Source organism: Rhododendron vialii, chromosome 11a, assembly GCF_030253575.1.
Source record: "Rhododendron vialii isolate Sample 1 chromosome 11a, ASM3025357v1".
Lineage (NCBI taxonomy): Eukaryota > Viridiplantae > Streptophyta > Magnoliopsida > Ericales > Ericaceae > Rhododendron > Rhododendron vialii.
Genome location: NC_080567.1, coordinates 15137747 through 15209835, shown reverse-complemented (window position 1 = coordinate 15209835; position 72089 = coordinate 15137747). Strand labels below are relative to the sequence as shown.

At 37.7% G+C, this 72089-nt stretch overlaps 2 protein-coding genes, 1 long non-coding RNA gene and 1 pseudogene across 4 annotated transcripts; all 4 read left to right on the top strand.

Annotated features, from left to right (window-relative positions):
- The first annotated feature begins 17909 nt into the window (after positions 1–17909).
- Positions 17910–18026, top strand: LOC131309088 (small nucleolar RNA snoR100; annotated as a pseudogene).
- A 19022-nt stretch (positions 18027–37048) lies between these two features.
- Positions 37049–39800, top strand: LOC131308598 (replication protein A 70 kDa DNA-binding subunit D-like). 2 transcript variants are annotated; one of them, XR_009194501.1, is made up of 11 exons: positions 37049–37121; positions 37204–37452; positions 37547–37698; positions 37779–38052; positions 38138–38228; positions 38304–38428; positions 38506–38581; positions 38673–38802; positions 38891–39042; positions 39140–39260; positions 39341–39350. XR_009194501.1 is itself a non-coding variant. In XM_058335558.1 (10 exons), the coding sequence occupies exons 1-10, from the start codon at positions 37061–37063 to the stop codon at positions 39646–39648; spliced, it is 1356 nt and encodes a 451-aa protein (XP_058191541.1). In that variant the 5' UTR covers positions 37049–37060; the 3' UTR covers positions 39649–39800. The 2 variants fall into 2 exon arrangements, 1 of the variants encoding a protein (XP_058191541.1); XM_058335558.1 differs by lacking the exons at positions 38673–38802; positions 38891–39042 and adding an exon at positions 39608–39800 and having other exon boundaries at positions 39341–39506.
- Positions 39801–47547: 7747 nt separating this feature from the next.
- LOC131308602 (uncharacterized) lies at positions 47548–49346 on the top strand. Its single transcript, XR_009194502.1, has 2 exons — positions 47548–48301; positions 49060–49346. It is a non-coding gene; the product is annotated as an uncharacterized LOC131308602 (long non-coding RNA).
- An 18130-nt stretch (positions 49347–67476) lies between these two features.
- On the top strand, positions 67477–69654 carry LOC131308597 (H/ACA ribonucleoprotein complex subunit 4). Its single transcript, XM_058335557.1, has one exon. The coding sequence runs from the start codon at positions 67677–67679 to the stop codon at positions 69447–69449; it is 1773 nt and encodes a 590-aa protein (XP_058191540.1). The 5' UTR covers positions 67477–67676; the 3' UTR covers positions 69450–69654.
- The last annotated feature ends 2435 nt before the right edge of the window (positions 69655–72089 follow it).

Below are 72089 nucleotides of genomic sequence, written 5' to 3'. Positions count from 1 at the left end.
CCAAACGACAATGATGTTGATAGGGAGAAATTGATGACTGAAGAGCAACCGATGCATGATAGATGTCATTGGTAAAGTAATATAGTCCACCACGTTCAGTACCCCCACCAATCTTCCTCCCCGTCTTTAGATCCTGAAACACACAACCATGAGAAGAAAAAGTGGTGGAGCAGTTTAGAGATTTCGTAAGTTTATTAACAGACATAAGATTAAATGGAAAACGAGGAATATGAAAGACAAAGTCCAAAGTAAGGGATGGAGTAACAGAGACGGGACCCAAACCAGTAATTTCAGAAGTAGAACCATCAGCTAAGGTGACACGAGATGGTGGACTAACAGACCGACGACTGGAAAAAATAGTAGATGTACCAGTCATATGATCTGAAGCACCAGAATCGATAACCCAAGGGGTGGAAGAATGAGAAGAGGCAACACAAGCAACGGAGGGACTGGTCTGAGCAAGCGTAGCAGTAGAGGATGAAGTCTGATGGGACACAAGTCGCTGATACTCTTCTGCAGAAATAGTCACCACAGAGTCGGTAGGGTGAGGAAATGGTTCAGCATCCTAAAAAATAGTAGCCTGATGAGCCTGAGGGAACCCATGAAGATCATAGCACGTGTCCATGGTGTGATTGGTTCCCCCACAATGAGTACATGATCGGGAATCACGTCCACGACCACGATTACCTCCTCTTGACATGCGACCACCAAAAGCACGACCAAAACCACCAATACCAGAACCACGATTACCCATACTAGAATCACGTCCACCAAAACCACGGCCAGAACCACGTCCACTAAATCCAGAGTCACGACCACGACTATTAAAACCAGACTCACGGTCGCGACCACGACCACGGCTAAATGAAGTACCAGAAACAACAGAAGTCAATGCTGAACGATCAGGAGGTGGCGCAGATACAGATACAGAAGACTGACGAATGCGACTAAATACCTCACTAAGAGAAGGAAGATCACGAGACCCCAACAGATGATTACGGACAGGACTATACGTGGATGATGCACCAGATATAAATTGAGCAACCTGCATATGCTCACGCTGGCGCCGCATGACCTGAACATCAGAGGAAATCGGCTCACATATATTAAGCTCCTCACAGATACCACAAAACTTAGAATAATAAGCCTCCAAAGATAAGTCACCATGTGAGATAGAAAAGAAGGACTGATGAAGATCATATGTGCGACGGAGATTGTTAACACCAGAATACATCTCCTGAGCTTGTGTCCATACTTGTTTGGCCGTGGGTAAGAAAACCAGCGTGCTAGCAATATGTTCTTCCATACTATTCCATAAATCAGACCGAATATTAGCATCCTCAGATACCCAAGTCTCATATGTAGTAGCAGTCGCGGCGGGTGGATCATCTGTCAAATAATGATAACGTTTCTGACCTACATAATAAACCTCGACGGCTCTAGCCCAAACAGCATAATTCTTACCATTCAAAGGGGTGGAGGTAATGGACAACTTGTCACGAAACCGAGAAAAGCTTGCCAAATGATCAGTACCAACAGAATTAGAAGGGGACTCAGACTTCTTTTCAGACATTATACTGAATAATAAAGTGACAACAACCAATAGGAATCAACTATTGTAACTGAGTAAACCACCACCACCAACTAAATACCAACCAACAGTCAACCCAACATCAACATCCACTGACCAAAGTTTTAACAACAGGACATAAGAGTTCGTAAGAGTTTTGAGGACCACCAAAGTTGTAAGTTTACTGTTAGAATAGACACAATCAGAGGCCCATTACCTTATAAGTCAGAAGTACCACTTAATACCACATACCACTTAATATCACCACTGAATACCACTGATGCGTGTACATGATGCATCAACGAACCAGATTACAGCCTCGGCAAGGCTCAGGAGTACCGATGGGTCCTGGGTAAGTTCCGACAGGTTCAGACGAGGGTCGCCGGAGTCAGGCGAGGGTCGCCGGAGGCTGGGTTATGGCTGGATCTGAGTCTTTGGCTGAAATATGGTGGATAGGATTTCTGGGCTACTGTTCACAGTCGTGACACTGTTCACGACGGCTACAGTAGTCGATTTTCTGGGCTAGGGTTAGAATCTATGGTGGGTTAGGATTCCGCTTTGATACCATGTTGTTTAGAGAATGAGAGAGAAGTGTTTAGGGTGTTAATTAACCCTAACACAAGAGAGAGCTTTTATGTATATTACTTAGTGACTTGTTACATAACTCCAACTATCCGATGTGGGACAAAGACTAACTATTCTAACAATGGATAACAGTTAATACAGTGGTTAGAAAACAATAATGCATGTTCCCTAGTAACTATTAGGAGTAATTTGTAACAATACAACAAAAATATTTCTAACAGGAGGAAAGATTCAAATCCTATAATGACAACATTAGTTTCCACTGCCAAGGATCAAATGAAATACGGCATAGCATTTTGAAAAATTATGAATACGAGTTGGATGTACAAGCTGCAGCATCCATGCAAAGAGTCCACGCATATACTGAGTTTCTAGTGATATTGGGAGCCCAGCAGGTTGTGAAAGAATAGAAAAAAGATATTTGACGGTTCAATGTTCATTGAGTGTTTTGTTAGTTCCTCAAGTGCAGCCATGGATCATAGTGCAGAGATGGCGTGAAGTTATGGATTAAGTGGTAGGAAGTTATGGATCAACGCAATCAGATAGTGAAGTTACAGCAATTAAGGCACTTAACTATTGTGTACTTCTTTACAATACTAAACATATTGCCATGTTCCTGGATCGATTTGTTCCACGTTTTCGGAACAATGATAAGAACATGAGACACCGACGCGTGTCGGTTTGTCATTAACATACAAAGAGATGCATTGCTTAAAACTATTGTGTCTAAATCATTTGATACAATTAAAAGGTTTGTGTAGAAAGCATTTTATAGGTCTATAGAAAAAATGTAAAGATGCACCGTTCTTATCCTTTGGGTTACCTTGTTTCAAATTCAAAGTAATCAACTAAATGCATTCGATAGATCTATAGAAATAATGTAATGCTGCACCATTCACCTTGGTTCAACTTCAAGGTAATCAATCAGAACTACCAGTTGAGTGTGTAGAGATTTCTCCGAACTGACTAACGAGAATTTATGGATTTGAAAACTCTTGTTTTTGGCAAAGGCGTGAATGCGTTGAACGCGGGCGTGCCAAGACTTGTAGCGCCTAACTTTTGATGAAGATTCCCGTGAATCTTGACTTCTAATGTAAGAGCGATTGCGTGTGACCCAAAGGTTAAAGATCACAATGAGGTTCGTGGTTTGCCACAAGGTTGTGGACTTCAAATTTCCTAGTTGTATAGGAAATGGAACGTAAAAGCGAGAACCTTATTACTCCGGGATAATAAAGTTTGATTACAAGAAAAGTAAAATCCAAACTACTTACAGAAGTGAGTTTGAATGGGGTTTGAGCGCGAAGTACTCCATAATCTACTTTGCTGAAAGTAGGAAAGTATTTGTAAGCGTTGAGCTTTGATTGGTGTTGGACCCATTTTTCATCTTGTGAACTTGTATTTATAGGCACAGTAGTAAGCTGATTCAGGCCTGAATGCGAATTCTGCTTTGCACCACAAGCTGACATGTGTCCCATGATGCTCCACCTTTCATGCACATTTGATCATGGGCAGTTTTCTGGCAGTTAAGGGTTCATGAGTGACATGGCAGTAACTTCCCACTACTCCCTCTCTTCATGCATTTGACACTTGGCCAATTGACCAAGTCAATTGGCCTTTGAAATTCAAAATACCAACTGCCTCCAGATGGTAACCGTCCCCCTAAAATCGTGGACCTCAACACGTGGGCCAAATCAATGTTTCCTTCATGGGTCAAACCGTGGGTCTCACATCTTGGGCCAAACCTGCACCTCTCTTCTTCATGGGCCCAACCGTGAGCCGCCTTCCTAGGCCAAGCCATGACCGTGGGCTGCGTGTTTCTTGGGCCCAAATGGTAAATCCCCATGGCCCAATACTTATTCCATGGTCAATTACCCAGCTTCAACCCAAATTAATTAAGGAATTACTCCCTCCGTCCCTTTTTTTGTGTCCAGTATTCCATTTTGGGCTGTCCCTTAATAAGTGTCCATTTTGTAAAGTTCGGGGGGGTAAAAGTTGGTGTATTGTCTATTTTGTCCCTAAAAGTAGATTTTATTTTGAAAAGTTAGTGAGTAAAAGTGTAATGATGATGGGTAAGTAGGAAAAGTGGAGGAAAAAGTTGATGTGAAAGGTGTAATGATGATGTCTTTTTAATAAGTTGGAGTTACGAAGCAGGACACTTAAAAAGGGACGGAGGGAGTAATAAAAAGTCCAATCACGGCTAGCCCGATCCGTGGTGCCAAAAATGGGTATAAATAGGATCAACAAAAGCAGAGAGTCTCTATTAAATCACAACAACCATAGTAGGCCTCATAAGGCGGAGCGAGTCATTTAGGAAACATCATGTTTGCAGGAAAGTTACAACAATTAAGGTACCAAACTGTTATGTGCTTTTTACAATGCTGAACATATTGGCATGTTTTGATGATACTATCAGTACCATGGGTAGAATTGTTCGACGTTGTTAGAACCGAAGATAAGAACATGCAAGTGTCTACTGTCCATGTCGAAAATGAAAACAATGATTTTCCCAACCTCTAGCGAGTGAGCCTTTAGGAATTCAAACCAATCTGGTCCTTCTAATGTTCCTCATTTGCAATTAGCACGCCATGTCCTTGTTTCAAAAGTGAGAAGGAGTCTCCTTCAATGCCATATTCCACCAGATAGTCATTAAAACTGTAGGGAAGGTATTGCAAATATATGCAAGGAGGTGAGACGTTCATTGATAATGTACAATAGGATTGGAATGCTGATAGTTGTTTTTAAAGATTTTAACTAACCATTCTGTGGAAATCAAATGCCACAAATTACCTTCAGAGTCGAAGGTGAGGATCCAGTTCCCTCAGGTCATTGGGTTAATTGATGTACGAATTATATCTAAGCCGTAAAGGAATGTGCTCAAATTAAGGACGTCTATGTATAACGTGTGCATAATAGCAGGAGAAGATACTCACAAGAATCCACTTCGCACAACTTTGGCATGGGATCCCAATCTGGATCAGCAGTGGCAAGCATGAAAGGCTTGCCTTATCCTTTATCAATCTCTTTACAATGCGTTCCAAATACGTGCAGATCAAAAGTTGTGTGCCCGATGTAATCGAATAGGACTTCATATTCTGGCTGTAGCCTTAGTGTGAATGCAAATGCATCGCAGCCTAGTGTAATCTCATTGTTCTCCACTTTGGCATAATATGTTTGTGTACACCAATGGAGAACAACTATACCTTCAGTTGGGAAATGAACAAATGGATAGAAATCCTCTGCAATAGTCTATATTGGGTACTGATCATGTTAAGTGACTCCATCTTAAATTTGTGAATTAGAATATATGAGGAGTTAGGAGAGTAGATTAGTGTACTTACAACTTTCATGTTCCGACCAACGGTGTCCACATGGTGGATGAACCAATAGAATCCCAATACTATTGGAGTAAACCATGATTTAGGATCAGTTCATCAAAAGTTCACAATAATATAAACAATAGTAATCAGGTAATGTAGCAAGTGAAGTGGGTACCAGGTATAGTTGTTGTTAGAGGAGGTAAGCTGAAAACCAAGCGCTGATAAAGTTCAATGAATTGAGGTTCCTTGTCAATAAAATCCTGATACCATTGTTTGAAGCTGCAAGTTAACGTCCATTCAAATTTTTGGCCGAGATCAAATAATGTTGAATATTTACAATAAAATCTCTCTTTGCGCTATAGAAGTATTTGTGTCCAATTATAGATTTGGACTGTCTGATATGGATCTTTTCACCATTTGCATTGATGAGGTAATACTGCGATCCTAGAACCTGTAATGTTCGTGGGTTTGACTCTTGGTACGCAGAAACAAAGTTAGGGCATTCTTGTGCTATGTCAGCCCCGATAATTTTAGGTCTGTGCATGTTTATCTGGAGCTAGGAAATCAAAAGGATGACTGTAAATATTAGTAATCTGAAAGACTGACCTAATGAGATAATCCTTTAAGACAGCTGTTAAACCAGGGCACATAATCCAATTTGATTGTTTAATTATTCCGATGGCACACCAGTGAAGGCAAGCCAAATAGGAGCATTAGTATTCTAATAGACAGTTTAGGTGAATGATGGCGATTAGTTATAGTATGATAACTTAATTGCATGTTTTTGATTAGCTATAGCCTCAAATATCAATATTTCAACATAGCGCTAAGAAGTATAATTTAGCTATTGAGAACTATATTCTATTGAATGTGATCTTAAAGATGTATTTAAGTTTCATGCGTTTATTTGAATGTAGTTGCAGAGTTTACAATTTACCAGCATAATTGTTATTCTAGGCCAAACGAAAAATTACATCGCTTGTTAAAATAAAGTCCAAATACATCCATATTGTTTGCTCCCAATAACTTGTAGGCGAAATACCAAATAGTAGTCCTTAATAAGATTTGGTCGAAGCACTTTCGCTCTCTTCAAATTCAGTTTCATTGTCCGATGAATCACGTTGATAAGTTCGTTCAAATTCTGCTACTTTGTGATCTGTTGCCTCATCAATTTCAACTTGAACCATTTGATCACACTGTCGTAGCAGATTTTATATTGGATTATGTTCTAATGCTTCGCTTAGAAGTCTATTTCCAATATTCATAGATTTCAGAAATCGAACCAACTCGGTCACCTCATCTTTAAGGCGTTCGTAAATCTGAGCATCCTTGTTGTGAACAGAGGATTCTGATTCAGGTGTTTTGTCAGCCATCGTTAGAGGATTTAGGGATGTGTGTGATTCTTCTGGCTGTTCAATATTACCTTGCAGAAATGGCCATGTGTGCGCACTCGTTTTGTTTTAAATACTCTGCACGTTAAAATGCTTTTAAAAGGGATTAGATGTTTAGAAGCTTTTAAATAATATTTAACACGATTACTAATATGCAACTCGTTATAGTTGAATCTGGCATGAATTTAGGTTGGAATGAGGTTGATCCTCAGAATATTAGTTAAACTTCAGTATTTAGGTTTCGATTGTACTCTGTACTTTTTAGCTTCATCTCGTCAAGAAGAAGCAATAATACATGAAGCTAACAAATGTGGGAAAAGTTTAAATAAGATCACAGAAGGAGGAAGAAGCCATGCGGCTTATTAGGTCAAACAAGCCTTAATCAAACTCACAAGCAAGGGCAGCTAAGCAATAAATTTTAAATTTAATGAATAGGTTGATTTAGTTTTTGGGATCGAAGATAAGCCCTACTCACTAATCGGCACTTGCTATTTTAAAGTGGATCGAATATGGTGCGTGATGTCCTTAGTCAATAACCTTGCCTTCAAATAAGGTTGAAAACCCCAATCGTAAGGCTAGGTCGTTGATAGCATAATAACCGATAAGACCAAGATAGTACCACAATGAATCGGAAATAGCTTAATCAGATTGTAGGTTTTATATGGTGGATTTCGGAGTTTAAGACGGCCAACTTTGGTTTTGCTTTGAAAGTGGAAATGCTAAGGAAAAAGGCTAGAAATGTGTTTTATGAACTAAAAGAGGCAAGTCTAGGGATCATCCATCCCTTGACAAAGGCCATTATCGATTCTCGATTATAACTCAAGCGAGAGTTTCGACCGCGTGCTCACGCTCGGAAGATTTAGCTTTAAAGGCTATGTTTATCGAAAGATGTGATTTTTCGGAACTAAACCAACTTATTTTTGCTAATGAATCTAACATGTAGGAGGCCACGAGCCCTCAGTATGTCGCTTGCCAAAACCTCTTGACGAAACGACATATCAAGGAGTTAACACCCCTCGTTTAGATCGAAAAAGTGATGCAGGCCGAAACCCGCTAAGGATGGGATAGTCCCGGGAAGCCACTCATCAGGGGCAACGGAATCACTCAACGTTGCTAATCACGGAAGACACTCACGCGACCAAGTCACACACTTGATTGTCGGAGGAATCACTCACTCTTAAGCAAGAAATACTTCCATAATATTTTCATAAACTCAAACTCTACTTTTCATTTCATTAGATCAACTATTTATAAGCATTACAAAGATGTCTATTCAAGACTCCTAATAAAACCTACACAATTCTCAACTAGACCTTTCAAATACCTAGACAACTATTAAAACAAAAACACAACTTACTAGAAACACATATTCTTGGACCAAAAATTAAAAGACATTGACTAGAAACTAAAAGGCACTTTGAACTAATTAATATAACCCTTCGTTTTCCAGATTAGAATTATTATGCTCCTGCATCATTCTCCCTTTCTTCAAAAGAACTCGTCCTCGATTTTAACTGCCCACGGTCCACGGGTTGACCAATGAGTTGTTCCATCATTTGCTTTTGCCCAAGATGTTCCTTGAATTTTGGTTTGCGACCAACTCGCAAATAGAACACTTTCATGACTCTTGAAAGCAATGGAAATTGTTGGGATGGTTCAGTTGCATGTAACTCCAAGTTATCAATCATTTCATGACTAACTTCAACTCCGTCAACTTTTCTTTTTCCCGAAATGGAAGTTGGTTTCGATAGAAAATTGTGTGAGACTTTTGGAGCAGATGACTTTATTGTCTCCTCATGCATGTCCATCATAGTTGAAATGTTTGGAATGGTCATTCCCATTGTTGTCGAACCAAAGTATTGACGTCTTTTGATAATTAAGAATCCTTCTTCAGTGTACTCATCATAAATTGGAGGCAAATTCCAATCCATCACTGGTTGTGAAATTGTCGAATTTTCATCGGAAAAAATTCCTTCCAATGCATGATCTTTCCTCGGTCTTTCACTCACGCGCAACATTTTATCTCAAAATGCCACGGGATGAAAACTCAGCAGGGTAGGATCACCGCTCTGATACCAATTTGATGCAGGCCAAAACCTGCGAAGGATGGGATAGTCCCGGGAAGACACTCACCGGGGGCAACGGAATCACTCGACGTTGCTAATCGCGGAAGACACTCACGCGACCAAGTCACACACTTGATTGTCGGAGGAATCACTCACTCTCAAGCAAGAAATACTTCCATAATATTTTCATAAACTCAAACTCTACTTTTCATTTCATTAGATCAACTATTTATAAGCATTACAAAGATGACTATTCAAGTTGAAATGTTTCCTCATGCATGTCCATCATAGTTGAAATGTTTGGAATGGTCATTCCCATTGTTGTCGAACCAAAGTATTGACGTCTTTTGATAATTAAGAATCCTTCTTCAGTGTACTCATCATAAATTGGAGGCAAATTCCAATCTATCACTGGTTGTGAAATTGTCGAATTTTCATCGGAAAAAATTCCTTCCAATGCATGATCTTTCTTCGGTCTTTCACTCACGCGCAACATTTTATCTCAAAATGCCACGGGATGAAAACTCAGTAGGGTAGGATCACCGCTCTGATACCAATTTGATGCAGGCCGAAACTTGCGAAGGATGGGATAGTCCCGGGAAGACACTCACCGGGGGCAACGGAATCACTCGACGTTGCTAATCGCGGAAGACACTCACGCGACCAAGTCACACACTTGATTGTCGGAGGAATCACTCACTCTCAAGCAAGAAATACTTCCATAATATTTTCATAAACTCAAACTCTACTTTTCATTTCATTAGATCAACTATTTATAAGCATTACAAAGATGACTATTCAAGACTCCTAAAAAAACCTACACAATTCTCAACTAGACCTTTCAAATACCTAGACCACTATTAAAACAAAAACACAACTTACTAGAAACACATATTCTTGGACCAAAAATTAAAAGACATTGACTAGAAACTAAAAGACACTTTGAACTAATTAAGATAACCCTTCGTTTTCCAGATTAGAATTATTATGCTCTTACATCAAAAAGGCTTGGTTAATCCTATTCCGAAAACCATGATTTTAAGCCCGAGGTTTGAGAACCAAATAACAACCTAAGTCTTTGGGAAAGATTAACCCAAGACTTAACCAATCAACTACTCAACCATACTTAAAGAACAAAACATGCTAGAAAAATGAGGCATAAGATTTAACCGATAAAAACGAAAATAAACTTGATATTACCAAGGATCTAGTCCGTACAAGCAATTTTAATAGACAGAAAATCAACAAACTAACAAAGCTTACTTGAGTTCTTGAAGGAATTAGCTAAGAAAGCTTGAAGATGACAATGGAGTTCTCTAGAAAAGTTAAAAGACTTAAAGCTAAAAAAAGAGATACAACTTAAAGGGAGGGGAGGGGTATTTATATAAAACCACCTTTCTCTCACTAGAAATATCCAAAAACTTCCCAAAAGTAGCAAGTATGTCATAAAAGGAAAGTTGAAAAAGGAGGTACAAACGTAGATATTCCTCTAGGCAGTATTGGTACTAGGTCTTCAAACGGCTGGAAAATCACAACTCTGGCAAGCGGGTACCGGTACTGGCCATCTCCCAGTATCGGTACTGGGTTGGCAGATTTCTGTTTTAGGCTTGCACTTGGTCCAAAAGGCCCTCCGACAACCCGAGCACCTTTCGCCACTCAATTAAACCCCCGTCAGGACTTGTTGGGGAGCCGCCATGTGGCCTCGGATACCCGGATAATTCCGAGAGTGATCCATGGCAATAAAAACCACCTTATTTCCACGTTTAACCTGAAACTAACAAAAAATAACCTTACGTGCAATATTGAAAAAAAACGATAACTTAAAGACACTAACGCTACAAAGTAGAGGATGCTTATCATGATGAGCACAGCATAAACTACCAAGATGAACAAGATATAAAGTGAATGGAAGGGAAATGCCAAAAGTGCTTCAATCGATCTTTGGAAGGGTTTACAATAAGGAAGCGGTGGGTATTGTGTAAAACCAAAGGTTTGTGATTTGTTGTTGATTTTGGCCTTAATGGTTAGCAGAAGACTGTACACACATACATATACATGGACACCCACAAACACATGCACACATACACACAGAGGCATATTAGTGGGGCTGATGCAAATCTTTTAAGTGTAAAACCATAAACGAGAACAATAATGAAGCTATTGATGATTGTATTAGGCATTGGCTTGGAAAATACCTGGAGATTTTGTGGCGCATGAGCTTTGGCTATGTTGGAGACAAAACCCTCGTCGCCGATTTCTGATGTCCCTCTCGGCTGTTGCCTCCCTTTTTGTTCCTCTCGTTGGTTTTGGGCTGTTCCTGTGGTTCTTCGCGTGGAAATAGCTTTTATCGGCTGTATATGCTAAGTATTTGATGCTATTGAATGTTATCTTCTGGTTGTAAGCTTCTAATAATTTCTATCTCTGATGTATTAGAACTTGGGACATCTATTCTGCCTTCAAGGCTTATGGAAGCATTGTATATTGTGCAATTTGGGCATGTTTATAAGAGTATTGAAAGTTGAATAATGTATGGAATGTGTAACACACTTGGATATTTTAGTGTGTCCAAACTTATGTCATTTTATTGATAGCAAATAAATTGTTCTGCAAATATTCGTAAAGCACTTTGCATGCTTGCTACAGCATAGGGGGCAGAAAGATATATGCGTCACACTAAGGTATAGCATGGTGTGTTTGAATTGGAGAAAAGGCCGATTCACTGAAGATTCTCTTGAGATGCTAGTCATGCGCATTTTGAAGGTAGAATCAGGCGATCTTTTGTACTTTGCTGCTATTGATTCCAATAGGGTTCGCATGCTAGTGTTTGATTCAAATGGGTTAGAGCACCTTCCTCGTCGATCAGAGCAAAACTAACACGCTGGAAATCTTGTAAAAGAACCTCTTGCAATCTTGACCAAGTGGAAAATTTAGTGCCAACTTTTGCCATGTAATTTGGTTGGATGTGTTTAGGAGTATACGGGAATTTAATTATACATAACTATATTCTCCATCTAGGTATCCATCGTACTTGTAACTGATAGCAAAGCAAGCTAATGGTAGCTTGTAAATTGGTGTTGAGATATGGTAGTTTGCAACGATTTGGGTATATTGTTTTGCATGGTTTTAGCAGTACAATGTAATCGAAGAGATCAATGTCGTGGTGGCAGAGAGTGTGTTTGGTGCAGCACGCGAAAATAACCAGTTTGCTCCATTTTCCCTCATCATTATGGTTTAAATTTTTATGTTAATATTGGAGGATTTGTCTACGATGCTGCTATCGATAATGAGATACTTTGGATGCTAATTCTTGATTCAAATGCGCTCAGAGAGATGGCAATCATAGATATATGATAGGCTGAATTGCAACCAAAAGGTTTGGATTTTTGGTGATCTCAGAAACCTGGAAATCAAACATTAGGTCGAATACTATGGCCAAACTATACAATTGAGTAGGAGCTAGCCAAACATGCAGGTTATCAAGCAATCAAATTGGCCGTTTGATGTTTTGGATATTCTAGTGTGGTATTAATGAGATTGGTTCTCTCTATGGTGTAAGGGCAGTTGATTGCAAAAATACCCCTCTCTGAACTCCAAACTAAATTGCCTACCAAGTTGTTTTAACCACAGTTCTGTTTTTTCCCTTTTATTTGAGCAGCTTATTTTTGCCTCCGTCGAAGTACAATAAAAAGACCATGGAATGAGAAATAGAAGTCTGATGCTTTCAAGGTAGTTTAGATCAACGGGCCCTATGCCCAGGCAGAGCCTTTTCTGATGAGTAAATGCTGAAGTCTTTTACCTCCTTTTAACCTTCATCATACCTGTATTTTGAAATGTAAAATAGAGCATTCATACAAGGGAAAAAGCAACGCAGTCCATTTTTTATGTTCAATAAGAGAGTTGTGTAAAAATCCGCTACTATGGGTGATAAATTGTCCAAACAACATGGTAGTCAACCTAATCAACATGGATATACCAAATTGCATAAATGCAGGTTTTGACAAAAGGCAGTCAAATTTTTACAAAAACTTAGTGAAATTCAGTAATGCTGGAATTTCTCCAAGTTTCCCAAAAGGTGGAGAAATTTTCCAAAACTTGATGGATTGTCAATTTGCAAACATTGGCAGTCCTCTATGCATAGTTTGGGACCAATTTGCCAATCCATATGTTCAATATTAGACAACTTCAACTTAAGCTACCTCAGCGAGAGATGCCCTTTCTTTTCCTCAAATTGAGATGGTTGTAAGTAGGGACAGTTGGAGGGGAGGTGGAGTTCATCGATTCTGTAATTCCAGAAGTAGGTGAATTAACAAGCTTAGTTGCTTGCTGATTGAAGTCCTGCAACCTGCGCATCTTTGTTTCTTTGGATGATTCATCAAATTCAAGACCACCAAGCAGTTCATTTGTATGGTAGTTTATACACATGTTGAATCTCAGCTCTGGAATACCATCTTCTATTCCTCCATGCTACATAGAAAGCACAAATAAAATGGAGGCTTCTCCATATATTATTCCAGGAGAAAGGAGATCTAACAAGGTGTAGCATCATTAGTTTAAGACTATAGCTGCAAAGTGTAGCACTTTGATCAAGGAAGGGGTCATGGATCGAATTACTTATGAATCAACAAATCTTTTGCTAGCGAAACAAGATCAACCACGACAGAAAATTTGTATCTAATAGTGAATGATCAAATATTGCTTTATGAATACATGAGTTCAAGTCTTGATACCTTGGTCAGCTAGATTTTAGATTTTTGTTTGCTAAACTCAATCTATTTGTGTAGAACTACTTTTTTGATGTGAGACGTAAAGCAAATTATGGTAATATGTGTCTAATGTAAAAGAATAACAAAGATGAGAATTGATGTAGGCCGAAACACGCGAAGGATGGGATAGTTCCGAGAAGCCACTCACCGAGGGCAACGGAATCACTCAACGTTGCTAATCGCGGAAGACACTCACGCGACCAAGTCACACACTTGACTGTCGGAGGAATCACTCACTCTCAAGCAAGAAATACTTGCCTAATATTTTCATAAACTCAAACTCTCATATTCATTTCATTAGATTATCTATTTATAGGTATTACAAATATGACTATTCAAGAGTCCTAATAAAACCTACACAATTCTCAACTAGACCTTTCAAATACCTAAACCACTATTAAAACAAAAACACAACTTACTAGAAACACATATTCTTAGACCAGAAATTAAAAGACATTGACTAGAAAGTAAAAGACACTTTGAACTAATTAAGATAACCCTTCGTTTTCCATATTAGAATTATTATGCTCCTGCATCATTTTCCCTTTCTTCAAAAGAACTCGACCTCGATTTTAACTTCCCATGGTCCACGGGTTGACCAATGAGTTGTTCCATCATTTGCTTTTGCCCAAGATGTTCCTTGAATTTTGGTTTACAACCAACTAGCAAATAGAACACTTTCATGACTCTTGAAAGCAATGGAAATTGTTGGGATGGTTCAGTTGCATGTAACTCCAAGTTATCAATCATTTCATGACAAACTTCAACTCCATCGACTTTTCTTTTTTCCAAAATTGAAGTTAGCTTCGATAGTAGAGTGTGTGAGACTTTTGGAGCAAATAACTTTATTGTCTCCTCATGTCCATCATAGTTGAAAGGTTTGGAACACTCAACTATGGTCTTTCCAGTTGTTATCAAACCAGAGTATTGATGTCGTTTGATGATTAAGAATCCTTCTTCAGTGTACTCATCATAGATTGGAGGCAAATTCCAATCCACTAGTGGTTGTGAAATTGTAAAATCTTCATCGGAAAAAATTTCTTCCCACGCATGATCTTTCCTTGGTCTTTCACTCACGCGCAACATTTTATCTCAAAATGCCACGGGATGAAAACTCAGCAGGGCAAGATCACCGCTCTGATACCAATTTGATGCAGGCCGAAACCCGCGAAGGATGGGATAGTCCTGGAAAGCCACTCACCGGGGGCAACGGAATCACTCGACGTTGCTAATCGTGGAAGGCACTCACGCGACCAAGTCACACACTTGATTGTCAGAGGAATCACTCACTCTCAAGCAAGAAATACTTGCCTAATATTTTCATAAACTCAAACTCTCATATTCATTTCATTAGATTTCCTATTTATAGGTATTACAAATATGACTATTCAAGACTCCTAATAAAACCTACAAAATTCTCAACTAGACCTTTCAAATACCTAAACCACTATTAAAACAAAAACACAACTTACTAGAAACACATATTCTTAGACCATAAATTAAAAGACATTGACTAGAAAGTAAAAGACACTTTGAACTAATTAAGATAACCCTTCGTTTTCCAGATTAGAATTATTATGCTCCTGCATCAAGAATCGTCTTACAGCCGAGGGAGCAGAATTTGAAACGATTAGGAATACTCCGCTAACAAATGTCACAGGTATATGTATACCCCTTTTTGGGCCCTTTTTGTGGAAGCATTTGTTCTCAAAGACAATCAGAGCTCTGTTGATAATATACAGTTGGATATCGCGAATGTATATGTATTGTTGTATTTACTACTTCATGGTAAGATGATCGTCTTATCTAGGTATAAAAAAGCATTTCAAAGTAAAAAGGTTATCGTGGAAGGAAAATTTTCTAAATTACAAAATATCGAGGCGCGCAGAATGGTTCTTAACCTGAGCTAAGCAGTGATCCTTGTGGTGAATCAAACAACAAGGGCAAAGAGGATTCCCAGTGCAATCTAAGCAGTAGAAGTTGCGCTCATTTTCTTCACAGCTTTCATGAATTTTACATGTGCTAAAGAAGCTAGCCTGCAGCAGTGGTTTCAACCATGGTGGATAGGCAGCCTCATTTTCTTCCATTGCTAGTGTTAGCCGTGGGTATTTAGTTAAGGTGATAATAGGAAGCGACCAAGAGAATGGTTTTGGAAAATAGCTAAATCCCGTGGTTTATAAGTGAAGATCTCAGTTGGAGATTCAGATGGTATGTCAGTGAAAGGCATGGTGGTCTTTTTATAATGTATTTAGCCATATGTAGTATCATGCTTAGCTATGTGTAGGTGTGGTTTTGGAACTCTTTTGGGAGCTGTTTCGAAAGACCAAAACAGCTCATTAACATTTAACATATGCCATCTACAGATAATTTAATTACAAAGCAAGCTATATACTGGTAATCGATAACCAATTAATACAGAGAAATAAAATGGAAAATTTAAATAATCATCCTCTTTATTTATGCCATGTTAGAATTCATCCCGCCCACTTTGCATGCTTATGTTTTCATCCTTTCAATATGTGAATTACCTTTATTACCCTTTTACTATGATATCTATATATCTATATATATATACATTTATTGTTTCTTAAATTAAGGGGATTGGGATGAATATTAATCTCTGCAATTAAATGAGATATTATAGAAGGATTTCAAGATTTCAAATTTTCAAATGTTCAAATTATTTTAAACGATGTCTAAGCCGATATCATGGTAAATAAATCATTTGCATTTACAATGTGAAATATTTAGAACATAGACAAACAATTAACTAACCATGAAATGATAGGAACATAAACAAACATATTTCATGGTAAATAAAGTAAATAATGTACCATGAATTAATAGAATAAAACTAAACAAAACCAAAATCGAAAAATCCAGATTGTGGCCTTCTGGCATTAACTCCGACCGCGGCCACCATAGCGACCGTGCTGTTCTTCTTCCACAGACTTCATGGTAAAAGGTCTAAATAATTAACCATGAAATGATTGGAATATAGACTAACATATTTCATGGTAAATGAAGTAAATAATTTACCATCAAAATAGGTATTACCATGGTTAAATTACCATCATGATTTTGAGATCCAGGCCTAACTCTCATTGACCACCGGCAACTCAGTCCAGCCCTTGCCAATTGAAAACAAATCAAAATAAAAAACGTAATTACATAAATAAACCTTGAACCAATTTTATCCTATTACTTGAAATCCCCAATCAACCAATTTTCGATCATCATCTCCTACAACAACCTCAACAACAGAATCATTCAAAATTTCATCATGTCCACCTCCCAATATCCATTCATAATATCTTTGCATCTTCTAGGATCTGAACTTCATCAGGCCCGTAATGGTATTAGAGCTCGAAACAGCAAAAGCCTACATCATCGAACGGTAGGCAACAACGTTGATTGGATGATTGGTGATGCAATGAATAATTGAAACACCAATTTAAATCGTAAAAAAAATAAAAACAAGTTTGGGGCACTTACGAACTCGGGCTATTCCAAAATCATTCTTTCTCTGAGATGATGACTACTGTTTTCAGGCAATGTCGACTACGGAAAACGGCGATGAAGAGGATAGAGACTAATGACAGAGGATGGAGGGCGGATTATAGAGGAGGTATGGAGATGTTTCACTGTTTACGGTTTTACTCAAAAACATTAACATGCAAAAGGGGGTTTCCATTTTTTTTTTTTTTGGAATTGTGATCAGTTACATTAGCGAGATATATGGAATTGGTTGGTGGAATCTACGGGGACCGAATGACGGTTTTGACTTTGGGACTGATTTCCTTACATTTCAATCCCATAAATCTGTGCTATATATATAGCAGTCAGGGTCGTATATATATGCCCAATGTATTATATAAGAGCACTATTGGGATTATCAAAAAGAGAGGATGGAAACATAAGTGTTTAAATTGACCGGGATGGAAACTTAAGTCGGGTATGGGCTGAGGATGAATTTTTAAGTACCTCGATCAAAATAACCGCCGGTTGTTTTATCTTGAATATTTTTTAAACACATCTTGCAAATTTCAAAAGCCAAAGCTACAGCGATTTTTTAGGCACCAAGCTTGTGTGCAGTTCACAGTTGGATTGCAATGATGCGGCTCGAATGTTTGCAACTGTTGGACAATATTTTTAACGTTTGAGCTTTATTTGGCTCTGATTTTAAAACTATTCTGTATACCGATGCTCTGGACTATCAATGAAGGAAGCATGGTAATGTGCACATAAATTAAATTGGGTCTCTAGGCCTGCCCTCTCTGAAGCCATTTGAACCATTGAATGCAAAGATCACCGACCGTAATGGAACTACATGGACTATATGCAGTTAGACCATGATATATCCGGTTCCAACTTAAAAAATTGTAGCAGTGCAGCCATAAATGGTTGAGATTTGCTATACCATCATTGGAATGTACTCATATCTAATGATTTTTAATAGACAATAGGGAGTTAGAGTAGATATATCTTTTGTATTTACACACTTGTAAAAGACTCCACAAGTATGTGTGGGAAGTGAGAAGATTTGGAGGACAATAGTAGGTTTCACCATATCTTGTCATTTTGATGTTATAAATTTATATTACCTCAATTCCAAAATGCTAAACTAGTCCGTAAAACTATTGCCAATTGGTCTGCAGTAGTATTCCTTCCTCATTTTGAATAATGCTAACCTAAGCACACGAACGTATACTGTTAATTGCATCACTACTTTGCGGATTTAATTTTTCCTTATAAGCAAACTCTTTTAAATTCAGGAACTAGGCCCATCACTCCAAGAGCTAGCATACATTGAAGGTCTCAACCAATTTACTGTCAAAACCCAATAACGAGCTTGGTATATCTGGTATGCCGGTGGCCGTCTACAAGGCTGGGTTGGGAATCTTTTGTGGCCGCTTATGCACTGAAGGAACATGATACTCTTGTTTTTAGTGTGGATAGTTATCTAAACTTGGTAGCAATGGTATTCGATCAAGACGGGTGTGAGTGCACATTTTATTGGTATACTGAAATTGAAATTGATGCAATGTCTCTCAACCAAGGAGTGCACCAACCTAACACATCATTTGTGGGGACACAACATCCCTCGATTTCTCTTATTGGTACCACAAAACTGAATCTAGCAGATCACAATGTGTTTGAATGACTCTAAACACCCTGTTACATTATCAAGCTATTTGTAAGAATACGAATCTGCAATCTAAGTCATAAATTTGTGTATTATGCTAATGCTGCGAGCATGCAGAGACTTTATCTTTATCAACTGTAACATAGCTATTCATGGGCGTGGCACAATTTGCGACCCTTGCAAGGGTTTTATCTTTCTCAACTATAACTTAGCCATCCATATATGCTACATTTTCCCACTTTCTCCTCAGTTTCCTTTGGTTTGTCTTGACATCAACTACAATAATGCTGATATATTAATAACCAACAATCCACATCCTACTTTCATTCTTTGTTTGCTAGCTTTCATAATAGCATTTGTTAAATTCCCTTTTAAAGGCCTTGTAAAAGAGATACACTATGTTATTTTTGCAAATCCGGGGATTTGATTACAGCAAGGGATGGTCGAAACTTGAGAGGTAGTGTGACTTCAGTTTACCATTGTAATGTATGTTGAGTTGTTAAGATGAGCATCAAGTCATACCACATCATACCAACTCGGTATAACTGAATTGTAAGTTTAAAGTGTAATATAAGGATACCACCTTGCTCATGGGAGCTATATTGATCAGCGGATCTATGATGTTGCTAGTTTGCGTTTGTTATAGATTTAGCAAATTTCAAATTTCCTGGAGTTGGTTTGGGAATTTCCTGAATTTGTAGGGACAAAGGCGAACGCAGACTTTTGCATACATTTAACCTCATAGGCAGAATTACTTGGGCCTATTTCCATTGCCACCATCTTCACGCATAGGGTTATGCTTTCAGTGAGGCAAGATGTTGTGGGCAGCGTGCCCTTCGGAATTTCCGAATTTCGAAACGTAAAGGTCCAGATCGAGGGAGCGCGAGCGGGGAAGCAAGCGCTCGCAAAATACAGAGTCACCACTCGGGTTTGAAGGTCCGACACCCAAGGAACCGTATTTTGAAACACTTTCCGCGCTGATTGATTTGAAAAAGTTAAGGAACCAATCCGTCATAACCATATCTGGGTTCGGGAGCCAAGTTACGAGAGGGGAAGGGTTTTATGGCACCCCTCTCGCCCAATCCGGAGATCGGTCTCTACTTAGGCATTTACGAAAATGTTTGTTTGCGATTCTGTTTGATTAATCTATTTTTTAGCCAATTAGGGCGGGGGAACAGTTAATCGGGGATTAAAACTGTAACAGTTCGCAGGATGTGATAGATATGGCATGGATGGGCGAGATAAGAAATAATAAATGGAATAAAGTTCAAAATATCGATCAAACATCAAAACAGTGCTGTGTATGATTTTGGCACGAACAAACAGCCAGCTTGCATGCGTGAATTCATCTGCATGTAAGCAAAACCGTCGCGCAACACAACCATACACTCGCGCGAGTGTTGATGCCTCACCAATGGTTTGAATTTTACCCCCTTCTGGGCTCTGGAAGGACCAGTGCTCACCCAGGTGCAAACCAAGCAGTTTATAAATACTTGAAAGTGAATAATATTACAACAGGCAGATGGAAATATTATGGAAACGCGACCCCTAAACCGTGGGGGTGTCTAAACAGAGGCCAAGACCAAGCTGCTCATGCAAGGGCAGTCCCTGGAAAACACAGAACCGTCGCGCGAGGGAGTGATACACGCGCGCGATTGTTCAGACTGGACTTCCAGGAATTGCTTTGCATGCTTAAGGCTCTGAGACATATTCAAGAGCGTCCCAAGAGCATTCCGAACCAAGAAAAGTTATAAACTAAGCTAAACTGTGATTTTTAGCATGCAAAGCAGTGTGCTAATACTTTTAAAAGACTTGAAAGTAACTATGAACACGACAAGAAACTTAAAGACCAGCATCCTTTCCCCACGTGGTCCAATCTCATGCAGACAGAACTGTCGCGCGAGTGTGTGGGACCATCGCGCGAGGGAGTGCTTGGTGACGGCTCTTGAAACCTTGCTAGCTTTAAGGCCAGAACTGGTATTGATTACCAGCCTTGACCCTGCCAGCCCCCCTCAGGGGTTCGAACAGTGAGCAGAAAGGTATTATACCTTTGCTTGAGTGTCTTGGAGATGACTTGAATGAGGTGGTGAGGTTTGGTTAGTGATTATGTGGGAGGGAGTATAATATGGGGTGCTTGTGTTCAAGTTTTCCTTCTTCTTTCTTGAGGAAAAAATTGGTAACCCTTTGAAATGAAGCATTGGGGGGGGGGGGGTGCTTATAGAAGGAGGGGTTGGTTGGTGGCTAGACAAGGCCATACAACCAGCCAACAAGGCTGGTCACAATTGCTTGGTGGAGAAGTGGGGTGGCAAAGGTGATGGGAGAATGGGGTTGAGGTGGTGCAAGGGGAGCCCCCCCAGAACGCTGTTCAGTCGACGAAACGGGGTCACATAGGCCTGTAGCCCCCTGATCACCACGCAATTCGGGTGAAAATGACAGGTGTTGACCATCGCGCGAGATAGTAAGACCATCGCGCGAGGGTCAAGCTAACCCCGCGAGGGTCAATAGTCAAAACTTTGACTTGACTACCACCTGGCAAGCAAATCATCGTGCGAGGGTTTCAGTTCATCGCGCGACCGTCAAACCTAAGGTCCAAGTTTGGATTCAAGGGTTTTCAGGGCTAAGGATGGGTTCCACACACGCCAAACTCAAGCCGTTCCAAGTTCTTCGAGGCTGTTTTCGACCTGATTCATCATCAGGGAAACAAGAAACCGAAATACAAAGTAAAACGATCGGGAAATCAGATTGGGGTGTCTACAGATGTGTAAAATAGACTACAAATAGAAGGTTGTTCGGCTTATTAAATGGCTTATTTTTTTGGTCCTTTTCATTTCTTTCCCCATTTGGTAGTTTTTCATCAACTTTTGGTGGATTATTAATTCTTCATGACGAGAGGAATCTAAAAAGTTAAAAATTTTATTTTTGTTAGTAAAAATCAAAATAAGCCAATAAGCCATTTTTATCTGTCTTTATTCAAAATAATTTGGGTTTTGATCATAATTTGGTACTTTTTATACTTCTCTAGTCATGACAAAGTGATAACCAACAAAAAGTTGACAAAAATAATAAATGCAGAAAAAAATTGAATAAAAACACGAGAAATAAGCCATTTGACTAATTTAGCCGAACCTGAACCCTCTATGGTAGGGTGCCCGTTATTTGGGCATGCAAGGACTACATAAAATCAATCCAATCAGTTCAAACTATCTCACAAACATTTCAAGTTTGAGCAACCAAGAGAGGGGAAGAATATGCTATTGTATACATTTCATTTAAGTTTGGAAATTATTAAATTCCATTGCAGTTACCCACCATCTTCATTAGTTATTCCACCCTAGCTCTTAGCCTCCAAAGATGTTTGCCAAAATTGTTATAACAGGTGAAGAACAACAGCGAGATATGCATACTAATATGGAGGGCTTGCTGTTGGAATCGTGCAATTTTAGTCTTAGGCAGTCCCTATATGCAGACTAAATTGTTCATTTACAGCTTACGTCGTAGTGGAGTTTACACCAAGACAAGCAGGATGCAATTTATTAGCAAACCCCCACAAGAGCGAGCCAAAGTACAAGGTTTATAACAACCATACCAAATCTAACACATATTTAGTCCACATATTAGGACAATTAAAACGACCATACCAAATCTAACACATTTATTTTATTGGCAAAACCCAACAAGGGCAAGCCAAAGTATGCGGTTTACATACTTCACTACTGTGGGAACAACATAAGTCCCACACTGGTGTACGATTAAAACGACCATACCAACGCTAACACATATTTAGACAATATATTAGGCATGCGATGTTCACTTCAGTGACCGTTTGACATCATATTTGCTGGGTCGTGAGTTGTCTCGTGCACCGATGCATCCTCCATAGTGTTCTCACTTGCAAAATACTCTTCGTGCTACTGTGCAATTTGCTCACTGATATAATTCATCAAAGGCAACTCCGGCTCCTGAGCGAGAATTTGATCGCACACCCGAATTGAATCCCTTGTTGCCTGCAATCTACGCATCATAGTGCACACTTCTTACTTGAGTTGTTGATAAAGCCCTAGGCAGCTCTGCCATTGCTACCTTCACCAGTCGCGGTTTCACTTTGTAATTCTTCCCTTGGTAATGTTGGAATACATGTAAGATGCCACGGCTGTTAGTTGTTGCTCAAAGGCCCTTGGTTTGCCATCCTTGGTATCTTTCTTGCGAAGCCTGCCTGGAAATTTTACGAGTAATTGAAGATTGAGTATAGATCACATTTTTTGTTCCACAGCACGTTTTAGTTTGCCATTTGGAGGCATGGGAAGAACATCTTACCTCAACCAGAGTGGAAGCCAAAGAGCTGAGGCGAAGTCTCCACAACCGCACTAGTACGCTATAATCCCAATGGCGAGTTAGTAGCACCTATAAATATATCAACGATGTTAGGCAAATCACATCCTGTTATGCCAGGCATGCATAACCCAACTATCTTGAGTAAGTAAGAAACAGTACACACAAGTAGCCCATACCTGGCAACACTATAATTAGGAGATCTCATTCACGATTTGATTACATATGCCAACCGCATGCTAACGCACCAATCCACCCATCCTATCCATTTTTTAATCCCTCTGCCTTTACAAGTTGGCAGGTCCACTTCGAGGGCTCTATAGAGGGCAAGTACAGTAATGGCAGGAAGATCAAGTTGAGATTTGGTACGTACATCAGTGCAGTCAATGCAAGATTTCTTCAAATACACAGACCTAGCAACAGCACAAGTTCAAGATTTATTCATACATTGATTATATGTGCCAACTCATACAAGTGTACCAATCCACCCTTCTTTTGTTTTTAATTCCCTTTACCTCTGCAAGTTGACAGATCCTTCTCCGAAATCTAGAAGACAATCATCCAACAGTCCTGATGCAATGATTTCAATGATGCCAGAAAAGTTAATACAAGATTTGGTGTGTGCAGCCCAACATTCAATGCTAGATTTCTTCCAATATTTGATCATAATTCCTCCTTCCAACCCATGCGAATTGAGTTCTAATTATCCCCAAACCTGTTCATACGAGTAAACACAAAATCAAGGACAGAGCAAGGTCTAGAAAGCGTGTGAGAAAAACAGAGCATACCTCATTGAATCTAGAGAAAATTATTATTCATTTTTCTGAAGATTCACACCATCCCTCCCAGAGAGGATGAAGAACAGAGCAATGTTTGACATCCTGCTCATATCTTCGTGACAGCTATTGTGCAGGAACTCTGAAACCCAAAAACGAGCAATCATAAATGCACAGAACAAGAAGTTCAGAGCATGCCTCATCGATTTAGCAAAAGCTTATTACTCAGATCCCTGTAAGACCTTTTCATTGCTGGCATGATCAAACAGATTTGGTAGAGGGACGGCAGACCAAATCCATGAACTACTTTACGAAAATGCCTCCACCACAAATATCAAGGCCTACCATACAGCACAAGAAAAGGGACATGGAAAGAAAACATTGAAAGTCCAAAAACTCATTAAAGTAAAACAAAATAACTAAGGTCTGCAAAAAAATAACTAAGGTATGTACACCCAAACATCAATCAGAGGCTACAAAACTACCAAAACAACCTCAGCAACACTACCCAACCATGCACCCTCACGGCATGCACACAAGCGTATTTGGGTCCTTTAGCCAAAATGGCTTCGTCCTTCAAAACATGCCAAGCCATCTTTTTAGGAAGGCAAGAAGGGACATTCTTCAAGGATAGAAAGCACCTGAAGATACAGAGTGATTCTTCTAACAATCAAGGTCCTGAAAAGCTATACTTCCATAAACTCTGAGATTAGTCATCCGGTCTATTAAAGAATAGAGTTACAGGTTAAAACAGCTCAAATCATGTCGGTACATGATGTTTACTCCTTGTTGTGCCCCTAGTCCCTCCCTCGGGAACCTACCTAGCCCATCCCCCACAAACCTGGATGTAGGCCTGTGAGAAGAGAATATTCTGAGCGGCCACAAAGGAAGAATGTAGAGATCTGATCGAATAGCCCAAATACTGAAGAAACAAGAAACACATTAAGTAGGATCATTTCAGAGGAGATAAAACAAATTACCTTCGCTTGATTTAGTGTTGGAAGGGGATAGAGAGGTGAGTTTGATGTATTTAGATGACTTTTTCACCATTCGTTGGTTGCTTGATTCAGTGTTGGAAGGGGATAGAGAGGTGAGTTTGATGTATTTAGATGACTTTTTCACCATTCGTTGGTCACAAAAGAACTACTAAATTAGAGACCTAGATAAGGGTGCTTGATCTATCTTGTACGGCCATCTAGAAAGAAGCCAGGAGGCATATTGAGGCAAGAATTGGAAAAATAAAAAAATAAAAGAGGCACAGAGCATCAGAACTTCCAATCTGCATCTATTTCAGTTGGATGGGGAACATTATGAGAGATTTTGCATGATATATGTTGTAGTACCACCTTCTAACACTCCAGAAAACTTAACCAAATGACTAACCACAAGAAAATCATTTGGGACATTACTCCAACTTATATACCCTAGATTCCCTTGCTGAATTTCGATGTGGGACTCAACACATGTCAGCATCACCCAAACTCATCTCCAGCACTAGCCTTACTTATAACAAGCAACTGCAGAATTTTTTTTTTTCTTTCAATATTATCAACTTTTTTCCTTCTCTAATTAGATTAGGATGTGCTCTACTTCTTAATGTGTAATCTATGTAAGCCATCCACAATGGCAAAATAAAAAATGGATAATCAAAAGTTGTCACATAAGCTTTTGATTATCCATTTAAGAGATTGCTAAGGTTAGCAATGCAGAGGTCCATAATTGCATAATCAAAACTTGTCACATCACATTTTCTTCAAATTACAAAAAACTAAAAACTGTGAACATAGAAAATAGAAAATAGTTTTTCAAAAATAGTTTCGAAACTAATAACTATTTATTAGAAATAGAAAATAGGTTTTGAATTTTTTTTCAAAAAAAAAGTTTAAAAAAAAAAGATTTTGGGCAACTACAACTAGAGATGGCAATCGGACCCAACCCGAACGGGACGGATTTTCCACCACCTTTTCGGGTATCGGGTCGGAGTAAAATTACTAAAACCCGGATGGGTTGGGGGTGATAGTACCCCACCCTAAACCCACCCCGAAATGTATGTATTTATAAAATTATACTTTTATCCTAATCTAATTATCATTAATACTTCAAATTTTATATATTTTTCCTAATATTATTATCATTATACTAAAAAACTATATATTTTTACCTTTATATTTTCACCATTATACTAAACTAACACTTTATTTTGTTTTTAGATTAATAATTTTTTTAATTTTTTACTAGTTACTGCCCACTGGGCAGCACCTCGATATAGGGTAATTCTCCCAGCTATAAAAACAAAAAAGAGTCTAATCTGTCGTCCGAGAAGTTGTATGGCTCTGTGCTTTTTTCAATTAATTGAGTTAATGGTGCCAGTTTTTTGCAGGAGAGCTGCTACACACACAGCAGTCTGTGCACAGATTGTGCACAGATTTTTTTGTGGGGTCCACCACGGGTCCCACACAAGTCATCCGAGCCGTTCATTAAATGTAAAACAGTTTTTCAAAGGTCCCCGTAAAAAATAGGCTCAATCCAATACCTATAGGTGCTTCATCCAACCATCTAACTTTTCATTCAGATTTCCGGTTAATGAAAAGTTATGTGGTTGGATCGAGCACTTATAGGTATTGGATTGAGCTTATTTTTTATGGAGTCCCTTGAAAAAGTGTTTTACATTTAATGAACGGCTCGGATAATTTGTGTGGGACCCGTGGTGGGCTCCACAATAAAATCTGTGCACAATCTGTGCACAAAGTGTATGTGTGTGTAGACTTTCTGTTTTTGCAGACCTCTTACTGTTACTCTGATCATTTCTATACCCTTCACTTTTGCTACCCACTCGTCTCATCTTTTTTCTCTCCCCCCGCACCCCAAAAATATGGAGTAAAGTTTTAAAAAAATCATACTACTCCTATAAAAAAATGCTAAATACACTAAAAATAGTGAAAAATTATTTTTTTTTTATAAATATTGTGAGTCTTTATCAGAAAATATTACTTTTAAAATTTTTTCCCAAACGAATAATTAGTTCAAAAAATTTGATAGACAGTAAAGAAAAACAATTAGAAAATGCTAAACAAAAATAAAAAATATATAGCCAAAAGGAGAATAAACGAAGAATGAATATTGAAATGTTAAAACAAATGTGGTGAATTTTGGTGAGGGAGGGGAAAAGCATCAGAAAAATACACTTCATTTTTATTTTTTTAATAAACACAAGGACGTGTAAATTGCCACAGCTATTTCTTTGAGAACTTTAAACAAAACACCCAAAATGCATAAAAATGCCTCAAACCCAAACCAACACACACACACCAAAAAAAAATCTAGAGCCCCAACCCAATAGAAACAGATCGAAGTACCTTGAAATAATCTGAAAACACGAAAGCCCATTAATCCATTCTATATCCTTCTCATAGCGACAGATTTTTTCCTCAATTATTTCGGTTCATGCCCCCGGTTTGCACAATGGAATCTAATTAACTGCACCAATGTCCAAAAAGCCCCTAACCCACATGAAACCCTCTTCCGAAGAGGCTCTTCACCATTCATGCGATGTAATTGGTGTTTGCGGTTTTCGGTTCTGTTTAGGTGGTGATGGTGAACTGATTGGGAAGAGAGAGAGATGTGGAAGGAGATTGTAAAGTTTGGATCGGATGGGTCAATTTTGTCATTTGACTATAAAAGCTCAAAACTACTTTATCGAGTTATTGCAAGTCTGCATCCAAGTACAGATGCTACATAATTTATTCATCACGTAGGGATCCCCTCAGCCACACGCGAATGTGTCACCATCGTGGGCTCTGTGGGCTGTCACAGAATTTGCCTTTTGAAAATAGTAAACCATATTTTTTTTTTTTGAAAATATTATTGAAAAAGAAGGAGAGAGGAAAAGGGAAGAGATGGAACGTTTTTGTGTAATGACTGATGTATTTGATTGAGAATATGTAAATTTCACTAATTTGGCTATTAGCAAAAGGTTGTTAGTTTTGATTATCCAAAACTTAAAATTTAATTATTGCTAAGGAGGTTGCTAAATTTAATTATACCATTGTAAGCCATATTATTCACCAACATTTTTAACTTTAAAAATCTATTACTTTTAATTATGGTATTGTGGATAGCCTAAGTAGTCTACATATTTTCGTTATTTTCGATGAAAATATTGAGCACACACATAGCGGAAGATTTATTACGTGTACAAATGCTTGTACATACACTTAATTGTAATCACTCATACTTGGATGGTACCCCACTTTATGGTTCTTCCTACCTCACCAAAGGGAGGTTATGTCACCACCACCTCAATGAAGATTCTAAGTTTCCCATTTATACTTGTGTATAGAGGTGTAAATCTAGCTCGGGCCAGCCCTCAAATAATCGGGCTCAAGTTGGCCCGGTCCAAGCCCATTGGGCTCCCGCCAAAAATTAGGTCGGGCTGGGCCCGCCCAAATGTCCAAAAATCTACTGGAAATTCCTGGCCAGTCCCAAATTTTATATGGGGTTCTATGCAAATCCTTTTTTAAAGTGCTATCTCATCTAGACCCTTTTTAAAGATGCTTTTACTATTTTGCCCCTATCACTTTTCACACCTCTCAGAATTCATACCTCCCAGAATTCACACCCCAAAGAATTCACACCTCACAGAATTCACATCTCCGAGAATTCACACCCCCAAGAATTCACACCTCGGAGAATTCACACTTCTTTGTAAAATTTACACTCCTAAAATTCACATATTTTTTTTGCAGAATTCACGCCCCATCTGCACTATTCATACCCCAGAATTCACACCCCGAGAATTCACACATCTCAGAATTCACACTCATTTGCAGAATTCGCACCCGTTCGCAAGAATTCACACCTTCCAAATTCACATCCTTTTGCAGAATTTACACCTTCAAAAAATCACACACATTCGCACTATTCACACTCCCAGAATTCACTTCTTTAAAAAAAAAACACAATTCGCACCTAAATAAAGAATTCACATGTTTGAAAAAGACACAATTCACCCCTTCAAAAAAGACAAAAATTTGCATCCCATCTATACTTTTCACATCCTCGAAAAACGAGAAATCAATTGAGAGACTGGAGATCTTTACTGAACAAATCAATTGAATCTCAATCATGCAAAAATTAAACATATCAATTCACACCAACTGAAGTACAAAAATCTATAACAATACAAGAACGAAACGATTACGAGAGAAATCAATTGAGAGACTCATGATCTTTACTGCAATTGGTCTGTCATTTTCGTACCAAAAATATAATTTATAAAACAGAGAATTAACTAATATTCCGAAGAATAGTGGTCAAGTCCGAGATCGTCCACGGAGAGTAAAAGCTACGTTGCAATACGTTCAATTGATTTCTAATTTAATTATGAAAGGAAAAGGTTTGGATTTGAGTTGATTTGATTTGATTTGATTAAACTAAAACTAAACTAGAAAGCAGATTAAAGGAGTTGTAAACTGATTAGAGAAGGGACTAGGGTTTCCGATCCAGTCTCCCCTTGTAACGCAATTGTTTCGAAACCTAGGGTTCATATTCAACATTCAACCAGATCACCGTAGGGTAGCAATTCCTATCGATAATTTTCAAAAATAAAATCAAGATTCGTACTCCGTATAGGCTATCTCAACACGGTACCGATCGTCTCATTGGATTTAACCACGGCACAACCCGTCTCACATCATATAGTCTATCTCAAAGCCTATCTCGGAACATTCAAAACCATTTTATGACAATGTTTGAAACTATGGATACAAACACAAAAGTGAAATCGGGAAAATAGTAATTATGAATCATCCAAAGTCATACAATTAATTAGTAACAAGCAATACATTCCGTGTCTCGTTTATGAGCATATTGTCAAGGACGTGCGGGATAGGGTGTTCTCTTGGAGGAACTGTGGCCGTAGCTCTGTGAATAGAGCTTTGTGTAGAGGTTGGAACATCTCTGAGAAAATTTTGTAGCTAGAAGTAGTTAGGCCTGTTTCTTTGTATTTGTTTCTGTTTTTTTGTCTCCAGTTCTTGATGGACTGTTTGTTTTTTGATGGGGGTATGCCCCTAAGTTTTTGTGTTTCTTGTTTCCTTTTTGGTAATAAAATCTCTCTTTACCAAAAAAAAAACATATTACTTGGAGAAGCATCCTCGTCACCCTAGCCGGAGCGTTTAGCCGATCATGTAGTGTTGTGCGAAGTCGTGGCCACCGCCATGGCCTGTTGCTGCGTGGGAATCAGATCTCTCAAAACAGAACCCTTGCTTCCTTTTATATTTGTTGCTGTAAACCTCTTCGACCAGTAAAAGGGATTCACTGGGCCGTCATATATGCGCGTACAAAGGCTTGTTGGCCCATTTGTTTCTTTAATTCAAATACCCAAATGGCCTTTCACTAGCAATACGTGGAAATTATTCCATCTCATTATTATGTTCCAAATATCCATCATGTAGGAATTTGATTAGGTGCTCCTCTCCTTCGTTCATCTAAACTTGGTCCTATCTCTTGATTAATTTGATCGGCACCGTATAAAATTCTCCATTTAACTCCAAATGCCATCCAACAACTCCGTAGGTTCTAAAACACGAAAAACGAGTATCAAATCCCAAGTAGTGCATTAACAAGACATAACGAATCTAAATTAGGGGGCGTAAATAGGCGTATTAACCTTCAAAGTAGACACACAATCTCCTGAAAGGAATGTCAAGCATTAAAGACTTTCTATCCATCAATCCACAACCCATTGCCCCTAAGATCAAGTAGGACTTTTATTCGGTTATAACGTTGGGTAAGGAAAAGTGCTTCAAAAGCTGGGATTAATCATACACAAGCGTCTGAGAATAGGCCAAAACAACATAGGGCAAGTAATAATGTGCACCCTCCTTTCATTCTTTTCAACTCCGCTACATCTCTCTAATTTTTCACCCTTCACACAATTCCACAATGAAGTTCACACGTTTCTTTCTTGCAACAAGTATTGGTATCTTCCCATTTTTCATTCAAGTTCTTTCTCTTATTTTTTGCAATTTTCTCATTTTTTTTAGCCATGTGGAAGAACACACCACAATTCAAACACATCGTTCTCAAATACACTCCATTCTCTTCAAAAATTAACCTTCACATGATTAACTTGCCATTCTCAAGACACAATATGGTTGGTGAAGCTTAACAAGAAAAAGGCTCATGCAAGAGGCTCAATGTGGCTTACAAAGATAAGTATTTAAGAAAAAGAAACGAACCGGCTCAAAGCAACAAAAATGGCCTACTATCCTCTCCTAGGGGCAACACAACCATGTGACTTTCCAATCCCAAAAGAAGAAACCATAGGCAATGCATTAAGTCTCAATACTTGACGATAATGAGATCGATAACAATTAGGCTTCTTCTTCTTCTTTTTTTACGACAAACAACGAGTTTATGTGACACCACTCCAAAGGAAAGTAAGGCACTAAAGCTCACATGGGCATAAGTCTCCACTAATCTAGCCATTGAAAGCATTCAAGTTACAACTCACAAGCAGACAAGGTCCAAGAAAAGTGCAGTGCAAAGATGCTAAGAGCCTATGCCAAGATAAATTCCTATCGCCAAGCTAGCAAAGAGAACTATCATGCAACATAAATATCCAAGTAATGCCCAACAATTCTCAACACTAGCAACCAACAAGTAAACATTATAATCTCCAAGGCTCAAGTAAACAGGATCCAACAAATATTTTTGAATTTTTTTTTGTAAAAAGATAATGAGTTTTTTTTTTTTTTTTGAAGATAATGAGCAAAGTGATCCATCCCCCAACTTAAAACGACACTGTCCTCAGTGACGGTTCAAGCATAGAAAAATAAAAGACAAGTCGGAGAAAGAAAGGAGAAATATCACCTCGCGTAGGACAAACAAAAGGCAAGGCAAAAGATAGGGAGGAGTCATCCCCCAACTTGAAGCAGAGTACCTGCGCAAAGTTAGTCCCACCAAACAAAAAAAAATACTAATAGAAAGGAAAAGTAGAGAATAAGAGAGAAAAAAAAAACTACCTAAGAAGAAAAAGAAAAATATTTAAATAAAATAAAACTACCTAAAATAATCTACGAAAAGTGAACCACGCTCACATGGATTTGGAACTCCACCACACCATGAAGAGTTACAAATATAAACACCACACCCCCTTTCGAGCTCTCTTTTAAAAACTGAACTCGACCGTGCCACATGATCAAGTACTTTGAGTATTGCAATTGCTTACGGTGTTTCCGAAATTTAAGGTGGTTGACAATGTCCACTAAAAATAGAGGAAAAATCGTATTAAAATTATTAACACCGAAAAAATCAATTAGTTTAACTCTATGAAAATCCAGTAATAGAGGAGGCTTAATAGGAGGGGTGGCATAATCTACCACTGAGTGGGCGTGATTTTCAAGTTCAACTGGACTTTTGACAAGTATTGGTATCGAGTCCTCCAGAGTTTTTGAATGAAAAGGTGTAACAGATATGCAAGTAGAATCCTCTTGAGAAAAACTTTGGGTATTAAGTTCATTACTCCAGTCACACTCCCAAGACTTTCTCCAAACCCAACTCAACCCCTTCACCAGCGACAATTGACTCTATTTGCTCTTCTTTCCTAATATGAAAATTGACATCATCAACATTCTTACTGCAATCCCAAAATTTTGCATTCATTTCAGCAAGTTCATTATAATAAGCCCAACCCTTTTCATCAGCTCTATCAAAAAATTCACCATGGCACATCATGTCTACAAACTGACGCGTTTTACAATTCATGCCCTCATAAAAATATTCTATAATGCGCCAAAATTCAAAGCCATTGCATGGAAAAGAGGATAGCAAATCGTTATATCTTTCCCAATAATGCAAATAAGACTCTTCTTCGATTTGAGTAAAATGTACAATTTCTTGTTTTCGAAGAAAAATCTTATGCACCATCTCATGGACTGAGGAGAACTTTTCCAAAAATAACTTTTTCACCTCTTGCCATTTTGTCTTAGGTGCTGACTTCAAATTGAAAAACCAGCCCGCAGCCTCATATTGCAAAGAATGCTCGAAAAATTGAATCTTAACCGCTTCAATGTCTAGGTTGGACAAAGTAGCACAACGCTCTTCAAATTGCTGAATATGCAAGTACGGGTTTTCATCAGAAAAACCATAAAAATTGGGAAGCAATTTTATCATCTCGGGTCCCGAGCTGTACCGAGCCATTTTGTTTTTTTTTTTTTTTTCTCTTTTTGGTTTTTTTAATGTGGGGAAAAAAAAACTCTTAGTGCAAGCTACTATACTGAGACAAGAAAACAAAACTCACAATGCTAGGCATAAAATCAGTTACCTCACCGAACTTACTCTAACACCAAGTAGTTGCTAGCTTTAAATTTGTCCAGCATAAAGTTAAGAGCCTTCAAAAAGAAAACTAATACGGGAAAGAATATATATATATATAATATGACAGGGTGGTTTTTGAATCCCCTAAATTGTCTCCTATATTTTTGACCTTAGGATCGGTACACATTTTTTCAACTGCTGAGATTACAGTGTACAAACCCGAGGGATAAATTTGGAAAAAAAATTACTTCTAAATGGCCACAATTTCGGTTTGGTTTTTGATTACTACTAAATGGCCACAATTTCGGAATTATAACCTAGCCGACAGATTTAAGATTCCTTTATAATCCCAATCACGTATTGCTCGATGCCGAGATTTTGGGTGGGTGGGATTATCGCATAAGATTTAAGATTTGATTTAAACTTCTATTAACCTAGCCATAATTTGATTTGAATCATAAGTGGAAATCTATAAGAAATGTGAGATTTTGGGTGATTCATTCCCGGTGATTTCGGGAAATAATATTGCCACCATTACCAAATTTTCCAAACTAAAGGAAAGGAAACCTGCAATTTACCTAGCCGAATAAACCTTCACTTCTCATGCAAGATCGATTTAATTGCTTTCACAAACTACTTTCCGAACGAACGATTAGTAGACAACCTGCTGCTTGAACGATTTTCCAACAAACGATTTTACACAAGCATACGTGGAAACCAACACACGATTTTTTCCACAGGCATACGTTTTTCCACGTTTTTTAACTTCTGAACGACCATTTCCGATAGTGAGGTAAGTTCGATTTCTTGAACGATTTTTCTCAGTTCTCAAGCAATGGATTCAAACATCGAAGGATTTTTTTCAGTTCTCATGCAAGATCGATTTTTTTTCTTGAATAATTTTTACTCATATTGCATTTCTTTTGCCGAAAATTTGGAGTTTCTTGAACGATTTTTTTCAATTCTCATGCAAGGGATTCAAACATTGAAGGATTTTTTTCAAAACTCATGCAAGTTCGATCTTTTTCTTGAACAATTTTTACACATATTGGGTTAGTTTTACCAAAAATTGGGAGAAAAAATATGAGTGTGAGGGAATAGTTTTTATTTTTTTGTCAACCTTGGATCTTTTACGTTAATTCTAACTTTGTTGTTTTCTTCTACCTTCCTCTTACTTTTTAATATTTTACTGCAGGAAAGATCAGCAAAAATATATTTAGAGAAATTCTGTATCGAGCTTAAATTCGAGGTATTATTAATGTTTTTTTTTTTTTTGGATTGGATGGTTTTCTTTTTAATCACATATGTTCTAGCCGTGCCTTTAGATTTTCTGCGTTTTTTCTAATTTTCTCATCCTTATATTTATGAGACGAGATTGGTTGGTATTAACTCATGTTTTCAGTACCACATCAATTTATCAATTCATCATTTCCTGGTAAAGTAGATTAAGGCTCTGCACATAAACGGAATACCATTCTTGATGTTTTGATGCTATGCATGCCTGAGTTTGCGTCACACGTATTGAAAAAATAGGGAAAGTGATGAGTGGTCCCATTAATTTTTGAAATGGCCCGTGAGCTAGAATGCCCTAATCTCCTGTTGTTGATCCTAGGGGAAGAAGTACGCTATTAGTATTAGAAGAAAATTGACCTACTTCGGCTATTGTTATGGCACCGTAATGTGGGAACTAACAGATGGTTAGTTTTTGCCTTTGGTTTGATGTGTTTGTTTTGTTATGATTTTTCCTCTGGCATATTTTTTCCTCTACCATTTTTTACCTTTTTTTGCTTTGGCATCTTTTATCATCTATTTTCTCTTATATTTTGGACCCTAGGATCGGTACACATTTTTCCGACGGCTAAGATTACATGGTAGGAGGGCTAACGATATATTTGGAAAGGATGATACAAATATAATTCCTCCCTTCTATATATGTAAACAGCAATTAGTTGTATGATACAAAGAATGATACAACGATTTTGGGTATTCCCACGTGCGGGATTTTGGAAACGGCAATTAGCTGTATATGTATTTCATTGATTGATTATAGAATTTTGGAAACGGCAATGGATTGGTCATCAAATGAAAGCATGGGAATGAAATAATTATAGGACTTAATTGATTGATTTCAACATGAATAATTATATCATTTAAACTCTTAAAATCAAAAATCTTAATTTCAAACTAATTCTGTTTCCTTATTTCCCTAATCAGTTTCATTCCCTAATCCTAATATGACTCTTAATCTAAATCCCATGATTTCCAATCTAATAGCATGATTTACGTTTCCCAAATATACGAGTTCCTTTCTTCGATCTCTTCCTCTTCTCCAATAGATTAACCATTTTCCTCCTTCAAAACACAAACTCAAGCAAATTAACAATTTTCCTCTTCTCCAACAGATTAACCATTTTTCTCCAGCAAGTTAACCATTTTCCTCTTTTCCAGCAGATTACCAGGTTTTGTTTCCTCTCTCTCCCCCTCTCTCACTCTCCCTCTCTACCTCTTAAAAATTTGCGCATTCGAGTCGTGCCTTCAAGTATGGGCATGCACTAGACACACTCACGTTGTGGCATCGGCATACAGAACGGGGCCTTAACTGTATCGAAAACCTCTCCTAGACATTTTCCCTCCTTTTTGGTTGTAGTTTTCTCTGTATGTTGTTTAACTTGACTGAATTTTGATTATCAATATAAGTGGCAAAAACCCGACTCATAATAGTCTTGATTCCCACTTTAATCAGCTTCACACATAATACTTTTTTTTAATTAACACTATCTTTATGATTGTGGGTAACTTTCACTAGCCATGAATACAGCCCCAAATACAAAATTAGTGGCTAATTTAGCGAAAAAGCCCACTACCCCTACCTTTCACTGAATAGTGCAACAAAGGCAAACATATTCTTGACTTAAATTCAATCAGCAAATATAATAGCCCTTCTCTTCTTTTTCTCTTTTTTTTTTGCGCATATATTGTTGGTTCATCAATCAAAATTTAGAGAAATTTTGCGTCGAGCTTAAATTCGAGGTGCTACTACTGTTTTTTTTTCTTTTCTTGGAGGGTTTTCTTTTTAATCTTTGTTTTGATCATAAATTTTTTTATTTAGAAGGACGAACACAGTTATGTCAATCTTCTTTTTTTTCTAATAATGTAGTTACCCATCTTCATTTTTTTGGTGTCCCGTTTGCAGGATGAGTAATGCAAATGAAATTAATATGCAAATTGACCCAGTTGAAGAGCCAAATATGCAAATCGAACCACCAAATGGTAAGACTTCTAAACTGCGTTTTTTACTCCACTAACAATACTGACTTTCTTTTGTTTACATATATAGATGAAGGAAGCATTTGTCGGCATGAGAGTGCTCGCAAAGAAGATAAAGAAAAAAATGGTATGCATTTATATTAATTTGCAGTTGAGCTTTTGTTTCCCGTTTACATGATAATTTGTGACAATAAAATGCTACCAGTGAGCATAGTCGAGACGAATGAGGATGCTCATGCATTTGTTGAAGATCAAAACATGGAAATTGACCCACCAATTGATAAGACTTCTAATTACAAATACTAAATTTGAAAAACTTGACTGTAGTCTAAACTGCACTTTTTAGTATTCTAACAATACATACTTTCTTTTTCGTTTGTTTATATGTACAGATGAAGGAATAAGCCACCTGCATGAGAGTGCTCACGAGTTTGGTATGCGTTTAGTGTAATGATCGAGTTTAGTGTGTCCCGTTTACATGATAAAATGTGAGAATGATAGTAATATGATTCCAGTGGCTGAAAGAGTTGAGATGCATGTGGATGCTCAAGTACCAATGGAAGAGCAGAATAGAGAAGCAGGCCCACCAAAGGGTGAACGAATATATGTGTAAATCTTATAAATTGCGGTTTTCAGTTTGCTAACATAAAAGAGTTTCTTATTTATATAATATAGATGAAACAATAAAGGTGTCACATGTGTCTGAAATGGTTGGCTTGCATGACAATGCTCAAGAACCAAATGAAGAGATAAATGTTGAATTCAACCTACCTAATGGTATGCATGCAGTAGCTTTTATTTTTAAAAATCTTGAAATATACTTAGCCAACCAAAATAATCAAAAGAAGTTTGAAGTAGTCCAACATCAAGGGGATGCAAAAAGCGTAATTGAAGTGTCAAATGTACATGTGAACTGCACAACTGGTAAGCACTCCTAATTTGTGTTGGAGTTTGAGCTTTATATAGATATGAATCGATTTATCTTATATACTTTGTTAAATCTTTAATTCTCATATAGGTGATATAATGGACGTCCCTTATCCTTATTTTACTGATTTATGTCAAAATGGATATTTATGGAGAGTAAAAGCTCGATTGGTAAGGATGGTAGAAGTGACTAATCCGCTTCTACCTTCCGTGACGCTTAGATTGATCTTACTTGATGAACAGGTAAACAATTTTCCAAACAAAATTAATGATTATTAAATATCATAATTGCATGTGTGTAATTTTTTTTTTTCAAATTACAGGGTCATGCCATGGAGGCCATTGTATGGCCCGAAGAAGTAGCCTACTTTAAAGAACATCTTTACGAGGGTAGGGTCTACTTTTTAAAATCTGTGGAGATTATGGAAGCTGATGAAAAGTTTAAATTAGTCCCGTACTGCTACAAGATGTCTTTCACTGATGACACAAGGGTAGAACACTACGTGTTCAAATGTGATAGAATCCCTCTTCATTGGGATTTCAGTATAAAATTACGAGACATCCACCATTTCACCAACAAGTATGAGCAATTGATAGGTACGTTCCTAGATGTCGTCCACTAATTTTTGACTTCAATATATTACATAGATTTTTTTAATATCTCTTTTTATTTATTATGCAGATGTGGTTGGATTGGTTGTTAACGTCACAGAATGTCGAATTGCTGGAAAACGAAATTCTAGGGTTAGAGATGTGGTGTTACTTGACCCAAGGTATAGTGACTTATTTTTCCATAACATATATTCATACAATTTGAAGTTAATCTTTGTTTTCTATTTCAAAAACAGTATGACGTTTGTTCGGCTTTCTTTATGGAATGAAATAGCAACAAGAGAAGGGACGCGTATGCTTGATGATCTGAATAGTAATAATATTTTATTTGCTACGGGAATGAAGGTCGAAGACTTTGACGGTAATACTACTCTCAACCTTTTTAAACATTTTTTTCCCATAAACCTAATCTAATAATTTAAATATTTTATCTTCTAGGTCCGTACCTTACCACTTGCATGAAGAGCAAACTATATGTGAACCACTCATTTCGTACTGATGACATTCCTAAATGGTAAGTTGAGAAAAATGGGAAATTGTTTATAGATCGAGATGGATATTATTTATTCGCTTAATTGTTCTAAACAAATTACGTGCTAATCTAGGTTTAACGATAACAAAGATGCACAAAGGTTGGTAGCATGGAATCGCACATGTGGATTCTCAATTCCACAGGCGCTAATAATATCAAATGCTAAGAGAGTTCAAATAAAACAATTTGTGTCCATGCCCAATGTAAGATTTCTTCATATTCGAAAAATGGTTAATATTTTCTTCCCATTATATAGAAATTCAGTTGGAATTTGTGAATTTTTTTCCATAGGTGCAACATTATCGCATATTAGGCCGCATTGAGAAAATATATGAAGAACACATATGGATTTATAAATGCAAGACGTGCTTTAGGGAAGTTGAAAATCAGTACGGTTAGTTTGTCTGTAGTCAATGCGGAGAAGATGTGGAAATAGCAGCCAGGTTTTTTTAAAATAATAGTATTTCAACTCAATCATGCATTTTATGCGTTTTTTTTAAAGTCAACTTATACCTACAATTTATTTGTAATACATTTTAGGTATAATGTAAAGATGGTTGTGAAAGACTCCACTGGCTCAATGGAGCTCTTGGTGAAGGACACAAGGGCGGAATTTATCTTGCGATGTGTACCATCCGATTTGAAGAAGTTAATGTTAAAGGTAAAGGCAAAAAAAAAAAATTAATGTGATGCTCTGTCTATAAAATATAGCTATACTTTATAATATAGATGTTTTGTCAGGAAAATGGAGTGCAGATACTTAAAAAATATCTTGAGCAATTTTATGGACGTGCGTATGTGTTTATTATTCCTGCTCCACAACTTATGTACCATGAACATTGTGCCTCTGTGGTAACCTTCGTGTTAAAAGTTGATTGGTCAGAAGAATGTTTGCACATTTCCAAAGGTACTAAGTTGTTCTTCTCTTTCCATTGTCACACCTAAATTCTACATAAATTGGTTTATAAATTATGATAAATCTAATAATTCTCGATATTCTTTGTGCAGAAATGTCGAGGACTGGCAAAGAACCAATGAGATTATCGTGAAAACATCGTTGTTAAAGCATTGTGGAATGGTCCAATAACATTTTAGTCAATTTAACTTTATTGGATTTTTATTACGCGTGTTGCGTGATTTATGAATTTTCAACAAATTTTACCTATGCTTTGCTTATTTTATTTTATATGAATTTACTTTGCTTCTACCGATTTTGTTATGAAACAATACTTTAAATTGTGCAGATTGAGTAAAAAAAATTGAAACATAATTTTAAGATCACGACATCGGTCTATAACTTAAAATGGTCACTCTTTTAGTGCCAATAAACATATAAGGAGTTTGTTCTATGTGTTTTAGTTGGTTGAATGTGTTCAATATTTATTTGCATGTGCTAAATGTTCGAGCCGTGCCTTCAGGCACGGGCATTCGCTAGTATATATATATATATAACTAAGAATCAAACTAAAAACAAATTGAAAATACGCAACCGTGTTTTAACTCCCCCGCAACGGCGCAAAAATTTGGTCTGTCGTTTTCGTACCAAAAATATAATTTATAAAACAGGGAATTAACTAATATTTTGAAGAATAGCGGTCAAGTCCAAGATCGTCCACGGAGAGTAAAAAGCTAAGTTGCAATATGTAACGCCCCGATTTTCCAAGGAATTTCGGAAGCATTAACCCTAAAATACACTGAATTTTACAAAATATTAGGCCCCTATTTATCCTTATACAAAAATTACAATCTCAAAATAATACAAAAATCTATGTAACAAAAGCAACTCCAGAGCGACTCTAGTTTTGATACGAAATTTCAAGCAATGTTGGCCAAGACTCCGTTCAAGGGGTCCCACCTGTATCAACTGCTCCACTGTGGAATCCTGCACACTCTGGCAAATTGAACGCCGAAGCAAACGATTTGCCAGGATACAAACGTATCCTGAGTGATAATTCACAAAGTAGAAATCCTAAAACCCAATACCACAATATGCAGATCAACAATATAATAATTCATAACACACCGAAGGTACAAAATAATAACACATCGTCTTTTTCTTTACTATCCATCATCTTACATGTAATCTAAGGATTCTCTCCGCGAGATCCTTTCCTCCCACATCCACTAACTACAATCGTCTCATGGGTCCACCCTTCCTCCTGCTTGTCCTGCACCAGGGTCCTAGGTGAGCGCATCTAAGTTATGTACCGAGTATGTTCTCACTTAAGACCATAACAAGAGGATTGAGTCATCCCATGACGTATCGTACATTAGGATCGGACATCCACTACCCCACGCTAACTATAACCGTCTCATGGGACCCATTCTCTTTCTCCAAGAGAAACTTTCCATGACGTATCATACATTAACGTCTCACTAACTATAACCGTCTCATGGGACCCATTCTCTTCCTCGAAGAGAAACTTCCCATGACGTATCATACATTAGCGACTCACTAACTATAACCGTCTCATGGGACCCATTCTCTTCCTCGAAGAGAAACTTCCCATGACGTATCATACGTTAGTGTCACAACACCGGGCCCCTCAGGTAACCCATTTCAACACAGGGCCCCATAGGTTACCCTTGCCATCACCATGGCTCAAATCACAATCCACACAATTACACTTCCAACACTTTACCATTTTCCATTTACTTATCATCGTCTACATGATTCACTACTCGTAACCACCCCGGGAACCTATTTGTTCAATCTACAATCACAACAAAATACCACACAGTTCAACATTTCAACTAAAAGTACTAACATGCTAACAACACATAACCATGCAATAAAATTTATCCTACCATAGAATTAATCATGTGAGTAACAAAATAATATTCAATTAAATAATTAATTATTACACTTAAAATTAAGTCTATTTCTCTCATTTAGAAATTTTATAAAACATTTTTACTATTTAAATATTTTCTTTAACTCTCATATTATTTATAGATTTTACAAACTAATTTTTTTATTGAAAAATACTTATTTCTAAATTTAGCATTTACTAACTATATTAAATATTAATATGAGATTTTTATAACAACAAAATTATGCGAGGCTATTTTAGTCAATATTTATTAGAGTTAAAGATTAACTAATATATAATCTAAAATATTTCTTGTTTACAATCTAAATAAAGTTTTACTTATAAAATATTCTTGTTAATGTTTCATAAATATTTATCTACTCCAATAATTTATTAACCACGTAAACGTCCATTCAAATACAAATTAACAATGCAACATCAATAATAATTTCACAATCAAACTTTTGTTAAACGATCATAAATTTTCACAGGGTATAACACTAATCATTCCAGCACAACCAGACTAAATTTTAATATAAACAGGACTAAAAATAAATTAACAATTTAACAGCAGATCATCATCTTCAATAAACTTTAAATCTAAGTAACTCCATTAAAATGCAGATAAAGGTTTTCGGTTTCCGGAAAACTACCTCAAACGCGATTCTAAGTCCGGATAAGTGTTGTATGGTGTTCGTAGATCGCCATGGTGGTTCTGAAATCTCGAGGCAGCGTCCGGTGGCACTCCAACAGGGCCCGTAGCAGCGGTGTATCCGCGAAACTCACAACTCTCTCTCTCTCTCTCTCTTTCTCTCTCTATTCTAGACTCAACAATATAATTGAGAATAAAATAATATACTGGTGTTCAATTTTTGGATTATGTGGGTATGTATAATGAGAGAGAATAAGGTAGTGAGAATGTGAGATGATAAGTGTAGAAGTGGTGGAATGAGGAAAAAAAGTGATACTGATAATGATAAAAAGATGGGGGACAAGTGCCACATTTGGGGGGAGTTTTCAATTCTAATGTATGTGGACGCATGTATGTACATGGTGAGAATGTATCTGGACGCTTTTATGTATAGGATGAGAGATAGAGAAGTGGAGAGTTAGTTTGAATAGAGTTCTACTTAGGGTTTAGATAGGAAAGATAAGAGATGAATATGAATCACTGATTTCTTGTATATCTAAAGTTTAAATACATATCTTATACAATAATGCAAATAATATCAATTGCACACATAATAATATATTTTAATTATTCAATTTAATTAATTATTGAATTAGAAATTTAAAAATATAAATTTGTATTAAAAAAAATTGGGTCAAAAATCCGGGTCGTTACACAATACGTTCAATTGATTTCTAATTTAATTATGAAAGGAAAAGGTTTGGATTTGAGTTGATTTGATTTGATTAAACTAAAACTAAACTAGAAAGTAGATTAAAGGAGTTGTAAACTGATTAGAGAAGGGACTAGGGTTTTCGATTCAGTCTCCCCTTGTAACACAATTGTTTCGAAACCTATGGTTCATATTCAACATTCAACCATATCACCGTAGGGTAGCAATTCCTATCAATAATTCCCAAAAATAAAATCAAGATTCGTACTCCGTATAGGCTATCTCAACATGGCACGGATCGTCTCATTGGATTTAACCACGGCACGACCTATCTCACATCGTATAGTCTATCTCAAAGCCTATCTCGGAACATTCAAAACCATTGTATGACAGTGTTTGAAACCATGGATACAAACTCAAAAGTAAAATCGGGAAAATAGTAATTATGAATCATCCAAAGTCATACAATTAATAGTTAAATAAAATCCCTAGAAATCTGAACAATCATATTACTTGGAGAAGCATCCTCGTCACCCTAGCCGGAGCGTTTAGCCGATCATGTAGTGCTGTGCGAAGTCGTGGCCACCGCCATGGCCTGTTGCTGCGTGGGAATCAGATCTCTCAAAACCGAACCCTTGCTTCCTTTTATATTTGTTGCTGTAAACCTCTTCGACCAGTAAAAGGGATTCACTGGGCCGTCATATATGCGCATACAAAGGTTTGTTGGCCCATTTGTTTCTTTTAATTCAAATACCCAAATGGCCTTTCACTAGCAATACGTGGAAATTATTCCATCTCATTATTATGTTCCAAATATCCATCATGTAGGAATTTGATTAGGTGCTCCCCTCCTTCGTTCATCTAAACTTGGTCCTATCTCTTGATTAATTTCATCGGCACCGTATAAAATTCTCCATTTAACTCCAAATGCCATCCAACAACTCCGTAGGTTCTAAAACACGAAAAACGAGTATCAAATCCCAAGTAGTGTATTAAAAAGACATAACGAACTAAATTAGGGGGCGTAAATAGGCATATTTACGCACCTATCAGCAACAATCTCTAACGTATCGACGTGCGTAGCTACAAAATAAGATTCAAAAAACGCAACAATAATCACAATCAGATTAATTAAGAAAAAGAAACAAATATATGTATATATTTATATCTATTTACGAATAAGAACTTACCGAGGTGGATTTCTCCGAATGATCCGCTACCGATCTTGCACTCGAGCTTGTATTTGCCGCCGACGATCCCGGCAAATACAAGTTTTCAGTTGCCAGATTTTCCATTACGAGTTCATCAACTAGATCTACGAACACGTGGTCAGTTCCTAATGCACAGATCAAGTTTTCAGTTGATTATTCAGATGTTTCCACAGAAATAATAGCTCACTCTAAACAGTGGTGTTCAAAATCGAGGAGAGGGACGAGAACGGCGTCGTTAGTGAAATGGAGACAGTGATCGGCGGCGGCGAGGAAGAGGGTGGGCGGCGGTTGCAGTTTTCGGTGGGGAGTTGTTCGGAGGGTTAGATCGGATTATGGCGACCCATATTATAGGAGAGGTGGACGCGTATTACGAGAGTCCCAGCGAGAGGGATATTTTTGGTAGTTTGTCTAGAACAGGGGTTAGGCGAAATATGGTTGAGAGGAGGTGGGCTCAGACGGGAAGCAGGTGATAAAAAGGGGCCAGCCAGTAAGAAGCCCAAAAATGTAGGCGTAGGCCTAACCTTTAGCCCTAATACATCCGAGCTTAAGGCCTGGGCTCGAGCCCAGGCTATTTAGGGTCTTTTTCTTAGAACTTTCATATCTATAAGTAAATATAATATTTGAGCATAACTTTAATTTTAATTACTTGAAAATAAAGGATTTTTGCTACTACATGGAATCACACAAAAGTGTTTATTGATTGCATGACTTTAAGACAATATATTTAACATAATTAAATTAATAATGTATGAAAAAATATTGAACAAAATATTCCTTTCGAATTAAATAAAATATGAATGGCGCATTCTAAAATATTTATAATTAAAATGAGTTGATAAATTGCTTTTTGAGCACATTTTACTATAACATTATTGCTCTTTATCAACACTAGTAACAAAACAATTAATTAAAAATCAAAATAGAACCATGTCACACAAAGGGGAACGTAAAATGAAAGTTGGCTCTCGCAACTATTATGAGAGAAAGCTTTTGGAGCTTGAACTTAATGCAGCTGTTTTGTTCTCTTTGCTTTTCAAAAAGCATTTTTCAAAAAATACCCCTTAGATTCCCCCTAGATTATTCATACTTTCAACATTTTTCTCTCTATCTCTCTCCACTTATTATCCCTACTATTTTTCAAAAAAAATTTCAAATCCAAATCCAAGCTTTTTTTTCGGAAATTCAAATGTTTTACAAACTTGAGAGCTTTAAAATGGACACATTTAAATTTGAAGATCATTAAAGATAACGTTTGTGTTGAAAAAGTTACAATGGAAACGCAGTGGCGGCTCCACAGCCATGTCACAATGGTCACATGACCACCTTTTTTCTTCTTCTTTTTTGTGTTATAATACATATATAGAAATTAAAGGGTAGTCCATACTTTGAACACCCAACTCAAATGTCAATAAACTCCCAATTCTAATAGTCTTACTCTTGAACACCTAACTAAAAAAGAATTGAACACCTAACGCAAAACCAATTGAACACTCAATCACAACTTAATTACAGCCCATCAATCTAGATAATTCATATTTGAATACCTAACACATTAATTACCTAAAATAAAGCTCACAGTCATAATGAAATTTTTTGAAAAAGTTAGATGAAAACAAGAATATATTGTGTTTTGGTTGGCTCCTTGCCTTTTTTTGGGTTTGGTTCTCGGGTGGCGTTCGCCGGTGTGCCTGTGATCCATTAAATCTTTGCTACTCGGTCATAAACTTATCAGTGTAACTATTATGCTATGTGTTCTCTCCATCTTTATTGTCAATGATTTAGATGTGTTAATTTTATATTCATGACAATATATAGCTATTTTATTTTTTTGTCTAGTTAGCTTATAGAATTACGGATAAAGTTTTAAAAAAATTCAACTTCATTGCAAAACCCCATTAACTTGAATAATAGTCCTTTGAATTTAAGACAACGATTGGAAAATCTCATCATGTCATCCTAAAGAACAACATATTTTCGAGAAGGTCAACCCAAAATACTTGCTACAATTTCTTTCAAAATGATTTTAGTAGATTATTATGCTGGTTAAATGTTGCACAAAATATGAGAACTCATTTAGGACTATAAAATTTTACCTCCTCTATTCTCGAAACACTGTCTACTACGCAATATGACAACTTTCAAAAAAAATAAGTTTTTGTTAAAAAATATAATACATGTTTTTAAGTTCTCATTTTGTCTTGTAGTTAGTTTTTCTAAGAATAGAGGTTATGTTTTTTGACCGCACTATTTATATTAATATTATAATATCTAATTATAATAAATGAGATTTTGTACATATATTAATTGTTAATAAATTAGTTGGTAGAGCCAAGGTAATTTCTGAAAACCCTACTACAAATTCCTGGAGCTACCACTGAAAGAACGTGTGAAGCGAGAATTGTGAAAAAAGAATTGAAAAACTTGTTGTATTTATAGAGTTATATGACCTACTGGAATATCGAGCTTGAATTGGGATTTTTTCGGGCTAAAATGTTCGGGCTTGCTCATCGGGTAGCCCAATGAGCCAGGCTTCAAAACCTCTAATCCAAGCCTAACCCATAGGGATCGGGTAGGGCCTAGGGCCAGGCTAACATCAGGCCTCGGCCGGGATAAAGGTCAACGGGCTCGGGCGTGCCTCAGGCCACTGTACCAAATTTACACCCCTACTTGTGTACAACATTCTAGATTTTTATGCCATATTCTTATCTACCCTAACATTCTAGAATTCTCTACATATATTTAGAACATTTACGGAATGTGCTTGATCCTTCCGAAGTCTTCATGAATCTTCCGATCACTCTAGGTTCTCCCACATTCTATACCTTTCTATAATACTCTCAAATGTTCCAGAACATTCTCGAATCTTCCGAACTCTTGAATATTATTTGTAACATCTATTTATCTTTGAGGTGCTTAAATGTTATATTTAATAACTTAAGGGCTAAAGTGCAATTTTCTTCCAAAGTGTGGTGCATGTGTGCCGTGTGTTTTGTTTGGTGAGGTGTGTGTGTGATTCATTGAAACAAAAAGAAAAAACAAAAAACAAACCCAAAGGAAGTTCTAATTTCTACGTTAGAGAGAGAGAGAGAGAGAGAGAGAGAGAGCAGCGTGGAAGAAGAAGGGGAAAAGAAGAAGAAATTGGGGTTAGGTTGATTGAAGCTCAATTAGGTAATTTTCATCTTCTTAAATGCTGGGATTTCCTATTTCTCATGCTAGGTTTTTGTTCTGCATCTAATATGCTCTGAATTGAAGCCATGGGAGAGGGTTTTTGAGGTTGAAATTGAGTTTTTATTTCAGAAAATTCGTGTATATGATGAGCATGCATAACTGTGTTTGAACAAGTTAATAATTTGTCCTGTTTTGACGAATTTTTCTCATCGACGTTCCTATCATGTTATTTTCTGATAATTTTACTGTAGATGCCTCTGTGAGTTTAGTTTATGCTGTAAAATTTTCAGAATTTTCTGAGCAATGTGGAAAAAGATAAAAATCATGAACCGAACTGGTGTCTGATTCGCGTCTGTGCAGACAGCACAGACACGTGTTGGAAAAACGGGCATAACTTCTTGCTCGGGTATCGGTTTTACGCACCGTTTCTTGATTCAAAAACTAGACTCGTATATCTTTCTGAATATGTTTGGGCTGTGTCGTGGCTCTTTCTAGATTATAGCAGTTTTTGAATTAAAGTTCAGGTTTTGGTACTTCTGAAATTCTGGACAGCTTTTGGCTTGTGTTTGTCATGAAATTCCTCAAGTTTAAGCATGCTGGGTGGACATGGGTTCTCATGAGTCTTAAACATTGATCAATTGGTGATGTTTTGGTGTTGGTATTATTGGAAAATATTGAGTATATGATTTTTAATGAGCTTTCGATCGCAAACTGTTCTGCTGAAAACTGTGAATTCTGCTTTAGATGTGTAACTTCATTTGAGCGTATCTTGGTCATTCGGACTCCGTTTAGGACAAATTTTATATCAAAATTCATGTACCGGAGGTGTACTTTCTAATGGTGGTGGTTTCATAATCTGGTTTTAACCCTATAAGAAGTTATAGGCAGAATACGACAGGCTGGTCATAGATTTCAAACCAAATGTAGGAGTTATGTGGTGTTTGAGTGTTACACTTGTTTAGGGACAATTCTAAACCTTTGAGATAGACATGTTAGTATGCGTTAAGTATTGTTAATCTATTGTTGGTGTTATAGAGTATTGTTAGGAGGTAGTTTTGACGTTTAAGCGTTCAATAAACTGATATGGTTAGCTTGTGGTTAGGTAACAAGCCGATCAATTGGAGAGGTTCCGAAACTGTAAGTTTGGCGTACCTCGGTCGATACAAGGTGAGTGTGTCTGATATGGCTCTTCCCAATAAAATATTACTGTGGTGGAGAGTATACATCTTGCTAATCGTAGTAAGTCTTCAATATGGTAATCTTTAATGAGATATTACTTTAATGGTGAGTGTGTATCATACTATTATTGTTTATCTTATGATAGGTTGGGAATGTTTGCATGTGAGGCATAAGTGTCTTAAGCCATATCGCTTATAACAATGGTTGGGAGCATGGTGTGTGGGACATGAGATTCGGTTGTGTTATGTGTTTGATTCATAGATGTTATTCTATATTGAATTGAACTTGATTGTTGGCTTAGTGCCCAGTGATTGGCTTCATGCCTTAAAATTATTGGCTGTGTGCCCGGTGATTGGCTTTATGCCATATGGCTTTATGCCTTAAACTATTGGCTGTGTGCCCGGTGATTGGCTTAATGCCATAAGGCTTAATGCCTTAAATTATTGGCTATGTGCCCGGTGATTGGCTTAATGCCAAAAGGCTTATGTCTTAAATTATTGGCTATGTGCCCGGTGTTGCTCTTAATTTCTCGATAAACTGTTGACAAGTTGAGATTATCTTTTAGCTGTTAGATATTACTGTTGTGTTGTATTTGGAGGATGTGGTGATTATACCTGTTACGTACATTTGAGTATCTCAGATATGTTGAGAATTTATATTTTGGTTGTTATTTATTCGGTTGTTGCTATATTTTGTTGAGCATTTCTATATCTCACACACTCTGGCTTTCCTTTTTGGTCTGCCAGGTAGCAGGTTGTGTAGAGTGGGTCCACTACCGGTCATCGTGTTGAGAAGTGTTTGGGCTAGCGTCGGATGATGTGGATAAGCGAGTTGGTTGTAGGTAGTGAACTAAAAAGTTGATTTATATAAGTTATAAATATGTTGTTGGTGGATGTGTTGAAGTGTAGAATTTTTAAAGTATTGTAAAACTATATTGTGATTTAGTTGTGCGAGGTCATGGTTGGTTGGTCGATACGTCGACTCATTTTTATGTTAAGGTGATAAGTCTTCCGCTGGGTGTTTATTCTGACAAGTTGTGAGGTGTGGTTTGTTTTTTTTTTTTGGTGTGGAATGTCACGTGGTCGGGTCGACTCGGGCCCACATTGGGTGCCATTTGCAAGGCGGGGCGTGACATTATTGAACTATGGAGACTAAGTGTTTAAACTCATAAAATTATAACAAAAAAATTTCAAAACATGCAATGAATACAAGAAAAAAAAATGTAAAACTAACAAATTAATTTTGTTATTTTTTGTCTTTTAGTTTGTACATTTTATTTTTTTTAGAAAAAAAATTAATGTAAAATTAACAAATATAATCTTTTTAGAATGAAAACGAAAAAATTCATCTAATAATAAAAACACTTTTCGCAAATTTCAAATAAATAAGATATTTAATAGGAGTATTAAAGATTGGATGAAATTGTTGGGAGTCAATCACCGCTTTCCTGCCATGACAAAAATCAATTTGGTGATTCGCCAACCCCAAGAAATATACTACTCCTAGTACTCCATTAATACAAAATATAAATTTAATTGAAGTTTCTAGCATCACCAAAAAGAAAAAAAAATTAGGGTTTTTGAAACAGTCAACATTGGCCTCGGTGGTATCAATGAATTTTAACCGTTGATGTCTATCTTAATTAGAGAGACGGCTCTTTACAGAGTTGAACAATCTTAGCCCTCCGTTTCAGCAATCAACGGTTGAGGGATGTTTTTAATTTCTTACCGGTCAAAGATTGCTTTTGTTCCGGATCATCCAAAACTCTTTAGAATGGCCGAGATTGAGCTTAAATACTTTTTACACCTGATTTATAAACAAGATTTTCTCTCTGAATTACTCCCATTATAAAGTCACCCACACAACAATACATACAAATCCAATCTTTACCCCATTCTCTTCCCCCAATTCCATATCGAGCCATCCTACCTCCATAAAATTCTCATCTTTTCCCTCTTCCCTTCCCCAATTCCATTGAAAGCCAAGTCTCCCAACCATAAAAATCCAATCTTTACACCATTCTTTTCCCCAATTCCAGATCAAGCCGACCTCACCTATATAACGAGGTATAACGCTCTACCAGTGAACAAACGTTTCTCCTTCACGCTCGACCTCAAATGTCGAGGTATAATGCTCTCCCTTGTGGGCCTTAATATTTCAAACATCTTTATTTGAGATTTATTTTAGTTTATGAATAAGGAATCAGGCATATCCAATTGAGAGTGATCTCGATACTTTCTTGCATATACGTCAATCATCTCCGTGGAAAATTGCTGTCATTTTTTGAAATATTGCACCCATTTCTTGTTCGTATCCTTAAAGGTTTATTTAGATCCTGGGCTATTTCATGTTTTATGTATTTTACAATTTGTTTCCTCTGTGTAAGTTTATGGACCTGTCGTTAGAGTATTTTTCGTTTGATTTGTCTGGCTTCATCTGTGTTAGTCGATTAGTTGTACCCTACCATCTCTTGGTGGTATCTGATGAGTTTTTATTAAGACCCCTTTGCAATAGCATGTTAAATGCCCTTAGCATTTGCTTTACATTTGAAGTTCATGCATATATGCCCTAACAGAATTCTGTTAAATGCTTTATTAGTAGTTTGATTTGTGAAGTTGCAGTATTTGTGTGAAATCCAGGTTTACAAGAAGCTACTCTCCTGCGTTTGCCCTAGATCGACAGAGGCAAAATCTTGTGGAAAATGCTCCACTGGTGTTTTGAACCTGTATTTTGAGACGAGTGAGTTAAATCCCTTTAACCAGCATTTAACAGTTTACTTTTGTAGACTTTTACAGTTAAAGGAGTATACCATTCCTATCTGTTTATTTGGGTTTATTTTTTGCTTCCTCGGAGTATAAAGATATTTATGTGGGGTAAAGTAGCATGTCTACTTGATTCATGATATCAAGTGATGGGACTTTTGTCACAAATGCTCATTGTGTATCCAAAAAAGTGAGAACAAGATAATTGGTCAAACTATTTTGAATCATAGTCAAAAAGTTGAGGTTTTGTGTGTTCATACTAGTATTGATTTGGCCATTTGGAAAGTTGATGTTCCAAAAGAACTCAAACCCCATGTTTTCAAACTCTCTAATTCATTCACCAAAGTAGGGCAGTCAATATTAGCTTTTGGAAATCCCTTAGATTATCCGTTGGCTATCAGGTGTGGGATGATATCTGAATTTAGAAAAATCAAAGTTTCAGCTACACATCAAAGAATTATATTACATTCTTCTGCTGGTTGTCCTAGTGACTTTGAATACCTAGTCGCTAACATGAATGTGGGTTGCGGTTTTTCTAGTGGGCCCATCGTTGATTTTTAACCAATCCTACTTCTCTGGAGATTATGAATATTGCTCTTTTGGTGTTCCTGTCAAGTTTTTGAAGAAGCTATTGCTTGCTAAGGAATCTACTGGTGTCTTCAACAATCAAGATGAGATATAATTTTGTTGTTATGGGGTTTTTTGTTTTTATTGGGGTTTTGTTATCTCAACTTGTTATGCTTTTATGGGATTTCCAGAAAAGGAATGTTTTACGGGCCGTTAGGATGGAAGATTTGATTCTGGGTGGATATAAAAGGAGGGTGGATTTGAGGGTAGATATGGAATGAGGGGTGATATTTAAGAAAGGTGGGGCCACCTCATAAGAAGGGTGGATTTGTAATCCAGTGTTTGGATAGTTTTTTGAGAAGGTGGATATGAAGAAATAAGTTATCAAATGACTCAATTGCCCTAGTTTATAAATACGTATTTACTGCAATTATAATAAATATGTATTTATATAAATATGTAGTTACTGCAATTATAATAAGTTAACCTAATTACTGCAATTATAAATGTATATATTTATGATTTGTCCCACCTACCGACCCACTTTCTTTTTTTGACTGGTACCCACCCACTCTCTTTCTCTCTCTTTCTCTCATCGATCAAAGCAGCGACCCAAAAAACTAGTCCAAGCAACAGGGCCAAACCATCGGTATGCTCCTCATCACCCTCTCTCTCTCTCTCTCTCTCTCTCTCTCTCTCTCTCTCTCTCTCTCTCTCTCTTCATTGTTACAGATCAAAATGGGGAGATGAAGAGAGGACACTGTTGGGAAAAATTCGGCAATAACGAAAATTCCAGAGAACAATTTCATTAATAACTTACAATTACATGATTGAACAAATATAGATTACATAAGCAATAGACAGATTACAGAGAACGAGATACAAACAGAATTTTTTGGATCGAAACCGAGTCATGTGCGATACCACAGTCTTCTTAAGAAAGATTTGCCACCTACCGTGGGTGCTGTAGGTTGCGTCGACGACTTCCTCCCAGGGTTGGCTCGGCTAAACCGCAAGCCGTCGGAACACCGCTGACCACCTTGGCGAACTAACTACTGCATGTCTCTCTCTCACACAAAGAACAAATTTCAGAGCTCTCAGAGTTGGTGAATTTCCTGGTGCAAAATGAAGAATGGACTGCCCATTATTTACAGCTCTAAAGTCTCCGTAATAGCTAGGAAACGAATATGGGAACTTGATTTCTCAGCCTTGTATAGGGGAGAGTCAATATACAAAACTGCCAAAGTAAATAACAGGTGCAAATGCCAGCATTAACCTCTATTCATGGGGCATTATTCTGCCAAAAACTACTGGAAAATTATCATTCATTAATTCTGGAAATTTTCCAACAATCCCCCCCTAAATGAAATTGATAGGCATACTGATGCAAAGTACAAAGCTGACTTGGAGAGAGAGATAACGGATAATTCCTGCATAGGATAGGTGGATTTTGGCCTGGAACCTTCCCTTGTGATAGCCTATCGGGTTTACTGCCAAACCAGTGTGCGGTCCCGCTTTGAACTGTTCTGCCGCCGATGTAAACCGAGACAACAAACGTCACACAGAACTTCTCCTAACGTAGTTCAGTTCTCACTATTGGGTTCATTTTGGCCATGACACCCCTTTCCTAGTTCTGCAAGTATTTTCTCAAGAATTTTGCCACAATTCTCAAAGAAGCGGACCCAATTCATACTAACATAGGTGACCTTCATATAAAGAGTATCTTGCCATACCCCGCCTGGCAACCCAGCGCATAGGAGTCATTAAAAGCAATGCTTAACCTCTTTCCATTTGCAGGCATCACTGTTCTACACCATTGGAATGGGCAGGAGACCGAGTCTCCTCAGTGATCGTTCTCGGCTATTCGCGAAAGATAGTCTCATTGAACCTAGATCTTGGGATCTCCAGTCAACTAGGTTGGCTACCCCTGCGGTACCTATGAGCGTAGTGGCTTTAGCCCCATCCCTTTCGATGCTTGCTCAATTAGCTCTTGGTTTAACCCTTTTGTTAGCAGATCCGCAATATTGTCTTTTGACCTCACATAGTCAATAGCAACAACCCCACTTGAGAGTAGTTGACTAATGGTATTATGTCTACGTCGAATATGTCTAGACTTACCATTATACATATTACTCTGTGCCCTACCAATTACAGATTGACTGTCGCAATGGATACTAATCGCTAGCATAGGTTTCGGCCATCTTGGAATATCCTCCAAAAATTGACGAAGCCAATCGGCCTCCTCAGACGCTTTATCTAGAGCGATAAACTCTAATTCCATTGTTGAACGTGCTATACACGTCTGTTTGGAGGATTTTCAAGAAACGGCTGCACCACCAAGTATAAAGACATATCCACTTGTGGATTTTGAGTCCTTCATATATGATATCCAATTCGCATCACAATACCCTTCCAGTACTGCTGGATATCTGGTGTAGTCCAACCCCAGATCACGAGTATACCTCAAATAGTGCAAAACCCTAACTATTGCCTTTCAGTGATCACGACCTGGATTACTCGTGTATCTGCTCAGTCTGCTGATTGAGGAAGCTATATCGGGCCTTGTACAACTCATCAAGTACATCAGGCTCTCAATTATCCGAGAATACTCTAATTGAGATATGCCTTCCCCCCCCCCCCCCCCCCCCACCCCACATTCTTGGATAAATGTAGAATTAAATCCACAGGGGTTCTTGCGACACTTGAATCAGACGGGTTGAACTTCTCAAGAATCTTGTCAACGTAGTGTGTCTGAGACAGCGCAAGTCCGACAGATGTTCTGGTGATCTTGACACCCAGAATGACATCTGCAAGGCCCATATCCTTCATCTCAAACTTTGAGTTTAACATATCTTTGGTAGACTGAATGACCCTTTCATTGCTACCAACAATGAGCATGTCATCAACGTAGAGACACAAAATGACGTACCATTCGTCTATGTCTTTGACGTAAACACATTTGTCACATTCGTTGATCTTGAAGCCACTTGACAACACAGCATTGTCAAATTTCTCATGCCATTGTTTCGGTGCTTGCTTTAGACCATACAATGATCTAACAAGCCTACATACTTTCCTTTCTTGGCCTGGCATGGAAAAACCCTTAGGTTGTTCCATGTAGATCTCTTCATCTAAATCTCCGTTCAAGAAAGCTATTTTTACATCCATTTGATGTATCTCAAGGTTACGCAAATCTGCGATCGCGATGATCATCTGGATGGAAGTAACCCTTGAGACTGGTGAGTAAGTATCAAAGTAATCTAGGCCTTCTTTTTCTCTGTATCCAACAAGCCTAGCTTTGTACTTATCAATTGACCCATCTGCTTTCATCTTCCTTTTGAAGATCCATTTGTAGCCGAGAGGCTTACTACCTTGTGGCAAATCCACCAATTCCCATATATGGTTTTGTATTATAAAGTCAATCTCACTCTTAATGGCCTCTTTCCACAAAGGACCCTCAGGGTAGCTTCTAGCTTCCTAGTACGTCCGAGGCTCATTTTCTACCAGATAAGTCAGAAAATCTGGACCAAAAGATGTTGATGTTCTAGCTCGCTTGCTACTTCGTGGTTCAACATCAACTTCTTCTTCTTGGCTTTGTTTGCTTTCATTAGCCGGATGCAAGGTCCGTTTAGCAAAACTTGACTCTTCAATGGATCTATAAGGGAATATGTGTTCAAAAAACATTGCATTCCTTGACTCCATGAGAGTATTCTTGTGAATATCTTGTATATCTGACTCATACACAAGAAATCGATAGGCACTACTATCATATGCATAACCGATGAACACACAATCAACGGTTTTAGGGCCTATCTTCTCCTTCTTAGGAGGAGGTACAGCCACCTTCGCTAGACAACCCCATGTTCGTAAGAATGTATAGGTAGGCTTTCTACCCTTAAACAATTCATACAGGGTTTTACCAACATCTTTGTGAGGTATTTTATTGGGGATGTAATTAGCGGTGAGAACAGCATCTCCCCACATGTTCTGAGGCAACCCAGAACTGATCAACATTGCATTCATCATATCCTTCAATGTACGATTATTGCGCTCAGCAATTCCGTTAGTCTGAGGCGAATAAGGTGCCATGGTGTTGAAAAATGTATGCATTATAATTTGTTGGAAAATTATATGTATCTCTATTAATTATTTTGATGATTAATTCAACGATATTTTTATTCGGCAAATATAAAATTATCGAAAAGTCCTTTCACGGACTAAATATTTTCGTAACCTTGAAAAATAGCATAAAGTCTCGGATTCAATGATTAATAGTCACATAGACTTATTGTGCTCAACACGTGCTTTAACGGATTTATTTAGACGAATTTTTGAGCTACAGGTTGACGAACCGACTGTCAGACCAGAGGAGTATGTCTACCGGAGGGCACCGGACGACCGCCTGGTCGACCGCTCGGACGACCGGCCAAAGCGAATTTCGTCCAGTTGTGCATTTCCAGATCTAAATCCAACGGCTCAAATTAAACTCCAATGGCAGGATTTGAAGTACAACGGCTAGAGAGTAGAACCAGGGGCATAAAGCACTTGAATTGATTATTGATTCATCACAACAAAAGCTCTAACACTTTCCAAGCAAAAAGATTTTGCTCTTTTCTCTCCCACAGCCAAGATCAGCAATCTCATTCTCTTACACTGTCATATTTCTCTTTTATGAGATAAACCTTGATTGTTTGTTGTGAGCTTTCATCTTCTTATCATTGCTCTCAAATTGTAACCCTAAGTGAGTGATTGAGAGACATCACTTGTAATCTTAGAAGACCAAAATCTAGTAGGATTTTGGGTGTTTGTTTTTGAGAGGTTTTCGGAGAAAACTTTTGCGGTTGTGCTAGCTCCTTGGGAAAGCTAGAGGCATATGGTTTTTGTAAGCACCCGCAAGACTTACAAGTTGTAATCTTTTAAAGATTAGTGGAACCTTCAAGTAATTGCTTGAGGAGAAGTGGAGTAGGCCGGACCGTGGACAAATCCGGACCGAACCACTATAAACGGGTTTTATCTCTTTTTTTCTCTCATTCTATTTGATTGCATACTTATTGTTTGCATATATTGTTAGAGATAAATTTTTATCGGTGATTATTACTAGCAATCCTATTCACACCCCCCCCCCCCCCCCCCCCCCCCGCCTTTAGGTTGCATAATTTGGGTAACACATGGTTTCATAGATAATCCCATGTTGGGCACAGAATTCTCCAAACGGTGACTAAAATTCACCACCACGATCGCTTCTGACCACCTTAATTTTTCTGCTCAGTTGATTCTCAACCTGAGTCTTGTAATGAGCAAATTTGTCCAAGGCTTTATCCTTGCTTTTCAGCAAATACACATAGCAAAACCGAGTGCTATCATCGATAAAAGTAATGAAATACTTGTTACCGGCCCAAGTTTGGGCATATTTCAGATCACACACATCAATGTGGATTAAACCCAAAGGCTCTATGCTTCTTTGTACGGCTTTGAAAGATGCTCTCGACATTTTAGCCTATACACAAGTCTCACATTTGTGTTTCTTATCAAATTGGAAAGCTGGAATATGGTCCAAGTTAATTAATCTACACATAGAATTGTAATTAACATGACCTAGTCTACCATGCCACAAAAAGGAAGACTCAAGCACATAACCAACAGGGGATTTCTTTTTATTGATACAGTCATTACATTCATCTTAAAGAGACCATCGGTCATGTAACCTTTCCCTACATACATTCCAGTTTTAGTCAGAGTGACCCTATCAGCCTCGAAAACTAGGCGAAAGCCATGCTTGCTCAACAGCAAACCAGAAACCAAATTCTTACGAATATCTGGCACAAACAACATATTATTCAGAGTCAAATCTTTTCCCGAAGTCATCTTCAGGACCACTTTCCCTTGTCCTGCAACATCTGAGGTAGTTGAATTCCCCATATATAGCATCTCACCGTTATCAACCGGCTCGAAGGTAGTGAACAACTGCCTGTCACAATAGATATAACGTGTAGCCTCAGTGTCTACCCACCATTCCTACATGGTTTGAACCAACCATGTTCACTTCAAATACCATAGCCGAGAGGTTGATATAAGACACTCCTGCCTCCACCTGAGCCAAGTGAGCCTGAGTGCGAGGATTAGGTGGCTTTTTACACTCCGAAGCTTTATGCCCGAACTTGTTGCAGTTGAAGCATGTACCCTGAAACTTCTCGTTCTATTTCTTGGCAACACCACCTCTCAGTCCCAGATTGACACTCTTGTCCTTCTGTTTACCAGCTTGCTTGTCAGAACGCCTATCATTTTGGTTTTTCCTCACACCGAAAGATTAACCATGCTCTATCATAGTTGCATTGGCCATGTAGAAGGCCTTTGCACTCCTATCCATTCCCCGATTCTCCTCTTCAATACGGAGCTTGATGAAAAGAGCCTCTAAGGTCATCCTGCTTATTCTTGAACATGAGATAGCTCTTGAATTCTTTCCATGCTGGGGGTAGCTTGTGGATGACCGCAGCCACCTAGAATGCTTCACTCAGAATCATCCCTTCAGTCCTGATCTCATTGAGCAGGAGCTACAGCTCTTGGACTTGGATTGCCACAGACTTGGAGTCCACCATCATATAATCAAGGAACCGGCCCACAACAAACTTTTTGGACCCAGCACCCTCGATCTTGTATTTTCTGTCTAAGGAATCCCACAACTCCTTAGCCGACGGAGCCTCGCCATACACAGAATACAGTGAATCATCTAGAGCATTCAGAATATAATTCTTGCACATGTAGTCAAGCTCTTTCCATATGGCCACATCAATTCGCTTCTGAGTGTCAGGATCGTCCTCAGCAATAACAGGTGCTTCCTCGACAAGCCACATTGCCAAGTTCAAGGTGGTGAGATAGAACATCTTCTGTTGCCATCTTTTGAAGTCGACCCCGACAAATTTGCTCGGCCTCTCCACATGAGACATTGGAACATTGGGAATCCAAGGAATAGGAGCATGAGTTGGAACATTTCCGTTGACACTACCAGTCTCTTTGTCTTTGCCATTAACCGTAGTTTTTCCTTGCTCAGTTGTCATGTTTTCCTGAAATTAGAAACAACCACATATAAGAGAACAAATCTCAATCTCAAAACAACAAGCTATACATGCATAGATTAACAATCTATCAAATAAGCTAAGTCTGACATCCCCCACAATACCACGTACCTCGGGGGTCCCAGGGGGTGCGCCCCCTGGCGGGGGTCTCAGGGGGCCGTTCCCCCTGACGGGGGTCTTGGGGGCAGCACCCCCAGGCGGGAGTCTGAGGGCTGACCCTCAGTGAGGATCGACCAGGTCGTGGGGGTCCAGGGGGTTGTGCCCCCGAAAGGTAAACGGTATACACAATCTGCTACTAGCAAGACTGTGGCCATCCGACTTCCCCTACTGCTAAACAGCGTAATCTGGGTACTGGCTTATACCACACAGGCCGTGTACCGAGGCTGAGTGAATCATGCCTACCACTAGCTTAATCACTTCAGGCAAAGCACGCCGGGCCGCAAGCCACCTCTAGCTAATTCCACGCCAAGTACCCAAACTGCATCCGCCAAGCAAATCATAACAGTGGGATCAAGGCATGGTGATGTCAAGGCAGAAGCCAAGTAGATCACCCCAGAGGCCAACCAAAATTTATCCAAGGCCAAGCCGCGCACGACTGCCTTAGGCTTTCTATTTATCCCATCATCGAACAGTGGCCATGTCGCGCACGACAGGCCATGGCCGAAGCCAAACGGGTCTGTTATCATATCACGTTTCGATCCATCAAACATTTTGTGGTATCATAATCTCATATGAATCACCAATCAATCTGCCGAGCAGATTGATTAAACCTCTTACACCAGTGGTACTCCACCACGTTTCTATCCAGTCATGAATCTGTTCTTGCAACTCAAACATTAGTACAAACAAAAACTGTTTTCTGAAATTCGATGCCGATCAATGATCAAAAATCTTTCTTAAGCTTGTTGGGAAAAATTCGGCAATAACGAAAATTCCAGAGAACAATTTCATTGATAACTTACAATTACATGATTGAACAAATACAAATTACATAAGCAATAGACAGATTATAGAGAACGAGATACAAACATAATTTTTTGGATCGAAACCGAGTCCTGTGTGATACCACAGTCTCCTTAAGAAAGATTCGCCGCCTACCGTGGGTGCTGTAGGTTGCGTCGGCGACTTCCTCCCAGGGTTGGCTCGGCTAAACCACAAGTCGTCGGAACACCGCCGTCAACTGCCTCGGCAAACTAACTACTGCCTGTCTCTCTCTCACATAAAGAATGAATTTCAGAGCTCTCAGAGTTGGTGAATTTCCTGGTGCAGAATGAAGAATGGACTGCCCATTATATACAGCTCTGAAGTCTCTGTAATAGCTAGGAAATGAATATGGAAAATTAATTTCTTAGCCTTGAATAGGGGAGAATCTATATACAAAACTGCTAGAATAAATAGCAGGTGCAAATGCCAGCATTAACCTCTATTCATGGAGCATTATTCTACCAAAAACTACTGGAAAATTATCATTCATTAATTTTGGAAATTTTCCAACAGACACCTCACCTAGATTTGTGAGGGCAAAATCGTCCTAAAACACCCGGATTAGCCAACGACAAGGGTACCTCCTGTCGTTACAAATCCACCCTCCAACCGGATGTGTAATCCGCCTCCATGCAAATCTACCTGCGCACAAGAGATGCCAAAGACTGGAGATGGTGTGGGGCCAGGATTGCAAACCAGGGCTCTTGCCAAATCCACCCTCATCTCTGGCATCCAAACAGACCGTTAGTGGCTTAACTTGTAATGACTTAATGGCTTAACTTGTTATGGATTTTCTTTATCACATGTTATGCTTTTACACAGTTACTTCTTTCAGGAAGCTATATAAATATTTTAATTTTAGGTGTTAAGTTTGTGCAAGTCTGATTGATGCAATGCCTAGTTATTCTCTATTATTGTTGGATTTTGTTAATACTGCAGCTGGATTTTTCGCCCTCTCCTTCACATAGAAGAGATCAAAGATAGTCTAGTCTTACCATTTTGGATTTGGTTTACTCTTTCTTTGTGAGTACTGGAAGTTAAAAGTTACGATTTCTAGATTTGCCTCATAATTCTAGTATTTCCTTGTTTTATCTGATCTTATGGAGAAATAACACATGAGTACCGAATGCATCTCTGTCTTTTGCGTTTAAATGTAACCCTGTCACTCTTCATTTGTCTGCAAATAACAAAATTGAAGAGAGTTGATGGGTATTTGATCTGTTAAATATTTTTCAAACTATTTTCTAGAAATAAGAGTTAATTTGTAAAAAAATTCAACAAATTCCAAATAGAGATGGATCAAACAATCAGACAGGTTTATAGATCTGAGTGATTAGGAGCTGGAATTATTATCTCGAATTTTTAGTTCACAACTTTTTTTACTCGCAGCAACCTCTACGATTGATCTAACAAGTTGCACATCTGCCACTTTTTTGGTGTGAGTTGGCGGACTTGTCTGTCCTTACTATCGCTTGGCCAATCAGAACCAATTAGAATGTGAAGCATACATATTTTCAAACGTCATAAACTGAACATTTTTCTTAAAAATTGATTCAACCAACTACAAAAATAGATCAAATTAGGCAACGACTAACAACACTTTTGAACTACAGGAATGTATAGCAAATGACATAACAAAAGTATGGCAAAAGCTGTTTTTCCTTGAATTTTCTCTCTTTTCTTGCTCTGAAATTCAATTCCTCAATGGATGTGGAGGATAATCAATGACTACACAAACAAGTCAATTACCTGGAAAAAAAAAATGGATTACAAATAGGAATTAATATTTCTGCATATCACCTCCAACATACTTGGTACTTACAGAACCAATTCATTATGAGAATACACATGTAGATAAACCATCAAAATTCCCTTGACATCTACAATACATTATAGTATTATGACATTTCTAACCGTCTTACAAGAAACTGCTAATTTCTGGATATCTTGGAGACGGATTGAGTTGCTAGACAGCAAAACCTACTGGGAGGTTACCATAATCTCACACAGTATGATAGGCACCCATGAATACATCTCCAAGAATCCTGCATACCAAACAGGCTTAGCTTTATTCACATAAGCCATAATGAATATATCAGCAAACATAGACTAGGCAGATATAGGTCATGTATAGTTGTTTAATCAGAAAAATTAGGGGGAAATCCAGTTGGTTGACGGGATTTGAAATTTATTTTTGAGGATTTTGGTAGAAAAAAAAAACCATTTCTAAGAAAATACAAAAAAGAAGTTCCCAAATTCTCGGAGAGCATTTCTGTACTAAAAAAAAGAAAGCCAAAAACCGACATAAAAATGATGAGTGTTTATGTTTTCAAATACAATTTCTATGTGTGTTGTTGCAAAAAGACAAAATGTGGCAGATACTTATGATTTTTACTTTGCTTTTATTTTCACGATTGTGGATTAAGAACATGAAGGCTAGTAGATCCAAAGGGAACATACAACAGAGGACCACGAGGTAGAGGCACATCCAAAGCAATAAAGCCACTAAGGCAGATAGAATTCGGGCCTTCTTTAGTTTTCAGAAATCTACTGGAATAAATCAAGCAGTCAGAGTTAAAAGACTAAGAAATTACTGGAAAAAAAAAAAAAAAAAAGGATTGAAAAATTAGTCTGAACTAGGGAAATAGCAAGTGCTAAGCAAGAAGCCTGAACCTTTTGTGCCTCCTTTTAATTACTATATATATTCCCTTTTCAGTCCTAGGGTAGAACCACAGTATGAGTAAAAGACAATCTCTACGCGAAGCATTACATTTTCATGTCCCTAATGCACCCCCATCAGCACGATTCCACACTGAAATCTCAAGGCGGCACGATCATGCAGCTATGACGTTGTTGGAAAAATGGTTTCGAACCATTAGTGTTTGAATGAGAAATTGTCTCCTAATGACGGGTTGGTTGAAGAATGGTAAAAGTTCTGTCCAAAATATTTGGGAACTAATGTGGTGATTATTTTCAATTAATGTTCGGACCAATAAACTAGTGTTAGTTTGTTTTCTTAAGAGCCGACTATGAGGTGTATTGCACTCCATAGTTTTCCAAAAGTCAGTGGACGCTCACCATTTGGTTCCAAACGGTTTCAGAGAAAGCCATTCTAACTACACCTTGTAGTGCGGCATCTCGGCGTTCGGCAATCAACGGTCCACATCTCATTATCTCACTTCGGCCCCGGTAAATGTGAACCGGTCACTGTCAAGATGGACGTACGGCCGAGATGCCGAACTACAACATGTAGTGTGGCTTTCATCCTACACCACCCCCGGATCCGGTAAAAGAATCTTCTAGAGGTGAGTAATTTAAGCTGAGGTGTCGGCACTCAGGGCCGGCCCTGACAATTGGGTTGCCCACGTACTATTAAGTCAAAAAAATAAAATGACACACAAGTCAGGAAAAAATAAACCTAGGTTACATTGTACTTCTAGCTTGAACTACATCAATAAAATCACAATCGAAATATAACCCCGGTCATAGTGCTTTTTGATTAGTTCGGTCAAATTTAAGAACAAACATATCATTGCATATTTTAAGATGCAAAATTGTTCAATTGAGTTATCGTAGTAACTTATCCAAGAATTCATGTTCGATTGAGATCATTGTCAATCCACTTAGTCTATCTATCTTGTGACATGATACTAGGAAAGTAAATTTTTATAAAACTTCAACTTCGGATAGCTAAAAAATACAGGAGTTCTTTTACCAAAATTATAAAATACAAAAATTTTAGAACTGGTATTCACACCCCTTTTTTGATATCCACACTTCCTTTTTTATTTTTTAGTGTTGACATTATATTTTTTTTTCTAAAAGACAAAAAAGGGAGTGTGGATAAATGAGTGAATATCAATTCCCAAATTCAAACTAAAATGATACAAAAATAAGCATAAAAGAATACGATTGTAAGAGTTTGTTTTTAACAAAATAAGAAAGTTTGCTTCATATTTTAAGTATGGTTTGTGTTTAAAAAAATTGATGATTTTAAGAGTTTATTTTTAACAAAATAAGAAAGTTTGCTTCATATTTGAAGTATGATTTTGTGTAAAAAAATTTGATAAATCGTGTTAGCTCACTCATTTTTTTTTAAAAAAATTCTATTCCGAATTCTTTTAATCAAATTTAAGAACATATCACTTTTACATTATTGTTAAGTTTGTTAAATGCGAACTTTCTAAGAAAGTAATTGAGTAGTGTGACTTTCGTAAAATTGTGGATTGAAAAGGAAAAAAGAGAGAGCCATAAATAACAAAAATAAAGAAAGAAAGGGAAATAAAGGCCTCAAACCTTGCTCACTTGGGATGCTAAGAGCATCAGCAGTGGAATAAGCAAATGTGAATAATTAAAATATGTCACATCAGATTTTGATTATCATTTAGAGGTTGCTAAAGTTAGCAATGTCAAATACCAAATTGGTTATTTTTTGCCCATAATCAAAATCAATGGGCCCTCAAACTTTTTTCCTTCATTTCATGCATATTTTTTGAAAAAACGGTTTTTGAAGGAAAAAAAAAAGCAGTTTATGTTAGAAACAGTTTTTCAAAAAACACACTTTGTTCACTTAAAAACTGTAAATATAATTTTGAGAAATTTTGAATGAATTATATTTAAACAAATAGTTTTGAAAATTTTGAAACTATAAATACAGTTTTTTAAAAACAGATTTTGTGTAAAAAACAGTTTTCTATAAAAGAGTTTTAAATTTTCAAAAACAGATTTTTGAAAAACACACTTTATTTACTTATAGTTTTTAAAAATTTTGAAAAAATTAATTTTTGTAAAAAAAAAACTCTAAAAAAAACAGAAAAAAAGATCTGAAAGTTACAGTTTTGTAAAATTATTTTTTATAAACATTGTTGAGAGAGAGAGAGAGAGAGAGAGAGAGGGAGAGAGAGAGAGAGAGAGAGAGAGAGAGAGAGAGAGAGTGAATGGAAGTGAGAATGTTTTTGTGTAAGGCCATCCACAGTGGTATAATCAAAAATGGATAACCAAAAGTTGACACATCAGCTTTTGATTATTCACTTAAGAGATTGCTAAGCTTAACAATGTTGAGGTTCACAATGGTCACTTCTAGTCCATAACCAAAATAAGGGGTCCACTACAATTTCACACAATCTCTCTATCCCCTTTTGTTTCCCGCCATTCACTTTCCTCCATTACGTTTTTTTTTTTTGGCAAAAATATATCGAATATATGGTGTTCTTCCTAGTGTTATCTATCAAAACAACACCGATTTTTTTTTTCTTCCTATTCCTATAGCCTATATCACAAATCCACTACTCTCTTAATCTTTCAAAAAAAAAATCAGATGTGTTCTTAAATTTGGAAAAGAATGCAAGGTTCTTCCTTTTTTTTTTTTTTTGCAAGGTTCTTTGTTTACTCAACCATAGGGGGAGGAACAAAAAAATGAATAACCACTTTTTAGTGGAAAAAATCAATTTTTTTTTTTGCTAAAAAGTGATCATTTATCAAAATACTTGGGTAAAAGTAAAAAAAAAAAAAAACTCTTTTCCCGATTCCTCTCGTTGAGACGAATCAATAACCTATAAAAGTTTGGCGCAAAACTAAAAAATGCGAAAAAAATTCAAATAAAGATAATTTTCAGATTTAAGTTAAGTTTAAGTTAAATTCATAAGAATGCAGCCTAAAATAGAAACGTAAAAGAAGAGTAAAATACCTTAATCCAGCAACGATGAGTTAAATTATAGATGATCGAGAAATATGAGCTTCACTTTTGAAGGAAAAGAAAGAGAAACAGTTTGTGGTTGAAGTGAAGAAGATATAAAGCAAGTGAAGAAGAGAAGAATAAAATAGTAGTTGAAATGCATGTGTATATAAATTTTGGAATTAGTTAACTTATGTAATGTGGGGTTCACAAATTTTGATTATTGAAAAAGGTTGCTAGTTTTGGTTATTCAAAGCCCAAAATTTGATTATTTCTAAGGATGTTGCTAAGTTTGATTATACCATTGTGAGCCATTTTTGCACTAATATTTTTAACTTTAACAACAATTATCTTTTGGTTATACCACTGTGGATGGCCTAATGTTGGTGTACTTGATTGAGAAATAAAATTTGGCTATTGACAAAATATTACTAGCTTTGATTATTGAAAAGCCAAAATTTGATGAGTTATCAAGAGGTTGCTAGGTTTGATTATTCCAATGTGAACACTTTTTTAATCCAACATTGTTAACTTTAATAATTTTTTATTTTGATTATTCCACTATGGATGCGCTACGAGCATCCACAGTGGTATAATCAAAACTAAAATGTTGCTAAGCTTAACAACATTTGCTCAAAAAAGAGCTCACTGTGGAATAATCAAATTTAGCAACCTCTTAGCAACTCATCAAATTTTGGCCCTTTGATAATCAAAACTAACAACTTTTTGCCAATAATCAAATTTAGTTGTCTCAATATTTTCTCAATCAAGTACATTATCATTACACAAAAACATTCTCTCTCTCTTCCATTTTCAACATATTTCTATGAAAAATACTTTTAAAAAGATTATATTTTTTTTGCAAAAACTTTTTTTTTATTAAAACTTTTTTTTCAAAAACTGTTCTTTTTAAAAAAAAAAAAACTTTTTTCAAAACTTTTTTTTATTCAAAAACTTTTTTTTTCTTTTTCCCGAAAACTATTTTTTTTAATCAAAGTTTTCAAAAAACTATTTTCTCTTTTTCTAATAACCTGTTTTTATTAGTTTAAAACCTGTTTTAAAAAAATTGTTTTCTTTCACAATTTTTAAATTTTTATAAATTGAAAATGTGATGTGACAAGTTTTGGTTATTCAAATTTAATTGTACCATTGTAGACCTCTACATTGCTAACTTTAGCAACCTCTTAAATGCATAATCAAAAGATGATGTGGCAATTTTTGATTATTGACTTTTGGTTATTCCATTGTGGATGCTCTAAGTAACCATCGACCTTGGAGGAAAGTAAATTATATGCATCAGTCATGATATTTATATATTACCTAAAATATCTTTTTTGGTTGTCCCAGCCCAGTAGATTGTCCAAGCCGACAGCTTATTGGGCTTACCTCCGGGCTGGCCTTGTGGGCACGACAGGGGTTGCACAGTGGGGCTCTTGCACTGTCGTTGCGATTGGGATTAAGTGTTTTTAGTCAATTCATTTATATGCAATCATTAGTCTGGTCAACTCTTTTTCAGAGACAAACCAATACCATACCTATATATGCATACCAATACATATTCACCTTGGTATTTCTTATAACTATAATTATTAAGGTTGTAAATTACTCATATTATAGTTATAATAGTGAAGATGATTAAGGCCCCATTCTAAAAACCTTCTTAAAAAATAAGCAGCTTATTTCACATTTTCAAACTAAAAACCAATGTAAATGAAAAAAAAAATTCAATTTTTTTTCCACCATTTAAAAGATCTCAATGAGATCTATCAAATAAGATTCATATTTATAAAAAAATTATTTGCGTAAACATATGATTTTTAAGCTTGAAATTATCTTCTTAAAAAATAAGTACTTATTTTGAGTTCGGGAACGGGACTAATTCTAAATGGATACTATGGTTTTGAAAAATAAATTGGAAATGAAATTTTAAGAGGGCTATGCTTGGAAATAAAATTTTAAGGGGGGTGGAATTGAGAATTTGAAATGAAGCCCAGCCAAAATCCGACCCAACCCGATGCATGTGCTGCCGTAGGTCCGGCTTAGAGCTGTAAGTACAACATAGTAATTGGAAAAACGACCACACCATAACAATCCCCACCTTCAAAACCCTAAACCCTTAAAATTCATTTTCCCCAGCCCCCCAGTGCTAGTAGTAGCCTCCACTTCCTTACCCTAAGATTAGGCTAGCAATAGGAGTGAGAGTAAAACTCCCTCCTATATTCCTTTACCCCGAAACCCTAATCTCACTCACAGACTCAGACTGAAGAAGACAACAAACACCCTCCATTCCAACCACCTCAGCGATGGCCGATGTAGACCTCAATCATTCCGGGAAGAAGAAAAAGAAGTCCAAATCCAAAGACGAACAAACCCCACCACCCGCCGCCGCCGCCGCCGACGCAACCACCGATGATTACCTCATAAAACCCCAGAGCTTCACCCCTTCAGTCAACACATCCGACTGGCCCATACTCTTGAAGAACTACGATCGCCTCAACGTGCGAACCGGACACTACACCCCCCTCCCCTCCGGTTACTCCCCTCTCAAGCGCCCGCTCGCCGAGTACATCAGGTACGGTGTCCTCAACCTAGACAAACCCGCCAACCCTTCCTCCCACGAGGTCGTGGCCTGGATCAAACGCATCCTCCGGGTCGAGAAAACGGGTCACTCCGGAACCCTCGACCCGAAAGTCACCGGTAACCTAATCGTCTGCGTGGACCGGGCCACCCGGCTCGTTAAGTCCCAGCAGGGTGCCGGCAAAGAGTACGTGTGCATCGCTCGATTGCACTCGGAGGTTCCAGACACGGCCAAGGTGGCCCGGGCGCTGGAAACCCTAACCGGAGCGGTCTTCCAGCGCCCGCCGCTTATCTCGGCTGTCAAAAGGCAGCTTAGGATTAGGACTATTTATGAGGCTAAGCTGCTTGAGTATGATGTGAATAGGCATTTGGTTGTGTTCTGGATATCTTGTGAAGCTGGGACTTATGTGAGGACCATGTGTGTCCATTTAGGATTGATTTTGGGTGTGGGAGGGCACATGCAGGAGCTGAGGAGGGTTAGGTCTGGGATTATGGGGGAGAAGGATAACATGGTGACGATGCACGATGTTATGGATGCTCAGTGGATGTATGATAATTATAGGGATGAGACGTATTTGAGGAGGGTGATAATGCCGCTGGAGGTTCTGTTGACGAGTTATAAGAGGTTGGTTGTGAAAGATTCGGCCGTGAATGCGATTTGCTATGGGGCGAAGTTGATGATACCGGGGTTGTTGAGGTTCGAGAATGATGTTGAGGTTGGGGAGGAGGTTGTGTTGATGACAACTAAAGGGGAGGCAATCGCTTTGGGTATTGCGGAGATGACTACGGCTGTGATGGCGACTTGCGATCATGGTGTGGTTGCGAAGATTAAGAGGGTGGTGATGGATAGGGATACGTATCCAAGGAAGTGGGGGTTGGGGCCTAGGGCCTCGATGAAGAAGAAGCTGATTTCGGAGGGGAAGTTGGATAAGCATGGGAAGCCGACTGAGAGCACCCCGGCTGAGTGGTCGAGGAATTTGATTGCTCTTCCCGCTGGAGGGGATTCTGTGGTTGCTAGTCTTGCTGCTGGGAGTGAGCCAGTGGCGGCGGTTACAGAGGTTGCTACAGTGGAGGGAGAGAAGAAAAAGAAGAAAAAGCATAAGGATAAGGAAGATGATGAGGAGGGGCGTAAGAGGAAAGTGGAGGAGGTTGATGGTAGCCCTGCGCCACATGTTGCAAAGAAGGTGAAGGCTGATGGAGATAAGGAAACAGCAGAGCTGAAAGAGGAAATTGAACTGAAGGAAGAGAAGAAGAAGAAGAAGAAAAAGAACAAAGAAGCTGATGAAGAGGTAACTCCAGATGTGGAGAAGGCTAAGAAGGAGAAGAAGAAGGACAAAGTGAAGGATGCAGTTGGTTCGTCGGATGAGGAGAAATCGGAGAAGAAGAAGAAGAAGAAGAAGAAGAGCAAAGATGCTGAGAATGGCGGTACTGATGATGGGGCAAACAAAAGCGAGAAGGAGAAGAAGAAAAAGAAGAATAAAAACTCCGAACAAGATTAGATGAAGTATTGCGGCTTTGATCAAGAAAATACTCATAAATGTATGTTTACTGTTGCCTCATCTAATTTGCAAGGGTGGTTCAAAGATTTTGTGATCTTTTGCCCTTTTCTGGACAACTATTGTTTTCTTTTATCTTCTTGTATCAGAATGTTGTTTTCTTTGTTTGGATTAGTAATTTGGTTTTGAGTTTGTGTTTTGTTTTTCACTGCTAGCCTCAGTTATTCTGTCATGGCTAATTGATGGCTTGGTTTATTTAGATATGATTAGTGGTTTCATCAAACAGTACATCTCTGGGCATGTTTCTCCAGGTACTTATTTGGTACATATCCCAGTCCACTGATGTGAAAATCATGTGGATTGTAATTCTTAGTGGATAGGTATTCATTTTGTGCATTGATTTGAATGCTCTATATTTGGTGTCTCCCAAAGGACAAATCATCCGAAATAAGAATTTAATTGTTGAAAGGAAAATTTCGTTTTTTGGTGTCCGGAAAATCAGCCATTTCCTGTTACTGAAAAGGACTATCAAGCCGAATAAAGAGACTCAAAGTAATCCCATACCAGTTTAAAGTCATAAATTTGCCTCGTCAATGCTTCTACTGTATCGTTCCGAAGTCATCACCATCTGGTTACCGTAATGACGTAATGTTCTAGTGCGCCACTTAGTATAGAATCTCAGGTACTGATCTGGTCTTTCTACGTACAACTCCTCAATCCTCGACTCCTTTTCTCCTTATCAGTTGCTATTTTACTTATTTTGAATCTTTAGACCCTTGTACTTATGACCCGTCGAACAACAAGCCTCCCTTTCACTGACCAGACAATTTTTTATGCAATTCACATTTCTTCGGCATTGAGACAAGGGTACCATTGGCCTTCTGATCTGATGTGGTTATAGCCTGGCAAATTAGCAATGATCTATAGTTTTTTTTTCCCTCTTTTTTCACCCAATACTCGTGACATTTTGAGTTGAAGTGGATGGGTTTGCTTTTGGCCAGAATACTACTTGAACATTCGAAGAAAGAATTGTTACTGCACTGCTATGTAAGTATAGACCTGACCGGGAAGCCTGATCTTACTCCGATTGGTCGGGGGTAAGTATAGACCGCTTGTAGATTGTCTACTTTGTGAAAATGTGGTGCAGCTTATGTTTGATTGTCTACCATGGAAGTTCCAATTCTGGGTGAATCTTAAAGTCATTACCTAAGTAATGGATTGCCTCGGCGAGTCCCCTAGTTGACTTTCATTTGCACAAGGTAGGATGTTACACATCTCACGTATGTTTTACAGTTTACTGCCTTGACACATGTTAGTTGCCAAGATGCTATTCGTCAAAGTAATAATTTACATTCAATGGTGTGACCATTGAGCTGGTTCAAGTTTTTGCACAGATTTGTAAACACTTTTGGTTTCGGGCATCTGATTTTGTACTTGCTCTTTTGGTTTGCATATGTAGTGTCTGTCTGAAACTGTTGTAGTCCACGATATCAGACACAAGCGCGCGCGCACACACATAGTTAAGTTAAACATTTTGATGAAAGGTCTCTGTAAAGCTGGTTGCAGGCCCAACGAATACAGCCCTATTAGCCTATTAGGTCAAATGGACCTTCGAGTCGTTTGATTCAATTGGCCAGGATATTAATTATCTTGTAAGGCGTCCATAGTATTCCCCTGTTGCTTTTACCTTTCCATAGCCAAATGCATTCGAGGGTGAAATTTACTATCCTCCCCTCATTATGAAGGTTGAATGAGAAAGGATAGGTTTGTATCCTATTCAATGTTATCTACCCTGGTGATTACGTTTTGGAACCCACGTTCGGAGATCCGGTAAGCCTACGTTCCAAATATGTGTGTTTAGCAATTTCAAAGTTCTTATAAAGCTAGAGAGATTGAAGCTTTAGCAAGACAAATTACAAGAACAGTGGTCACAATGTTCCAAATATGTGTGTTTAGCAATTTCAAAGTTCTTATAAAGCTAGAGAGATTGAAGCTTTAGCAAGACAAATTACAAGAACAGTGGTCACAATGCTTCTCGAAAAATATGTTTTATTCGAATTTAAAGACCATCAATACTCTATTATATTGGACATATATTTGTTTAAATTAGACCAAATTAGAACATTTCAGTATTTTAGTCTATAGAAGCCTATCCCTACGGTACAACAATTTAGGGCATGTGACCTTTCGCGTTTTCCTCTTCCTTTTCATTATCATACCTTGAACAATTCGCGTTCAAGGTAACACAGATTTTAACTTTTGAGATCAAGGCATTTATGTACACCCTCTGGTGCAATTTGAATAAAGTTATAGTACTAAGTTGTTGGGAGAGAGAGCTTAAATGTTGATAATGGACTGTGTAGCCAGGCTCGGGCTAGTGAGTTGCTTCAACATTTGGTTGACATTTTAGCGTCTGGTGTTTTCAAATGTCGTGCATTTACGATTAATCTGATTTTACAGTTTGTCTGGTGCTAGAGGTGATTGCGGTGAGCTGGAAGTTGGGCTCTGGTGGTGGTTGTTGAGTGCGAGTGCTGGAAGTTGGGCTCCAGTGTTGACCAGACGTGGGTGGTGTTACTTCTCAAAACCACAAGGTCAAGGGTTCAAGGCTTGGTAAAGGCCAAGATCCAAAAAGAACAAGGAAGT

Bases quoted from the DNA above. Each gene is read 5' to 3' on its own strand.
- LOC131308598 (XM_058335558.1), top strand. From the start codon at position 37,061: ATGCATGTGGATGCTCAAGTACCAATGGAAGAGCAGAATAGAGAAGCA. The intron at 38,053-38,137 runs GTACGTTCCTAG...TTTATTATGCAG, and splicing joins CAAGTATGAGCAATTGATAG to ATGTGGTTGGATTGGTTGTT. The intron at 38,429-38,505 runs GTAATACTACTC...TTTATCTTCTAG, and splicing joins GAAGGTCGAAGACTTTGACG to GTCCGTACCTTACCACTTGC.
- LOC131308597 (XM_058335557.1), top strand. From the start codon at position 67,677: ATGGCCGATGTAGACCTCAATCATTCCGGGAAGAAGAAAAAGAAGTCC.